Raw genomic sequence first — 72089 nt, 5'->3', positions numbered from 1 at the left:
TTCTTATATTTCTAGTTTTCTTGAAACTAATCCACGTGCTATTAGAGTGCTAGCCGTTGTCATATTGAGTGGTATCAGAGCGTAAACCACTATTTTATCAGGGTCCTTACCTCAAGTAGCACTAATTAATTTGTGGTTGTAAACAATTGGTCCCAAGTGTTAAGTCAAAAACTCTAGTCTTAAGTCTTAGTTGCTAGAAATTGGATTACTAAAAATCCGATTACATATAACTGTTTATAGTATCATGAGATAGTAATAAAAAAAGCTACATCATATGTTACTGCTATTGCTGACTATCATGGTCTTTAGATAACAAAATTTTCTCATAAACGACTAGACTTTCAGTACGTGAATAAAAAAAGAAACTATTGCTTGACTAAGTTAAGTTAGAAAAGAGAATTCAACAGTAAATTCATGATGTGTCAAGTTGGACGAATGTAATAAATTTTTAATGCGAGGCTTTCATGGAATCTATACAATCATAAGAGGTCAAGATGTGTCAAGTTTCTTAAGTTAATGACATTGTCTTGAATTCTGAAGTTCCTGAAACAATATGAGAACAGTTAGTCGGAAATGTTGTCACTTTACCAAAAAGACTGACTTAAAGATTGCACAATGCGTAACACACACTTGAGAAATTTTTCACAACTAGTGATTGTCTTAGTCTGCCTCTTGTGTTGTCATCCAACTTATTAGACATATTTTTAGTGTTCCATAATTCTATAACATATGGGTAAAATCAATTCAATTATAGTCAGTTCATTAATTGTACTATGGTTAGTTGTCAAGTAATTAATAGTACAAATATACAGCATCAGCAAAATATGCTGAATGTCGGTCAACAAACTAAAAAAATTCTAATGGCCTCCAAATCAAGTTTGAAAAAACAACGAAAACTCAAATAAAGAACACGAAGGAAATTATTTGAAATGGCGACGCGTACCAGATAATCTTATTCATTGATATCATCACTAGTAAGCCAATAAAATCAAAGCCTTTTTTCTAAACAAATAAGAAGTCTCGATTGAGGCAAGTATCAACCAGATGTTGAAGATTTCCACGCCTCCTCTCCATTAATCTTGCACTGAATGAGAAATAGGAATTTGTACGTACTTGCTTACAAAATTAGTCAACCACTATTCCTCATAAGATTAATTGAAACATTTAGTGATGCATGCTCATGGAAAAGAAGTATATACAAAACTGCAATTAGCTAGCAACTCAGATAAATTTATCTTGCCGCAATTACATGTTATTACAAACTTTTAAATACACATAATATTATAAAGATCCACTAATCCAATAAATCAACAATAGTAGTGACTAGCTATTCTTTAATATAATCTTCCCACATGGTACAAACGATTTTTTTTTTTTTTTTTTTTGCAAAACGTAAAATTATGGGTCTCCTTTTTTTCAAAATATAAACTTATGGATCAAGTTTTGCATTTTAAAAATGAAATCACAACTTGGAATTTGAAATTCTACTTTTTTGAAAATTTTGAGATTTGAAATTAAAGTTGAAGTTTTATTCAAATTTCATAAACAAACGCTATCAAAATTTTAAATTTGAGCCCCTAATCTAATTGCCAAACACCTACTTAGAGTATCTCATTACTAATATGTACAAGAGGTTAGAAGCAGAGAGGTGTTCGTCGACATCTCTACTTGCCTAAAGGATGGTTTGGTAATTTCAGTTAAAATGGAGTAACATAATTGGCCAAACAAGAATGTTCCTATAGCTGCTTTATAAATTTCTATATGTCCTGACAAAATCACCCTTCTGCTTATGTCATATTTCATACTCTTTCATTAGCCACATGACCCGCAACTGATCACGTGTTCTCTCCATTCATTGTCTTTCACTCACCACTTTTTCACTTTTTCTCTCTCTCTTTGCTAAATATTCACACACAGAGGTTTCAAATTAAGCTCATGAAGCACATATTTTTTTTTATCTTTGCCTTTTTTCCACAAAAGTTTAAAGCTATTTTACATTTAAAATCAAGAAAAAGAACTAAAATAAATAAAATAAAAAACCTAATCCATATTTTATTCTTCAAATAAAATAAATGTAACTCCACCTCAAATTATCTAAGTTATATAGATTATTCCACCAATAATTCTGTAGGTAGTACTACTTTTTATTCTAACTTTCTATTAGATTTCTTCTTTAGTTAGTATTTGAAATGTAAAAAACAAAACTAATTAAAATATTATATGTAAATATGAGTTTTATTATTTCTTACATTCTACAATGCAGATAATATAAGAGAAGAAAAGATTCTGGAAAGTTATGATCTAAATATGCCATAACAGATATATAATTATTAGATTTTTGAAGCTTGTGATATTAAATATGTCATAACATTAGTGTGACAATAAAAGATTATCATCAGAAGTAAACATAAAAGTTTAAGTTAAATTACTTCTAAATTTGGAAAAGATAATTTTTGCTAAAAAGGCTTGAAAAATTAGGCTTAAATAAACTGAAATGAAGAGCATGCGTAATGTGGTAACACAAATTGTTGGGCCTGAGTTGGCACGGGCCTATGACGTCTAGTATCTTTATAGGAGCTTAAGCATTAAAAAAAAGAAAAAAAAGAAGAGGAGCACAACCTACTAAAAGATTATTTCAGTAAATGAAGAGACCATTTTTTTGTGTGGATTGCCCTTCAAAGGCATTGGTCTTTAATTTTTGTCTCTCAAATTGGTGGTCTTTAATTTTTGTCCTTCACCTAATAACCCGATGTTCTGGGTTCGAACCTCAGCTCAGTAAAAAAAAAAAAAAAGTAATTTCGCAAGGCAAAGGTTTGTAAAATTCCAACTAAGTAAAAAAAAAAAAAATTGTCTGAAGGCAAACCTCTTCCTTAAGGCAGAGGTTTGCCTTCACCAGAAGGCAAAACTCGGCCTTACAAAACTCTACCTTAAGGTAGAGTTTGAAACTCTGCCTGAGGTAGAGTGTTGCATGCAATACTCTGCCTTGCGAAACCAAATTCTACCTTGTGATTTAAAAAAAAAAAATCGAATAAGCGGGAATTAGAACCCAAAACCAATTTTTTTTTAGTGAAGGACAAAAATTAAAAACCACTAATTTGAGGAACAAAAATTAAAGACCAGTGCCTTTGAAGGGCAATCGTGCTAGTAGCTAAAGTTGGGCCCGGAATTGAATCCCCCACCTACGCAAACGCAGACACACACACATACTATTACGCGGCGCCTTCCTGAGACTTCTTGGAAGGGTGATGTAAGGCTAAGCAATCGATGTTTCCAAAGTTACTATCCACCAACCGGGGTCCCCGCAGCAAGCTAGACGTGACTGTCAGTGCCTTGCGGGAAAACCAATGTCAAGAGCAATTGAGAGAACAGAAAAATGAGTGAGAATGAGAAAGAAAGAAGGTTTGATTGCAGTAATGAAGGTTATTACAATGAGAGCAAGTGGTGTCGAGGAGGGAGAAACACCAGTACAGATAATTGATTACTTACTTGAAAGTTTTTAATTGCTTGATCCCCCCTATATATGCTTTAAAAAGAAAAACCAACGTTACAGGACTAGACATAACTTTGCTAGAGAATCATACTAATAAATACAGAAAGTAAACTACTCTATATTTACAACAAAAGGTTGTGCACCCTCGGTTGTGACACTGTCGTGCGCGCAGGGCTCACGCGCACTAGGGAGCATGTACTGGGCGTTGGTACTGTAGCAGGGCTGCACTGTCACTGGGTGTTGGGCACGCGTTGGGGCACGACCAACATAGGGGCGCTAGCGAGAGACATCGATGGGGTGACATAGGCAGAAACAACTTTGTCACTTGGAGCATCCGAGACCACGAGGCTGTCCATGGCGCTAGGCACTGAGAGGCTTGCCATGGCTCCATAGGGCGCATCTAAGGGGTCATGGGGCATGGCTGGAAAGCCGCCCATGACATTCTCGCCCACCTGAGTTGGCGACGTCCTCGGAGCCTTACTTGCAAGATACTCATCGATCAGGTGCTTGTAGGCTTTGAGGCTGGTGCCCCTCTCCCACGTATTCTCTTCTGCGTCACATCCCCGCCAATTTCACCAGGAAATCTTGGTGATCTTTCCTCGAGGCATGTATGACTCGATCATTTATTATGGCTTCTACTACCCTTTTCCCAGTTGCTTGTGGGCCTCGAATACTGGGTATTGTGAGCTGGCTTCGTGAAGGGTCTTCTGTGTCTTCTCGAAAAGGCTTTAGAAGACAGACATGGAACACAGGATGAATCTTCTACCAAGCTGGGGTATCCATGCAGTATGTTACCTTTCCAATGCGCCTCTCAATGGACAGAGGTCTAATGTATTTTTGCAACAGGCGACGGTCATGGACCCCTGCAAGCAGGTATCTCTTTGGGATCTTCACCATCACCTTTCCCCAACCTGATATTCCACAAAGTGACGATTCTGATCTGCATGTCTCTTCCTCCGCTTTTGCGCCTTTACGAGGTAGCTCCGCACTATCTCCAAATTCTGCTTCCATTCTTTCGAGAAGCTAGCTGCTCGTGGAGATTTTGACATATTTGGAGCGTTCACAGTGTGTGGGAGTAGTGGTTGCTGTCCGGTAACAATTTCAAAAGCACTCTTGTTTGTGCTAGAGCTCTTTTGTGAATTGAAACACAGTTGGGCCGCATTTAATAGCTTCACCCAATTCTTCTGCGAGCCGGTAACAAAATGCAGAAGATATTTCTCTAACATGCCACTGAACCACTCCGTCTGACCATCGAATTGCGGGTGGAAACTTGAGCTGTGACTCAGTTTGGACCCTAGGCACTTAAAAAGCTGAGTCCAAAAGTTGCTAGTGAAGCGAGAGTCGCGATCACTAACGATGTCCTTGGGTAGACCCTAATATTTGATAACATCGGTGAAGAAGAGTCGAGTTGTATCCTCTGCTGATAAATACTTTGGGGCAGCAATAAAAGTGGCATACTTAGAGAACCGATCGACCACAACCAAGATAGTTGTGAGATCTCCTACCTTGGGTAAGTCGGTGATGAAATCCAATGAAATGCTTTCCCAAGGTCTCTTTGGGACAGGTAATGGCTCCAAGAGGCCCGCTTGTGTTAAGCGGTCAGACTTGTCTTTCCGGCATACTAGGCAAGTCTTCACATACTGAGCAACATCATCTGCCATCTGGGGCCAATAATAAGCATGGCGTAGCAGTGCCATGATACGTTCCTCTCCTGGGTGGCCTGCCTATAGAGTGTCGTGGCATTCCATCAGGAGAGTCCTTCGCAGATCCCCTCCTTTAGGTACATAAAGACGATTTCCTTTTGCTTTCAGAAACCCATCCTCCATCTAGAACTGGCGAGTTTTTCCTTGACCTGCTAGGTCGACCAAGTACTGTGCAGAAGGATCCTTGGTGAGGAGGTCCTGGATTTGATCTTTTATGGTGGTAGCCACCTCACTCCCCCTAAGGGTGGCAAGCAGGCACACCGACGCTACATCAGCCCTTCAACTTAGTGCATCTGCAACATGATTGGTCTTTTCACTTCAGTATTCCAGGTTGAAGTGAAATTCTGCTAGGAGTTCCTGCCATATGGCCTGTCGACCATTTAGCTTTGGATGGGTCATGAAATGACTTACAGCCGTGTTATCCGTTTTCACCACGAATGGGGTCCCCATAAGATAGTGCCTCTAAAGGCATAAGCTGTGAACGACAGCTAACAATTCCTTTTCGTGGGTGGCATAGCGTCGTTCCACATCCTTCAACTTTCGGCTCTCATATGTAACCGGGTGCCCCTCTTGTAGTAAGACTCCACCCAATGCATAGTCAGAGGCATCCGTTTGTACTTCGAACGGTTTGGTCAAGTCAGGCAAGGCCAAAACGGGGCTACTAGACATATCCACTTTCAGTGAGTTGAAGGTGTCTGCTCTCTTTGGTGTCCAATCCCAAGGTGTGATCTTCTTGAGAAGCTCTGTAAGCGGTAATGCAATGAAGGAGCAGTTCTTGACGAACCGTCGATAAAAGTGTCACAACCCAACTAGGGGCCGCGACGGATACCCGATACTTGTACCGAGCACCCCCCTAACTCGTATCTCATTCTTATTACTGAGTGGGCCATAGTGGTAATACCGTTATTTCTTTACTTAATTCTATCATTAATAGCATAACCGTAATCAGGTGTTAATGAAATCTGCTAGCATGTTATACAACCCCAAAACGAACAAAAGTACAAACCATCTGACTGTACATATCTGTCTACGAGCCTCTAAACATAGCACACATATATATATATAAGAAGGGCCGGGTTCTACCGCGCCCGAATATGTACACAAAAGTAGTACCAAGAAGCTGAGGCTCCGGAACAACTGGAGCGCTGACACAGTACTGCTGATGGAGCTTCTAGGAGTCAAATCTGTCTACCTGCTGACCTGCGCGGCATGAAACACAGCGTCCACAAGAAGGGACGTCAGTACGAGTAATGTACCGAGTATGTAAGGCATGAATAATAACATTCGGACAATATAGAACAGGGATAATGACATAATAGAAATGTAGAGCATATCATGAGGTAGGAAAATAACCTGTACATATAAGTGCCTTTCGGCGGATACCATGCATACTTAGCTTTCCTTTGAAAAACATTTCTTACTCATATACATGTGAGGATAGAACATGTCATATTGCCGAGGCGTCGGCAGCCGATTCATTTAACCATAAATATATATATATATATCCCGCGTCCGGGCATCCCGCGTCCGGGATGATATCAAGTCAAATACGGATACATGTACCGTGTGTATATCCCAGCGTCTATAGCGCTCTGCCCTTTTTCCCGTCTTCCCCACATACATATATATATATATATATATATATATATATATATATATATATATATATATATATCATATCATGGCATGCAGGAAAGTCCAAAGAAAAGCTATAACCCTATCGGAGTGACGTAAGGTCGGTAACCTCCGATTACCTTATGGAATAACCATAGCCGCTTGTCTCACCTTGAAGGAACGATACTTATAAGATGAGACTATCAACGAAGGACAACACTAAGAAAACATAGAATAAAATTATGGACATCATAAACATCAATTCATATGCTTTGGAATCCTTAGAAAATAGGGTCATAACCAAGGAATAGAATTAACGATCAAGATCTAGTTTGATACTTTCATGCTCATATTGAATCCTTAACTTAAGGCTCTTAGTCGCGGAATCATTCTTGTCATACTCATCATAGACATATTCTCTTTCTTAACATCATCGTTATCATTATCATCATAGAAATATCCTCATTAGAATAGTCACAACACTTATCGTTTGGTAAACGGAAAAATAAAGAAAAATCCGGGAACCATGGGCCCACCTCGGGTCAAATGAGGCGGCGTACACAATTTACGTACGTTACGTTTTATGACGTCACTTGTGAGAGTTTTAAGGTAGTCGGGTCTCATTTGTACAAGTTCTAGATAGCTAGGCAATTCTTCCCACTATTCATGAAAGGTCTAATTCAATTCTATTGAAAGAAAAAGGGGAAACTTTAGGCGCGGATTCCGGAGAATAGAGTTGTCCCCGAGGCTCGTATCCAACCTAGTATGTCTAAGACATGCCAAAGAAGGAAGAGTAAATCCTTACATACCTTTTTCCGCTCCTTATGCTACTCCAAATTCAAGGTGCAAATCCGCCAAAATCTACAATTTGGTCACATTTACCAAACATTGATTAGAGTATTTAGAAGTTGAATCTTAAGATAACACTTGTCTACCGAAATTTCGGCAGCACTTCCCCTGTAAATACACCATCCCCAAAATTCAACTTAGCCAATTTTTAATCAACAACAATCCGGGAATTCAACCCGGCCAAACTATCAACATAATGCCAACAACCATACTAACTATTTCCATATTCAATCCAAGATACATTATAACACTTCAATTAACATACTACTTCCTTCAAAACCTTCCAACTCCAATAAAACAATAACAACTTTATAGTATATATTCCAGCAACACCATACTAATATCATTGTCTTCCATACATGTAAAAATATAATATTCAATTTACATAAACTTCAACCACAAGTCTCCAACTTCTACCATTTCACTAAGATTATTAAGTTTTTATTAGCAATATAGAATCCACACAACAACAACCAATATACTAAATAAAATTAACTCATTTTCCTCCACACCACACCACAACTACACGGCTACCACACACACAACACTCACGGCCAACATCATGCATACACAACTACAACCTCTCCAAAATCATTCAACTTCCATTATCAACATAGCATCCACAACAATAATAACCAAGCACTAGATAAAATAATTAGAACATAATTCCCACACACACATAGGCATACACGGCCACACACCTATATTCTTGTTCTTCATGAATTTCACTCACTTTTATACACTACAACATGCACAAGCATCCATAACATAAAAAATAAAAAAGAATGAATTCTTACCTTTCTCCTCACTTCTTCACTTGGCTAAAACTTCCAATTTGCAAGAATATGAATTTTTCTTCTTCCAAAAACCACTCCACCTTGCTAGGAATCCTACAATTGATAGAAAAAAAAATTTTGAAGAAAAATTTTTCCAAAATTTTTGTTGATCTTGCCTTGGCCGAAATGGCCTAGGGGTTTTTCTCCCTTTTTTTTTTGTTCCTTGTTTCTTGAAATTTCTAAAGGATTATGGACAATTAGAAGACTTAGTCTTCTTTTATTTTGACCACTTAGGCTTTAGTTGGGCCTAGGCCCACCCATGTGGATGGCCCAAGTGGCCCCTTTTTAATTTCCAAGCCCATATTTTGCTCTCTTGGTCTTGCAACTCATAAATTAATTTTTTTCAAAATTCCACATTTGCCCTTAGCCTCGTCCATATTTCCACGAGTCATATTGCGAATATACCCTTTTTACCCCTAGCCTTTCTTAATAATTCCGCTTCTAAATTCTTCATAAGCAACTCATATACCAAACAAAATAAAAATAAGGCCTTGCTTGTTGTCTTCCCGCGATTATCTTGAATTATCCGATTGCACAAAAATGCGGGATATAACAAAAAGTTGCATAGGCCAAGGAACGCCCTCAAGGCGTGGATATCCTTAGGTGGCAGCTAATCTGTGACAGCTTGGATCTTTTGCTGGTCCATCTTGATACGACCTTCTTCGATAACATGTCCGAGGAATTCAATCTATTTTTGGGCAAAGGAGCATTTAGACAGCTTCACGTACAATTCATGCTCCCACAACCGAGTTAGGACTTTCCTCAGGTGCTCTAGGTGTTCACCCAGCATTTTGCTATACACCACAATGTCATCTAGGTAGACCACCACAAATTCATCAATGTACTCCCGAAAGACCTGGTTCATTAGAGTGCAAAACATGGCTGGAGCATTGGTTAATACGAACGGCATGACCAAGAAGTCGTAGAACCCATATCTTGTCACACATGTCGTCTTGGATTCGTCTCCCTCTGCAATGCGGATTTGCTAATAACCCGTCTTCAGGTCTATTTTGGTGAACACTGTGGCACCGCCCAATCTGTCAAACAAGTCCGCCATTAATGGTATGGGGTACTTATTCTTCACGATGATCTTGTTGAGAGCTCGATAGTCAACACAGAGCCTTAGGATACCATCGTGCTTCTTTTGAAATAGCACAGGTGACCCGTAAGGTGATTTGGAGGGCACAATAATCCCCGTGTCTAGAATCTCTGTCAACTATCTCTGAAGCTCGGTGAGTTAGGGTTGTGACATCCTGTAGGGTGGTCGGGCAGGCGGCTTCGCACCCGGCACCAATTCAATTTCATGATCCACCGTCCGCCTAGGCGGGAGCCGCTTTGGCATGTCCTGCGGCATGACATCCTTAAATTCCTTCATGAGCTCCTTCACAGGTGCAGGAATGGGGCCTGAAGAACGCTCAATCTCTTCAATACAAAGGGTAGCCAGGAACGTGGGTTCTTGTCTGTAGACTCCCTTCTTCAGCTACAAGGCAGAGATATTTCTTGAGGCCATCTTTACGGTTGTGCATGGGACAATGCAGGGTTTGGCCCCGTTTGTTCCCATCATCAGTAGCACATCCGCGTAGGGTACGGGAATGGTGTTAGTTTGCCTCATGAATTCCAACCCCACTATCAATTCAAAGTCATCAATGATTACCACCCGTAGGTCGAACTTGCCTTCATAAGGACCCATTTTCACCGGCACTCCTCTAGCTAGTCCACCCACCAATTGAGGCGGTGAGTTGATAGCTTTGACGTGACCCTTTCCCTTTCCAACAACTAGGCCAAGGCGTTCTACCTCAGTGGAGGCCAGATAGTTGTGAGTAGCGCCTGTGTCTATCGTGTCCTTAATAGGTTTCCTATTTACTCTCAAGTCGACAAACATCGAGGTCATCTCTTTTCTGGGAGGAGGCCCTCGCCTGCCATTGTCTTTCTCTTCTTGGAAGTTGGGCTTGGGTCCTTCTTTTTCTATATACTGGCACTGGTGCCTTCTATAACATCAGAAATGGAACAAACAAGTGCGTTGAAGGCACCTATCGGTTCTGTCTGATCAGCATCAACCTCATCGTCGTTCGTCCCATCATCCAGAATTTGATGGGCGTTCATTTGTGCCTGTGGGCATTCATTGTTCCAATGTGGTCCGCCGCAATGTCAGCATCCTGAAAGGGGCTTCCTCTCCCGATCATTATTATGAGACGCAACACTATTGCTGCTTAAGGAGGAACTTTTAAATTTGGTTGCACTACGATCTCCTCCACTTAGTGTTGGCCCCCCTTGAATCCCCCACGGACTGGTGGTTGAGGTCTATCCTTTCGAGCTTCCACTTGGTAGTCACCAAGGCATTCCGCAGCTTGGATAGCTTTGGGTAAGGAATCGACCCTCTGTTTTTGTATTTCCATATGGGCGTAGGGCTTCAAGCCCTCCATGAACGTGAAAAGCTTGTCTTTGTCACCCATATCCCTTATGTTCAACATGAGTGCATAGAACTCGCGCACATAATCTCGGACTGACTTCGGTTGTCTGAGTTCCCGAAGCTTCCTTCGTGCATTATACTCGACGTTCTCGGGGAAGAACTGTAAGCGTATGGCTGCTTTTAGTTCCTCCCATGTCTCAAGAGCATCCTCACCAGCCTTAATGGCTTCATACTTTACACACCACCAGAGTTTGGCATCACCTTGTAATTATATGGCAGCAGTTTCTACCTTCTTTGGCTCTTCCAATTCTCCCACAGCGTCAAAGTATTGCTCGATGTCAAAGATGAAATTTTCTACCTCTTTGGCATTTCGAGCACCCTGATAGGGCTTTAGTTTCGGAATCTTGAGCTCCTGGGGTGCCGGGGCAATGTTTGTCGCGCCCCCAATAGGATTGCCCCCTCCTCGGAGTAGGCTTTGTAGTGCAGCGTTGATAACATTGAGCTGATTAGCCAAGTTGTCGATGGTTTGCTGCATGGCAGTCACCCTGTCTGCCTCTTGAGTCCTGTAGGCCAGATCCTTATCTTGTTGTGTGGCAGCCATTTGGGCGGCTGTATCTGTGTCACCAGCAATATGTACAATGTCTTGCTCGGCCTGCCGCATCCTGCGGTCCAGGCCATCCACTCTTTCAGTCACGGGTTGTAGTCTGTTAACCGCAGTTTCCAAAATCAAGAGGCGGTCTCCATGGTTCACCATGGTTAGAAAATGATGACAATAGCAACGTGTTCCCTCGTTTGATGTCGAGCCTAGGTTTTGATATCAATTGTTATGTGGCGCCTTCCTGAGAGTTCTTGGGCGGGCGACGTAAGGCTAAGCAACCAATGTTTCCAAAGTTACTATCCGCCAACCAGGGTCCCCGCCGCACGCTAGACGAGACTGTCATTGCTGTGCGGGAAAACCAATGTCAAGAGCAATTGAAAGAACAGAAAAGTGAGTGAGAATGAGAAAGAAAGAAGGTTTGATTGCAGTAATGAAAGCTATTACAATGAGAGCAAGCGGTGTCGAGGGGGAGAGACACCAGTACATATAATTGATTGCTTGCTTGAAAGTTTTTGATTGCTTGATCCCCCTATATATGCTTTAAAAAGAAACCAAACTTATAGGACTAGACATAACTTTGCTAGAGAATCATACTAGTAAATACAGAAAGTAAACTACTCTATATTTACAACAAAAGAGACCTAACCAGAGCAGGTCCATGTGCACCCTCAGTCATGACACTGTCGTGCGCGCAGGGAGTAGGGCGCGCGCACACTGGGTCGCTGGCACTTTAGCAGGGCTGCATTGTCACTGGGCGCTGAGCGCTGGGCATGCGTTGGGGCACGGCCAACATAGGGGCGCTAGCGAGAGACATCGATGGGGTGACATAGGCAGAAGCAACCTTGTCACTTGGCGCATCCGAGACCACGGGGCCGTCCATGGCGCTAGGCGCTGAGAGGCTTGCCATGGCGCCATGGGGCGTATCCAAGGGGTCATGGGCATGGGTGGAAAGCCGCCCATGACAATACACATGCATAGAAAAGCTGGATCACATTTCTACGAAAATTTGTCTATTTCATGTTGCTACAATATTTTTTTTTTAAAAAAATTTACGTCTTAGACGTCTAACAAACACAACATAGAGCACAAGTGCATAACAGCTAAATGCACAAACAAAATTGAAGTACCAAAATTTAGGTTAGGAAAAGGTGACCTTTCTTTCATTTTATGGCCCCCTGTCCCAAAAAATTATCTTATTTTTTTATTGATTTATATAAAAAAAGATTGACATATTTTAAAATTTAAAAATAATTTAACTTTATGAAATAATTTGTCCCTACACAAATATCTAAGATTTATTTTGTATCACTTATTTTAAAAGTATTCCTTTATTTTTTTTAACTTCGTGTCAAGTCATACCAGGATAATCTTTCTAAAACATGAAGTACATTTTTTATAAGCCACTTTTATTATTAGTTTAAAATCTCAAGTTTCTTTTGTCATTTTCATTTGTATATTCAGTAATGGATCGAAGAATTATTAATAAGAAACCATGAATGAGAGAGAATGAGTGAGCTAGCCAGCATAGGAGAAGAGAAAGACAACTGTCTCTCTCCTCACCTTTTACCTTCCCTCTCTCTCTCTCTTTCACGGGTATTGGGTTTTAGCTTAGTGTGAACACCACAGCCATATTAGTAGCACTAACCTCCATGAAGTCCAAAACCCTAATACACACTAATCACTGACCCCCATTATTATATCTATTCTTGTTATTAGGTGCATTTTCCCAAAATGTGCAGCAGCTTCCCCCTTAACAAGACATCTCTTCCCTGTCTTAAGAGCTCCTTTTACAGGGCATATATCAGAATTACAACTCATAAACTCCTCCAAGAATGCCTCCCCTCACTGGAATTCTCTTATTCTGCCTCATTGCTTCCTTCTCCACTCTAATTACTAGTGCTCACCTCAATCTTACCCTTCCTCACCAACACCCATACCCTGAATCTGTAGTTCAACAAGTACACAGGTAAACACATTATTTCTCTCTCTATTACTCACATTCCTCATCTGGGTTCTTCCCTTTACTCCTATTTAATTTTCTCACCTGGGTTTTCCGACTAAACTCCTTTAACTAGTATCTAACCTAGCATTTCGTCATAGATTTTGTGAAACTTGAAAAAAAAAAGTGTTTTTGAAGTTGTGTTAAAAATTGTGCTTGAAAGTTGAAGGTGTGTGCATTTTTACTCGAAAGAAATTTGAAGTTTTGTGAGTGGAAGATCCAAACCACTTTCCGGAACTTGAAATTTTTCAAAAATTGATTAAATTCCATGGACAAATAATATTTTCAATTTTTCTTTCTTTTAGCTCCCATTTGGCCATAGAGTATGAAGTTGAAACATAAAACTTGAAAAATTGAGTTTTTGAAGTTGTGTTTGGTCATGCATTTTACTTGGAAGAAATTTGGAGTTTTGTGAGTGGAAGTGCAAAAACCCAAAAACTGGTGGAACTTGAATTTTTTTTGAAGATCCAAAATTTATGGTCAAATAGTTATTTGAAAATAAATACCTGATCCAAAATCTATGGACAAACGCTAGCTTAAAGAAAAGCCTTCCAAAATGTATAGCCAAATGGGAGCTACTCTTGCTTTCATGTTATGCATCAATACTTGACATAGATCTCTTTGTTTTCTCTGTTACAGGAGTATCAATGAGTCCATTTCAAGAAGACAAATACTGGACACAACAGTAAGAGATAATAACAACAAATGCCAAACAGGTAATCCAATAGACGATTGCTGGCAGTGTGACTCAAACTGGGCCAAAAACCGACAACGCTTAGCAGACTGTTCCATCGGGTTCGGTCAGGCTGCATTAGGTGGAAAGGGAGGTCAGATCTACATAGTCACGGATTCCTCCGACAAAGACACAGTCAACCCAATCCCGGGCACTCTCCGACACGCTGTCGTCCAAGAGGAACCACTATGGATAGTCTTTGCATCCGACATGTTCATTAAACTAAAACATGAACTTATTGTCAACAATTACAAGACAATTGATGGTCGTGGTGCAAATGTTCATATTACGGGTAATGGATGCATAACGTTACAGTATGTGAGTAATGTGATTATACACAATGTCCATATTTACAATTGTGCTCCTTCGGGGAATACTAATATACGGTCGAGTCCAACGCATGTTGGGTATAGAGGTAAGTCGGATGGGGATGCGATATCTATTTTTGGATCTCGTAATATATGGATTGATCATTGTGCATTGTCTCATTGTACTGATGGCTTGATTGATGCTATTATGGGGTCGACTGGTATTACTATTTCGAATAACTATTTTAGTCATCATGATGATGTTATGCTCTTGGGACATGATGATAAATACTTGCCCGATACAGGAATGCAGGTTAGTGATTTTAATTTTGATGATTTTTGTGAAGTTATGATTTTTTGGGGGTTGTATTGTAATTTTGAGAAGTTCAGGTGACAATTGCGTTTAATCATTTTGGAGAAGGGTTAGTACAAAGAATGCCAAGAATTAGAAGAGGATATGTACATGTGGTGAACAACGATTTCACACACTGGCAAATGTATGCAATTGGTGGTAGTGCTAATCCTACTATTAATAGTCAAGGCAATCGCTACACTGCTCCTGATGACCCTAATTTGAAGGAGGTAAATCTTTTTTCTTCTTCTTTCTTTGTTTCTCATTCCTTTTTTTTTTTTTTGGGGGGGGGGGGGGGGGTAAGGTAAAAGGGTTAATTTTCTAGCTAGTTTTGTCTTTATTTATGTACTACTGAGTATTAGTTTATCCTTTGAGTTTTATAGTTAGTGTTGGTTTTTTGGAATCATATTTATATAAAAACTTTTTCACCTATATATGTCCATCTTTTCAGTAAGATAACGAGCACCTTAAATAATGAATTTCTCACGATTAGATTTCTGTAGGATATGACTTTAAGTTTAGTGATAATTGGGGTATTTGGTACCCCAATTATTAGTCAAATTAAGTTGATTATCCTGATGTTTAATAAAGTATATTTAGTCACCAACTTAGAAACCCATATTGTAATGCGATTGTGCTATGATTGGTGCATCAAAGTCCAAACTTGAAACTATAATTGACAATCAAACTTCAAGAGCTAATGATTACTGAATAAAAACTTCAAAAGGTAAATTCAGGGAATAAAAGTGCAAAAAGTGAATGTGTTTAACTTAATATTTCAAGCACTTAATTTTATTTTTCTAGATCTACCCGATAAAGATTGTTGGTGGGAGGTGGCAGGTATTCCGTAGAATTAGTCGAGGGGGGCATAAGCTAATTCCGAACACCACGTTTATAAAAAAAAATTGTGTTCTTGAAAATTTTCAATTATAGAAAAAAAAAAGCTTATGAATATGAAAATTAGGGAGTGGGTTTTGACAGTATTATGAAAGTGATACTTCCGTCGTCCTAATTTATACGAAGGTATTTGATTGAATGCAAGTTTAAGAATGAAAATATTTTTTTTAAACTTCTTGTTTGTTTAGAATAAGTCATAGATAGTTGTGTGACTTAAATAAAATATTATCACATAAATTAATATGTAAGTATATAACATTGAAGAGTGGGGTGACTAATGTGATAAGAGTATGTGGGATGAGCAGGTGACAAAGCGAGAGGACACGGACAATGGGCAGTGGGATGCGTGGAACTGGAGGACGGAAGGTGACATTATGGTAAATGGCGCAATTTTCGTGCCATCAGGCCCAGGCATTACCAACAACCAATATTCCAAAGCCAACAACGTGGATCCCAAATCCGGTGATCTCATCAACCAGCTCACCGCCAATGCTGGTGTCCTTGGTGGCCCCAGGTACCCCCTCACACTTCTCCTCTATTTCTACTTTCAACCTCCTTTCCTTTCCTTTTCTTTTATGCTAAATCATCACTACCAAGTTTGTTAGAATTTAAATTTAATGTGTAGATATTTCATTAAAAAAGTAATATACATCACAAATTGTAATAGTTAAACATATTTAGAAGATTCGTAGCTAATGAAAGATTCTTTGGCTTTTCAAATGTTTAGATTTGGAAAAGGAAAAACAACTGTAAAAGAATATAGGAAAAGGACACGGTGATTTGTCCTGAAAATTTATTTCGAAAATGTTACGAATTATTATTCATGATAATTATATCCATTGTGGAGAAGTGAGTTAAACATTAAATAGTCGTAAAATTAAAAAATTATTGTACTTTACAGGCAGCTGAAAAGTAGCTGGACTAACCTTTCTCATCACATAAATACTACTAGTACTTTATTAAATTACTCATAATTCAGTCATTAAATAAACTGATTCAAATAGCAGACATGAGTCGAGAAAAGGATCAAAATCATCCATAATGTTTGGGTTTGGATCAAAATCATACATATTCTTTCACATGGTGCACTAATAGTACATTATGTTTGCATAAGTGGTGCATTTTTAGTCACAATCCCAAATAAATTTGACGGAAAAGAACAAAAATGCCCCTGAACTTTTAGAAAAGGTATAAAAATACCCTTTATTCATCTATTTTGCTAAAACTACCCCTCAATTCAACTTTTTGGCTCATTTATTCCCCTTGACTAACGGACAACACTATTTTAAAAAAAAAAAAAAAATTAAATTGCACATGACATTTTATTACTGAAAAATTGATTTATTCTTTTAAAAAGAAATCTGAAACCTTGGAATTTTTTTAAATTTGGAAAACTTTTTTTTAACGAGTCAAACCTTGACTAACGGACAACACTAATTTTTTTCTTTTCAAAATGTGAAAAATTGGATTTTTATAAAAATTTGAAAAAATTAAATTTTTTATGGAAAAACTGTGTTTAAAAAAAAACCAGAAAACTATCTTTTTTTAAATCTAGAAGAAAATTATGGAGTATTAGTTTTGCACATTTTACTTAAAAAAACAATCAGTTTTTCAGATTTAAAAATTGAATTTTCTAAAAAAAAAATGGGGTTTCCACCCGATAATTTTTTTTTTCCAAACTTAAAAAAATTCCACATGTTTTAATGAAAATCCAATTCTGTTTTTTTATATATATATATATATATATATAAAAGGCTTACTACATTTGTTTTTTTAAAGAAATGGATGTTGAAAAATTATTTTTCCTTATTCTACAAATAACGATTTTTCAGATTTCTTTTTAAAAGAATAAATCAATTTTTCAGTAATAAAATGTCATGTGCAATTTAATTTTTTTTTTTTTTAAAAAAAAATTAGTGTTGTCCGTTAGTCAAGGGGAATAAATGAGCCAAAAAGTTGAATTGAGGGGTAGTTTTAGCAAAATAGATGAATAAAGGGTATTTTTATACCTTTTCTAAAAGTTCAGGGGCATTTTTGTTCTTTTCCATCAAATTTATTTGGGATTGTGACTAAAAGTGCACCACTTATGCAAACATAATGTACTATTAGTGCACCATGTGAAAGAATATGTATGATTTTGATCCAAACCCAAACATTATGGATGATTTTGGTCCTTTTCTCGACATGAGTCCCTCAAAAGGCCTTAGTGAATAGACTATGGGCCGTTTGACTCAGACTTCAAATCATAATTTGAAATTAGGTTGATTTGAAGTTGAAATTCTTTATGGACATGAATTATTTCAAATTATTGTCCGTTTGGCCATAAATAAATTATTATTTTGAAATCAAGTTGATTTATAGTACTAACATTTGAGATTCAAATTACATGTCGAACAAAATTTCAACTTCAAATAACCTGATTTCAAGTTATGTTGCTCGGACTCTTAAAAAATATAGGCGAGTGCGTGTCGGAAAATCCGAGACGGGTGCGGCAATATTTTTGGAGAGTCCGAGCAACATAGATTTCAAATCATGGTGAAATGGGCCCTTAGGTGAATTGAGATAATCATTAAAGTTTTGTTAAAATGTCATAAATAAACATTAATATCAAATCAAAACTTCAAATTTGAGCTTTCAAATTGCATGGCCAAATGCCTACTAAGAGTATCCATGAATCGACTAAGACAAATAGAGGGACATATTGACAACATTAAATATAAAAAATACTACAGGTTCGTTATCTAAATACATAAATACAAGACATTGGCTAGTTTAGATAAATATATGATACTATAAATTAATAATTCGTTAACTATAATCAAACCATATAACTACACAAGTCGTTAACTATATATATGTTCGTAACAAATTACTGTGATTTGATAAACTTAGAAAGAGATTAATAATATAACATTTCGTTGTTACTTCTTGTGTTTTTTTAAGTTAATGGTAAGATATCAAATAAACAAAAGAAATATAGAAAACAGAAAGAAGTAGAGATACTTTTTAGCTCTCTCTAAATAAAGAGACGAGGAAATATATTACGGCTGAGACTGTGAATTGTGAGGGAGAATGGTGGGATCCAACCCCTTTTTTTGGGGTGGTATTTAAATTTTGCCCCTCATATTTGTGGTCTTTAAATTTTGCCCTTCGGCTAAAACTCATAGGTTCCGGGTTCGAACTCCCGCTCAGTCAAAAATTTTAAAAAAATTTGCAAAGCAGAGTTTAAATTTCGCTATGCCCCCTCCGGCAGACTTTTAGTCATGTTTAACTAAAAGTCTGCCGGAGGGGGCAGACTTTGCCTTGAAGCATATATACATATTTTTTTTTTTAACTTTTCAAGGTAAACTTTTAGTAATGCCTTAACTAAAAGTGTGCCTCATAAAACATAACTAAAAGTATGCCCCATAAGACGTAAATTTTCCTTAAGGCATAACTAAAAGTTTGCCTTATAAGGCAAAGTTTAAATTTTGCTATGCCCCCTCCGGCAGACTTTTAGTTGTGTTTAACTAGAAGTCTGCCGGAGGAGGCAGACTTTTAGTTGTGTTTAACTAAAAGTCTGCCCCCTCCGGCAGACTTTGCCTTGAAGCATATATATATATATATATATTTTTATTTTTTTTACTTTTCAAGGTAAACTTTTAGTTATGCCTTAACTAAAAAGTGTGCCCCAAAGACATAACTAAAAGTATGTCCATAAGGCGGAATTTTTCCATAAGGCATAACTTAAACTTTGCCTTAAGAAAAGTTCTTGCCTTATGGGGCATAATTTTGTTATGCCTTAACTAAAATTCTGCCCCATAAGGCATAACTAAACTATGTCTTAGGAAAAATTCTGTCTTATGGGGCAGATTTTTAGTTATGCCGGATCCGGCATAACTTTAGCTTTTCCTTAAAGATTGTATGCTGGATCCGGCATACACTCTCCCAGTCCTGTCTGGCGAAATTATTTTTTTATTTTATGCCTGAGCGGGGGTTCGAAACCAAAACTTCATGTATTCGTTCACCTTTCCAAGCAAAGGGCAAAATTTAAAGACCACAAATTTGAAGGGCAAAATTTAAAGACCACCCCAAAAGAAGGGCAATCCGCGCAAAAAAATGACTAATTTATAGTACTTTTTAGCTTAGAAGTTCTTTTTAATTGTGTAGATAATGTGATTAGTGCGAGTAAAATTTGATATTTTGGCTCACTTTTCTCACAAAGGATATAATTGTCATGAACACAAATTTATAATATTTGCAAAATAAATTTTTGGAACAAATATCCTGATGGTAGAAAGAAAAGACATACTAACGTTAGGCCTCATAGATGCACGTGATTATGTGGGGGTCTTTGACAATGAAAACTGATATAAAACCCCAGTAGAGGGGCCAGTACAGCCATATAGTCTTGTGTTGTCTTTTTTTAGTAGGGACCGTTGCATTTTGGCTGCTTAACGCCTATCTTTTCTTTTGTATAGCAGTATTACGTACTGAGAACATAATTTTAACAAAAGGAAAAAACTTAATAACACGTATAGAAGTATCATTAGAACTTGTTTTTGATTTCCTCAACACTGGAAGACTTACCACTCCACCACAATCATCAGAACTTTTGATTGTAGATACGTCTTGACATTTTAAAAAAATATTGAAAGTTAAATAGTTCTTTTAGAAAAGGATATACTTATAAGTATGTAATCGCTGTCTTTATTTTCAAGAGGGGAATTAAATACTGTCCTAGAAGGGTTGGAAATGTCTAAATTTTTATAATATTTTACTAATACGAATTGGTCATACTCGCACATATGTTGAGACAGTAAGTTAACGACCTGGAACAGCACCTAGAATCTTTCATTTTTCTCGTTAAATGCAAGGACAGGGCAAAAAAGGACAAATAGCTGTACAGCATGTGAGACATAAAGTTGTCTTCTCCTCTGCTTCTTCATGCTGTCTAGCCATGATTAATGTGTGTAGGCCCCATAAAACTGTTTTATTCCAAGACGTGGTTATTTGTCACAAAATTTTGTCAAGGATGTTAGAAAGGAAAGTTTTTGCTCATTATATCCCTTGTGAAAAGAGTGAAATCAAAATTTTAAGTTTCGTTCTAGTCTAGTCACATCATTAAGAAAAATTTAAAAATATTTTAAGTTAAAAAAATAGTTATACTATAGAAGCAGCTAAAAATAATAATTGTACTTAGGTTCTTCTGTTTGGACAATGCGCTTTTAAATTATGATTCTGTTTGGACAATGCGGTTTTAAATTATGATTTCAAATTCGTGTTTGCATGTCCAAACGGGCTCTTAAGGCATCTCCAACCTTAAGCGCACTATTTTTTACTCCAAAATGGTGAAAATTAACTCTAACCCATTACGCTATTTTTTAGACCAAAAAAAAAAAATATCCCTTTTATATTCTTCTCTCTCTTCTCTCTCTTCTATATTTTTTTTTTTTTATTTCATAAAACAAATTCTTTATTTTTTTTCTTTTTTACATATTCATCCCATATAATTCATATTCCTTTCTTATATAACTATGTAATAAAAAATTATTGGTGGATCTGGAATCGACTTACCGAAGTACTAAATTATTGTTATAATTTTCTAAATTATTATGTTATTTAATGTATTTTCAATTTTAATCTATTGAACATTATTATGTTATTGAACATTGTGTTATAATTTTAATATATTATGCTATTGAACATTGTGTTATAATTTTAATGTATTTTCAATTCTAAATTATTATGTTATTGAACATTGTGTTATTTATTAACAACTTATTATATTTTATATTTGCACTTTTCATTTTGTTATGGTTATATTTTTTCATACAATTATAACTTATAATAAAATTAACTCACAATTTTATATAAAAATAATATATACGAAAATTAATTTATAAAAATTATACTCCAGAATTAAGATGTAAAATTAATATTATAAAGATATTACATAAAAAATAATTAGTTATATTAGGGACCTAAATGAAAAAATTAAAATAATATGTTAATTAAAAGTGTTATATAATAAAAAATAAAAATAAAATATTGATGAATAGTAATGGTGTTGATGAATAGTGTTACACTAAAAGTGTTACACCAAATTTAGTGTAACACTATTCACACACCAAAATGGTGTTGGGTTGGAGCACCAAAACACCAAATATTACACCAAAATAGGATTTGGTGTAATATTTAGTGTAAGGTTGGAGATGGTCTTAGTGTGTCCCTCTATTTGCCTTGGTTGATGCCTTTATTCTCTTACATCATCTTTAACCTTACACTAAATATTACACCAAATCCTATTTTGATGTAATAGTTGGTGTTTTGGTGCTCCAACCCAACACCATTTTGGTGTGTGAATAGTGTTACACCAAATTCATCAACACCATTTCCTACACCAAAAATATAACCATCACAAAAATGAAAAGTGCAAATATAAAATATAATATGTTGTTAATAAATAACACAATGTAATATTTATTTAATTATGTTTTATCAATGATTTCACTTTTATTTGAATTATCCATTAATATGTATAATGTATAATATTTGCTTACAATTTATATTATTTAAAAATATATGGTATAAAATAATGTTGTATTAAATGGTTATATAAAAAAGGAATATGAATTATATGGGATGAATATGTAAAAAAGAAAAAAAGCAAGGATTTGTTTTATGAATAAAAAAATAAAAGAAAATAATATAATATAGAAGAGAGAGACGAATATAAAAGGAATATTTTTTTTGGTGTAAAAAATAGTGTAATGAGTTGGAGTTAATTTCCTTCATTTTGGTGTAAAAAATAGTGCTTAAGGTTGGAGATGCCTAGACGGGGTCCAACTACTTTTTAGCTTAGAGGTACTTTAAAATTTTCAAAGATGTGATTAGAAAAGAGGGAAAATTTTGACTCACTTCTATATAAAAAGATATAATTAGCAAAAATTATCATTTGTGACAATTTTGACAAAAATAATAGTGTCGAATAATCGAATCCTTTCAATAAATGGGAAATAAGAGAACTGACTTCATTATTTTAGTAAACGGCTCGGTTCGAAAGACTGTTAAATGAAATAAATATAGAGCCTGTTTGGATAGGCTTATGCCTATAAACTAAAAAAAATAAGTTGGGGTAGTCTAACTTATTTCTTTTTGGCTTATAAGCTGTTTTCAGCTTATAAGCTGCTTTAGATAAGCTAAGTCAAATAGGCCCAATTATTTTTTTAAGCTTATTTTAAGCACAAAATGACTTTAAGCTGGCCAGCCAAACACTCAAAAGTTGAAAACAGCTTATAAGCAACTTATAAGCCAATCCAACAGGCTCATAGAAGGCACCCAAGGTCGACTTGCCTTCTACATTTATTTTAGGGAAAATTATACAAATTACCTACTTGGATCTTTCTTAGCTTACGACATTGTCGTTTTATAAACAAATTATGATATTCCAGCAAGCTCCATATAATATACAAATGAAATTAATAATAAAAATAATATATATTGAAAGTAATTAGAAAAACATAGTTACATTTTCTTTTTGTCCTTTTCTCTAGTTTGCCTTTTTCCTTTTCTTAGTTTTCGAAAAGGGAAAGACAAAATAAAGAAAAGGACAAAATGAAAATATGTTTTTCTTTTTAGATAAAATAAATATAAAGATGAAAATATTAGCTAACTGTTTTTAGACTAATAAAAATAAAAATATAGGAAAACCAATTAGATTAAACAAGGAGTAATTTTAGAAAAATAATAAAGTTACTAGCTTATTTATTAAAAGAAAGATATAAATTTTCTTTTAGAAATGAAAATTAAACTTATTTCTAAAGTATGACTCTATTTTCTTTTCACAAGTAAAACTTGTTAAAAATGATATGAAAATTAAAAATTAAGCTTAAAAGAAATATTTAACGCTAAAATGTTATAAAAATTTAGGTATGGTAAAAAATTAGGCGTTCACAACTGTCACAATATATAAGTATACTGCTATAGTATACAGTTTACTACATTAGTATACTTCAAGTTACTGCAACTCTATACAACTCTGAAATATATATTGCAACAACATATGATATAACTTTGCAACAGTATACTGCAACAACATACAGTAGTGTACTGTAACATTAATATAACTTCGCGATAGTATATTGCAACTGTATACTTCAGCTTCTACTGTTCAATGATGGAATAATCGAATATATATTGCAACAACATACTATACAATTTTGCAATAGTATACTACAACGTATACAATTCTCTGCAAATAATCAAATATATATTGCAACAACATACAATCTTGCAATAATATACTATAACAGTATATTTATGTTATGAATATTCGACTTTCATATTCCAATTTTGTCTTATGAAACAAAATACTTGCAGGTTTATTCTCCGTTTTATATGTCAAAGCACATAAATATGAGCACGACCGTCTATGAAACAAAATACACGATAGGACAACAATATCCATATTCGACAATTAGAGAATACATTTACAGCTTGTAAATACTGCTAAAGTAACACGTTTAAGATTTTAAATTCTAAATATTAGGGTTTCTTATATATTTCAAATAAACGAAGATTTAATGATTTTTTTATTTGATCTCAAAGTTCTAAAAATTAGGAAAACAATTTTGTCCAATGTAAAGGATAAAAAGATCTATCAATATTTCGCTAAAGGATTCCGTGCTTCTAGTGTGTACACATCCAAAATGTGAAGTAGTTTTGCACTATCAATATAATTTAGCACTATTTTTACCATGGTATTAGCTAGTGCTTGCTAACCTGATCATATACGCATTTTTTACATAAAACTTAAACTCAAGCTTTTATCACAACATGACTCATTCCACCTGCATTTTCTTACTTGTAAAGGGATTAACATCCTCCATATCTAATATAACAGGGACAACAGCATGAGCATGTCCAAAGGAGGCACTACCGGAGCAAGCGGTAGTGGCAGTGGCAGCGGTAGTGGTCATTCCGAGTCCAATAGTGGCGATGTTGACTTGTTCGGAATGATATTCAGCGGTACTGGTGCATCTGCAGCATCATCACCATTACTAACAACCACCCCTATGTTACTCTACTTTTTAATTATTCTGACTTTGTACATAACCATCACCAAACAAGATGGTATCAATACCATTGTTACTCTTACTATAGCATTGTAGGACACTGGATTGTTAAATTATTATTATTCATTTAATTTGGAATTAAAGAAAGTTTTCATTCCACAAGTTTAATTGTATTCATGAGAGTTCCACATTTTGTACATTGATTGATAGGAATATCAGAGATAGGCAGTTGCTCGTTAGTTATGGGCTGGCACTGTGCTTTCACATTTTTGTTTATCTCGTGGACTTGTTGATTAAGTTTTGGTCACCGCTCCTCTAGCTTTTTATTACCTCTGGTGCTTGATATTGTTCTCTGAACAATAGAAAATATCTTCTACTTCGGTTGAATACTCCTTGTAGAATCCACAGGGAATTTGTACTTACTGTTGAATCCTCCTCTTTTGATCCACATTGTATAGGTAGATGTTGCATGGTAGGGCCAATTTGCTTAAGGGATGAAAGCAACCAGTAAGAGGGGATCATAAGAGAGATGATAATGGCACCTGTAAATTTAACATTTAGATCCACTCGGTTTATCAAGTGTCAAATAACACACGTAATTTATGCTGTTCTATTGACAAACCAATTTATAAACCTTATTGCTAGCTGAATTGTAGGCATCAGGAACTGACTAAATAGTGTACCATTCAATTGCAGAATTGGCAACCCAGTCATACATGCACTGGGAGAGGAAATGCATGCTTTCTTACAATACGTAGATGCGTTGGACTGAGAACTATACATCACTAAAATCCAGGGACAATCTTGTTATTCCCGATGAGAAGAGACGCAGAGAGATAAGGATTTGAGTTATAAGTGGAAACAACATACAGAGGACTATAGCGCATTCCAATAGAGGAAGCTCCCTCGTCTATAAAGCATAAAAACAAGACCAAAAGACACCAAAGATGTCCGTCCACTCTGTTTTACCGGCTACATTCCTACTAATTTACTCTACTCGTCAGTAGTCATGCATAGTCACTACTAGCTGCTCCAGACAAGACGGCATACATTTATCCTAGTCCATACTACTGCAGAGATCAACTAACATTGAACATCATCCACATGGATGTGCACATTCATCTCAGTAACGGTCAAAGGAAGGTGGGCGTCCTCCCCTTCGAGGGCGATCATAAGGTCCCGCTCTATCTCTGTAGCTTCTTCCCTCATATCGGGCTGGCCCTCCAGCTTCATATCTGTCACCCACACCTCTCGGGCCTACATCCCCGTCAAACCCTCTCCCTTTGCCACAGCCATTCTGAGGGTAGCGGTCAGAACCCCCATACCTGTTGCCCAAGCGATCACCACTAGGAGGGTACCTAGATAACAATAGAAGTTATTTTGGTGAGACAACTAAAGACCACTTCACACTTAACAATAAACAAGAAATGAAGAACAGGGGAAAAAAAGATTAAAGCAGCACCATCTCAAACAATTACTCCATTATTTTTTGGGGTGTTGGGTTTAAAACCTGAAAACTACGCTGGTTTTGCGAACGAACTTCCAGTCAAAATTGTTCCACCACTGCATTTTATTGTCGTTTTTTATAAAAACATACCTGTCACTAGTGTATCGATCACCGCTCCCGTATCTGCTGTCATAGCGCTCCCTATCAGCATAGTTCCCTCTATCATATCGGTCATCCATATACCTATCACGGTCACTTCCAAACCTGTCCCCACGTCCACCACCATACCTAGAACGAGGAGGGGGTGTTAGTGGTCGAGCACCCCGGCCACCTCCTTCTAACGGACAGTCTCTGGCCCAATGGCCAGGGCGACCACAGCTAAAGCAAGTGTCTTGCCCAACTGACCTATAACCCTCACCATAGCTTGCCCTGCCGCCTGATGAGTAACCTCCACCATAGCCATGGTCAGGATCCTCACTTCCCATCTTTGGTTGGGCCTTATTCACGGATATCACCTTATCACCAATCTCCACACCATCCATTTCTCTTATTGCATCCTCCATTGCCCGGTGGTCTGCAAATGTTAAAAACCCAAATCCACGAGGGCGACCAGTGTCTCTATCCAGCATAACCTACAGGACAAAAGTTCAGAAACTAACGCCAGAAAACACATATCAAATAGAAGAGCAGAGTTCTTCAAACCCCATAATAATATACAAGTGTGAATTAGTCAAACTGATGATGAGCAGTATATTACCAAGATATTATTATTTACTCTTTTCACCAAATATCTGGAGCATCAAATGGAAAAACTAAATATCTGAAATACTAGAAATGTTTTGAGCTCCTTTATTGTAGTACTACTGAAATTGTTCAACTAGTTTGGGATTGAGGCATAACTAATAGGTTGTGGATCAATACATGCATAATGGAAGCTGTCTCAATCAGCATAACAAGATAGCTTTCTTTCAGAATGACACTGAGGAAAACAAATTGGTCAACCAAAACAGTTTAAACATGGGACTAATCTTATCACACTGGACCATCACCAAAATTCAGGAAAAAAGAGGCAGCATCATAACCTTATTACTCCCCCTTCATATACGCTAAATAATGACCTGTCAACACAAATATACCAAGACATGATTTGATACAATCAAAGAAATCAAAATAGAATGATTAGCGCTTTGATTCAAAGATTGTAATCTAAGTCAATAAATAGGCACGAAACATTAAGAATGACACAACTTTCAAGGCTTTAGAATGGTTCATGTTGGGGCCCCTCATAATTGGTATCAAAATTCAAAATATAATCTTGGGACAAAAAGACAAAGGAAGGCACACTATAGTATTGCTCCCACTCTTCTCAAGGTTCTTTCTCAAGTCCTTCACTTTCTCCCAGGCTTCAACCTTCATTTACTGATCTGAAGGCATTGATAAATTTCACAGTTTTGTTTCAAAGAAAGAGAATATTTGACTTCCCCAGGTAAGTTTATCAGATTTTTTCCATTGCTAAAACTCATGCATTCTTAAATTATGCCTTCTTTTACGACCGCCAAGACCGGTGACGCAGCCTTCAAAACTTGGAGAAAATGGGCCCGCTCCTCCACCCTTGTCCATTTAAATATCAAGCTTGTTTGCATGGAGCAGGGCTGGAACCTGTGATCTAAGTGACAAGTCCCTCAACCTTTTTAGCTTTAATACTGTGGGTTCAGAGACAAACTATTTTCTCTCTCCTCTGCTCTCCCAACAGTAAGATCTGCTCCCTCCCTCCCCCCCCCCCCACGCGCCACCCCGTCCGGCGACCATACCTCATCACTGTTCAGGTGACGCCGGCGACTTTTCCGGCCAAATTTACTTTTCTTCTTCTCCTCTTCTTCTTCTCTTCTCCTTTTTTCCCCTTTTTTTTTTATCTGCTTCTGGCGCTGCCAGAACACCGCTGCGCCATCGCCGGCGACTTTTTCCGGCCAGCCCTCTCTTTCTCTCTCCTTTTTTTTTCTTTTTTTCCTCTCCCCCCCCCCCCCCCCTTTTCTCTCTCTCCTCCCTTTCAGGTCTTTGTGAACATTATTACAGTAACTCGGACGTTGAACAGTGTTTTCCGGCGGCGACCAGGTTCAGTTCAACTGGAGTTGGTACCTCCGGTTGCCATATCCATTATTTGTCCATACACTTGTAGTTACGTTTTGCTGACTTTAAACCTTTGAATAATTTATTAGTTCATACTCATTTTCGTGGCTTTAGTTAGTGATGGTAGACTAGGGTCATGTTCTCGTTCGGGGGCGAGGGTTAGGAGGGGTAAGTGGGTTAAAGGAGCGTCTAGGTTGAGAGTAGGTTCTTGGAACATTGGAACGTTAACGAGGAAGTCCATAGAGCTAGTTAAGATTCTTAAGAAGAGGAAGATTAATATAGCTTGTGTCCAAGAGACCAAATGGGTAGGTCCTAAAGCTAAGGAGATAGACGGGTATAAGCTGTGGTTCTCTGGTAGGTCGAAGTATAGAAATGGGGTGGGCATTTTAGTAGATAGTGAATTAAGGGATCAGGTCGTAGAGGTTAGGAGAGCCATTGATAGGATGATGTCGATTAAAGTGGTCGTTGAAGGGCTCACTTTGAACATTATTAGTGCATATGCGCCGCAAGCGGGCTTAGGCGAGGAGGAGAAGAGGCGCTTTTGGGAGGATTTGGACGAGTTAGTGGGAGGCATTCCGCCTACTGAGAAGCTATTCGTGGGAGGTGATTTCAATGAGCACATCGGGCCTATTTCGGGAGGTTATGATGATGTGCATGGAGGCTTTGGCTTCGGGGACAGGAATGGAGGAGGAGTCTCACTTTTGGATTTTGCAAGAGCTTTTGGGTTGGTGATAGCCAATTCGAGTTTCCAAAAGAAGGAGGAGCACTTGGTAACCTTCCGTAGTTTGGCGGCTAAGATTCAGATAGACTTTTTACTCCTTAAGAAGGATGATAAAGGTCTGTGCAAAGACTGTAAGGTCATTCCGAGCGACTATCTTACAACCCGACATAAGCTCTTGGTGATGGATTTAGGGATCAAGATGACGAGGAAGAAGAGGGTCGTGGATGACCAACCTAGGATCAGATGGGGGAGTTTGACCACGACTAATGTCCTGGAGATGGGAGAGAAATTGAAGGATATGGGATAGTAGTGGGGATGCGACCAGTATGTGGGATAGGACGGCTAGTTGCATTAGGGTGGTAGCAAAGGAAGTGTTGGGGGTCTCAACAGGTAGTCGTGGTCAGCATCGAGGGGACTGGTGGTGGAATGGAGAAGTTCAAGGGAAGGTGGAAGCAAAGAAGGTGGCGTATGCGAAGTTGATAGAAAGCAAGGATGAGGTGGAGAAGTGGACGAATAGGGAACTTTATAAGATGGCGAGGAAGGAGGCGAAGTTGGCGGTTTCGACGGCAAAAACGGCAGCTTTTGTACGCCTTTATGCTGAACTAGAAGAGAAAGGAGAGGATCAGAAATTGTTCAGGCTAGCCAAGGCGAGGGAGAGAAAGGCACGTGATGTGGATAAAGTGAAGTGCATCAAGGACGAGCATGGCAAAGTATTGGTAGAGGAGACTCTCATTAGACGGAGATGGCAGTCATACTTCTACAAACTCTTGAATGAAGAAGGGGACGGAGACATTGTGTTGAGAGATTTAGAACATACAGGAAGGCGTCACGATTTTGGGTATTGCAGGAGTATTAAGGTTGAGGAGGTTAAGGGTGTTGTTCGTAGGATGCGCAGGGGAAGAGCGACCGGACCTGACGAGATTCCTGGGGAATTTTGGAAGAGCAAGGGCCCAGCAGGTTTGGAGTGGCCGACTAGGTTGTTTAATGTCATCTTTAAGACGGCAATGATGCCCGAAGAATGGAAGTCGAGTGTAATGATCTCTCTATACAAGAACAAGGGAGATATCCAAAGTTGCAACAACTATAGAGGTATCAAGCTGCTAAGCCATACTATGGAAGTGTGGGAAAGGGTGGTGGAGATAAGGGTGAGGAGAGGCGTGTCTATTTCAGAGAACCAATTCGGATTCATGTCGAGACACTCAACTACAGAAGCCATCCATCTTGTGAGGAGACTGGTGGAGCAGTATAGGGAGAGGAAGAGGGACTTACACATGGTATTCATCGATCTAGAAAAGGCTTACGACAAAGTTCCAAGAGAGATCTTATGGAGATGCTTGGAGGCTAAAAGTGTACCTGTGGCGTACATTAGGGTGATCAAGGACATGTATGAGAGAGCCAAAACCAAGGTAAGGACAGTAGGAGGAGACTCAGAGCACTTTCCAGCTGTGATGGGGTTGCATCAAGGATCAACTCTTAGTCCGTTTTTATTTGCCTTGGTGATGGATGGATTGACGCGGCAAATTCAAGGTGAAGTGCCATAGTGTATGCTTTTCGCGGATGACATAGTCCTGATCGACGAGACTCGTAGCGGAGTTAATGCTAAGCTGGAGGGTTGGAGACATACTCTGGAGTCTAAAGGGTTTAAGCTGAGTAGGACCAAGATAGAGTACTTAGAGTGTAAGTTCAGTGAAGCACCTCAGGAGGCTGGCTTGGAAGTGAGGCTTGGTACCCAGAAGAAAAGTAGTTTCAAGTATCTTGAGTCTATTATGCAAGGCAGCGGAGAGATTGACGATGATGTCACACATCGTATTGAGGCAGGGTGGATGAAATGGAGGCTTGCTTCCGGAGTGCTATGTGACAAGAAGGTGCCACCACAACTTAAGGGCAAGTTCTACAAAGTGGTGGTTAGACCGACTATGTTGTATGGGGCGGAGTGTTGGCCAGTTAAGATCTCTCACGTTCAAAAGATGAAAGTTGCCGAGATGAGAATGTTGAGATGGATGTGTGGCCACACCAGGAGTGACAGGATTAGGAATGAGGATATTCGGGACAAGGTGAGAGTGGCCTCGGTGGAAGACAAGATGCGAGAAGCGAGATTGAGATGGTTTGAGCATGTGAAGAGGAGAGACATAGATGCCCCAGTGCGGAGGTGTGAGAGGTTGGCCATGGATGGTTCCAGACGAGGTAGGGGTAGGTCGAAGAAGTATTGGGGAGAGGTAATTAGACACGACGTGGCGCAGTTATAGCTTACCGAGGACATGACCTTAGATAGGAGGGTTTGGAGGACCCAGATTAGGGTAGAAGGCTAGTAGATAGTCTCGTTATCCTTTCTTATTAGTAGTCGCATTATCGTAGTATAATTTCTTGTGCTCTGATTTTTGCTATTATCTGTTATTTCCTGTGCTTTGATTATCCTATGTTATCTGTGTCGCTTGCGTTATTTCATTTCCATATCGCTTTGAATCTCTTAGCCTTATCTGACCTCTTTTTATGTTTTTTATTGAGCCGAGGGTCTTTCGGAAACAGCCGTCCTACCTTGGTAGGAGTAAGGTCTGCGTACACTCTACCCTCCCCAGACCCCACGTTGTGGGATTTCACTGGGTTGTTGTTGTTGTAAGCCTTGGGGGCATCCTTAAATTATGAGTTTTTAATTTGTAAAACTGACACATATTTTTTGGTGTGGTAGAAATGTTGCATATGATTTAGATCATGTATTCAGATTCATTGACTCCTTGCATATTTAAAACAGAAAAAGTCATTGATACTTTTGTAATAGGAAACTACCTTCTTGGGGCTGAAATATCAACAAAATTAATTTTGCTTATAAAGAATCAAGTTCTACAATTCGTTCAAAAAGCTTACTCTATGATGCTCCCTTCCCCTCTACCACCCCACAACGGCCAAACCAAATAAAAGGTATAATGAGTGAGTAGAGTTGAGCCTTCTCATTAATTCTACTGGATATCAGAGTTATGCTATCAGGTAGCACCTCGATTCTTGGTTTTGCTTGGGCACTTTAGCATTCAACTTTAAAATTCTTTGTTAGCTTACTTCATGACAGGGACTTCAGATCTCAAGTAAAATTCCAATTTTATAACTGTGCATGCAACAATGGAACAAATAGTAGGCAATTAAAATAAAGTGGGTAAAATCAACTGCTACACATTTTCTTAATCACATTACTAGAACAAGAATGGAGGATCTTAAAGCATCATATTTTGAGCAAGGTCTAGGAATATAAAAGTAATTAAGGTAATAATACATTTAAAGCAGCAAAGGAGTCTTACTTGGGCAGCAGAATCTGCAGTCCTGCAGATTTCAATCATCTGACCCCATTAGGTTGACTCAGATCAAACGTACCCAATGAAGTCGATACCATTAAGAGCAAACATAAAACAACAAATATGCATTCTAACGTCTCGGTAATTCTCGACAATGCCAATTGATCTGATTTAAAGCCATATACTTTCCTTCACTTACTTAAACCAACTAACTAGTGCCAAGTAAATATATCGCAGAAGTATATCTAAGCCATAGGTGATTGACCATACTGAGAAAAGCTCACAGCTGCAAGATACTTTTTGAGGAGCTCTTCCTGTTAGATTTCCCACAAAAGTTTGCTATCATTTCAGTAATTATGCAAGACACTGGTCTTCATTCAGCTACCTTTTCCAGCATCAATTCAACTAATTAATATTAAGAACATCCACCAACTAGCGACATTTCAACTTCCCCCTCTTCAACCGTTGACTAGAAAGACATCAAAGAAGATGAAGCAGACCTTCAAAATCTTAATCCAGCTTCAGCATATAAAATGCATTTCAAAGGGAATGGACAACTAAGATGCCAAAGAACTAATCTAAAGCAATAAATCATCGAGCATAAAAATCTGAAAAGTAAGATACTTCATTGTTTTCACTTTGTTGTTTGAAGAACTACTACTCTTCTGTCTTCAAATTATGTCATCTACTAATGTCCAAAGTACGAAGGACCTCAGAACACTGAAGCGACAATCCAACCTTCAAATAAACAGAACAAGCTATCTAGATCTTATGGCTTTCCAAAAGGTCAAGAATTGAGTTCCCTCTTGATTGTGGAACGGGTATAGAGAATCACGTTGTTTGATAAGTGCCACCATAGATCCAAAATTTTGTTCGCTGATTCTTCTTCAAAACAAACTCAAAAAGAACGCGTAGTCTATGAACACCCCAAACATAAGGAGGCAAATGGACTTCCTTATAGAAAACTAGAGGTCTCAATATTTTCATAGCATCTAAAGCATAAGCAAGAAAGTCGTTTATGTTTCTCTTGTGAACTTCAACACTAAGATCTTATGCAGCTTACAGTCCAAAGAAATTATTGATGGGACAAAATCCAAGGAACTCAGAGATCAGAAATTAGCAAATAAAATCAACTTTAAAAGAGAAAATGATACTTTCATGTTCCTGCCAAAGCACTTAGATATTCATGTCTAACATCTGGTCCCTCAAACTAGTAAAAACACAAACGACATTTTCCAATCAGATTCATCTTGAAGGATGCCAAAACTAAGAGGTGCCATTTTCAGAAGCTGTCTGCCAACTCAACTTGAGGAAATGTTCGAACTGGACACTGAGCTTAGTTTATGCATTCAAAATTCATCTCTTGACGGAACCTTAGTCCTTCTTAAAGCAGAAAAATGCATGACCACATGCCACTGATACGCATAATTGAAGCACCTTACATCTAAAGTTAATTCTACCCTCTATTCCCACATTTGATGCATCCCATAAGGTAAACAGATTTACTGGACATTAGTGTAAGTTGACTGCTATGCATCCAACTCAGAATGAAGAATAACGATTCAATCCAAGGACAACATCCAGATGATGCAATGAAGTCTAGGAAGAGAAAGGATTTTTATCATTCAAACAGTTTATCGCATCAGAGCACAATTTGTGAATCACTGCAATCCGCATCAAAAACCACACTTCCAAACAACTTATTCCGAAATTGAATCTGATCTTTATTCAACTACTTTCAAATGTTTCTTTAAAGCAAACCACTGTCCACTGTTACATGGAATTGAAAATCAACTGCCTTTTGTGAATAGTCTAGCAGGTGAGTTCAAAAACAAGCCGTTGAACAGATTCTAGTATCTCAAATGTTGCAATCCCACAAACTTTGCACATCCCAATGAACTAACAACTTCCTCATACTAATCCATTTAAGGCATTTCATATCTATAAGCAGCTAGATCCACAGAAAATTGAGAAAAGTTATCAATACGTAATCAAATTGGAACAAAACATAGATTATAGCAAGACTATAGTCCTCAACTTCAAACAATCTAGGAAAATTCAAAAAGCAAAGATTGTCCCAGCCAACCTTCCCACAGAACACAAACATAAAGAACAAAGAAACAAAAATTAAAATACAAAAGCAGTTTGATCCACGGCTGATGTTTCAAAGCTCCCATTGCTTAAGCAGACATATACCTCCCCAAAAACTTTGCAGTTCAAAGGACAAGCTACAATGGGAAAGGCGCAATCTGTATCATAGCTATTATCAGATGAAGATAAAGAAGCACCAATTAGGCATAACGGGTACAAAAGGCTGTTTTATATACAAATGTTTAAAATATCTTTTGGTTAAATCTAACTAAACCACTTAATATATCATAAAATAGTTTCAACAATATGAATGACTAGATGGCATTTTTGAGCCTCATTCAGAAATATGCGACAGAAGTGAACTTCTTATAATCAAGCAAAATACTTCGTGGCAGTTTGGCCACGAATATTTTTTATTTTTTCCCAGAGTTGAATTCCGGAAATAATCCAAAAAGTTGTTTTCAGTCACAAAATTCAAAAACAACTCCAATTCGTATTCATGGCCAAACACAACTTCAATTACCAAATAGTACTAACATTTTTTCACTTTAAAAACAAAAACTAGTGTTTTTTCAAATACTCAGAATATTGACGGGCAAACGGGGCCGAATTCATATACTTGCTAGAACAAAAGGTGAATAAAAGAAAGTAAAAGCTCAGTATAGCATCATGAAAAACATTAAAAAAAGCTATGATTTTTCTTTATATTACCAGAATAATCAAATATATGAAGGATACCTAACATCAATTATGAGTCGTAATCCTCAAAATCAAACAAGAAATTCCTCTACACAGACACGGACACGGACACGCGATCGCCAATTAATATAGTAAGAAAAAACAACAAGTGGAAGTAACGGACCTGACAATCGAGAATTTTACCGAAAGGGCTAAAGGCATCTTCCAGCTGACGATCACTTACGTCCCAAGATAAACCACCAACAAATATTCTATAATCTTGTTGCACCTTCCCTGACATCTTTTTTTTTTCTTTTTCAATTTCAAAAACAGTACCCTAAAATTGAACAAGCACCGAATTCAACACCCAATTTCTTAAAAACTGATGTATAACGTCGGAGATTCAGAGAAAGAAAAGCTATGTTTTCTTTGTAACTAACGAAACCCTCAACTGTTTGTTTAATCTGCTACTTCCTATTGCCTTTTAATATGCATGTCCTCCTTTTTTTCTTGAAAACCAAATTACCCCCTACCCTTTCTAATAATTTTAAATTGGTCCTTTGGTTCACCGACTAGGATATTCTGTCATTATAATTCCTGCGCTAATTTATTCCAGGTGAAAAAAAAAAATAACTCCACGTTTAATTGGTCGAAGGTATAAATTTATTTGGGCTTAGTTATAACTTTAATCAAACAAAATATATTTAATTTCAAACTTAATCCTATTATGTCCCACTGTTATCTCATGAACCAAATGACCCCTTACACCCCAACTTTGTTTTGAACATCAAACTCCCATCAACTTTGAACGATAGATATTCTTCCCAACTTATCTTACTTGACTTTCCTAAATGTCTATTTTACATTTATCATTATCAATCTTTGTCTTTCTTTCTTCTCTATTTATTTAAAATAATCATATTTTTTACCTTTTAATCTATGCAACAAAATTATTAGAAAATATAAATATATTTTTGAAAATAATTATTAAAAGTGAAAAATACTAATTGATTATATAAATTAGTGACATTTTATAATAAAATAAATAAACAAAATAAAAAATAATTTTTATTATTAATAATAATAAAAAATTTCATATATGTTTACCAAATGAAAATAACAACATATGATAACTTTTATAAACATATTCCAAATGAGCGTATATTTGAACCTTATATGTAGATACATTATAGCTCGAGTTCAGGAGTCCAATAAACACAATTTTTAGGTCAGGTATCGAAATTAAATTCAGACAAATTTAGAGGTCACATATATATTAACCTTGTAATGTCACATGTAAATAAAATGACTAAACTATCCTCAAATACGATATTTGTCACGAAGATGACAATACCATGGGTGTGTTCGATATAGAGGAAACTATTTTAAATAACATATTTTTCAATTTTTCCATGTTTGGTTGTTTAATAATCATTTTTTTTTAGGAAAATAATTTTTTTTAAAAAATGAAAAAAATGACTTCTCTAGTGGATGTTATGAAAACAAGTTACACAATAACATTCTACGTTGATTGTATCAAGACCCTGCAACTAGGCCTCTTCATCGGTCGGATAGGCTTAGGTTTAGCATATTTTGGATTATAACTTTGATTTTCGCATTTTGTTAACTGTAATCCGAATCCGATCCAAATATGTTCAGCTTGGATCGAATTCTTTAAGTTCGGTTTCGAATAAATCTATATAGATAATTCAGATTTTTGGTTCGGCATATAAGTTGAATTGCTTCTTCTTCTTACAAAATGAACAACCAAATAAAATATTTCATACCAAATTGCCTTAATATATTGTTCATGGTTTCTATAACAATCATACAAATAAAGTATTCATACAAGCAATTTAGTAATATTTTAGAATATATAGGTTGATGTGTAATGAGTAGAGTATATTTGACTAATTAGATTGGACATATAGGTAATGCACTAATATCTAATGGATAGTCGGGTAGGCTAAACATAAGGTATAAGAAATCCAATATTCGGATATCCAAAAATACGAAGTTCCAAATACGAAATCCGATCCATTATCCAAATTTTAAAAAACTAAATGCAAAATCTAATCCAGAATTTGAAAATTTCAAAATACAAGTCAAAAATATTCGAATTTCGGATTTATTCAAATTATGCACACCATAACTGCAACACACACATCTTCGTAACCCCCATGGTACCACCTCACACCCCATTCCTCCTACAATTGTTTAAATTATATACAAATATCTTTAAATAATTTGTTACTTATGTCAATTTCACTTATTTTCCAAAAAATTACATGTTTGTATGGAAAACATATCATTGACACCTATTTCAGTGCAGGCTTTACTGCTATATAGAAGCATGGGTCTCAACCCATGCTTTGTCGTCCCTAAGCATTAAAACAAATATGTGGTCCCCATATTAAACACTAACCAATATTAAAAAATTACTACTATATAGAAGCATGGGTCTCAACCCATGCTTAGTCGTTCGTAAGCATTCGTCGTCCGTAAGCATTAAAAAAAAAATGTGTGGTCCCCATATTAAACACCAACCAATATTAAAAAATTAAAAAAAACACCAACCAATATTAAAAAAAAAAGTAAAAAAAGTGGAACCCACCATCTCCAAACTCACGGAAAAGAAAAGTGGATCCCGTATTAACAAAATCAAGCAATATAAAAAAAAAAGCGAATCCCATATTAAAAAAACAAACAATGTCAAAAAAAAAAATGCAGAATTTGTATTCGTAGCAAACACTAATATAATAAAGTTTTAAATACGGAGCACAAACTACAATGTTATATTAATCGTGTTTTGAACATAATATCCCATATTGACAAAATCAAGCAATATAAAAAAAAAAAAATGAATCCCATATTAAAAAAACAAACAATGTCAAAAAAAAAAATGTCGACATTGTATTCGTAGCAAACACTAATATAATAAAGTTTTAGATACGGAACACAAACTACAATGTTATATTAATCGTGTTTTGAACATAGTATATGTATATATATTATATGCATAAAAATAGTACAAACTAATAATGTCCAAAAAAAAAAGTGCACCCCATAAAGGGTGGACCTCATACTAAACAACATCAAACAATAAAAAATAAATAAAAAAAAGTGAAACCCACCATCTCCAAACTCACGGTAAAAAAAAGTGGATCCCATATTAACAAAATCAAGCAATATCAAAAAAAAAAAAAAGTGAACCCCATATTAAAAAAAAAATATATAAAAAAAAAGTGCAGACTTTGTATTCGTAGTAAACACTAATATAATAAAGTTTTACATACGGAGTACAAACTACAATGTTATATTAATCGTGTTTTGAACATAGTATGTATATATATATATATGCATAAAATAGTGCAAATTAATAATGTCCAAAAAAAAAAAGTGCACTCCATATTAAAAAATCAAACAATATTCATGTAATTTCCAAAGTATCTCATCAAGTCAATAATAATGGATTCATTGCCACGTGTGTATCAATCCATTAGTGGCAGCAAATGAAATTGCTTTTCTTCAAAAGGTTAAGTAGTCAAACCATACAATTTTCTTTCTTTTTTATATTAGCCTGAGATCTAATCTACATATTAAACTGTTGTATTTGCTATTCCGCCATGTCATTTATTTGTTATGTTTAATAAAATAAATATACTTAAAGTATTTATATTTTAAAATAAGATAGAATAAGTAAAATGAACTAAATCGAGAATATTTACCAAAAATTAAAAAATAGTATTTCTTCGTTTAAATAGAAAATCAATTTCTACTTTATTTCTTTTTAAACATGTAAAATTAATTTAATAATTTGAATTAGAATTATCCAAATCAAAATTTGATAAAAAATAATAAGTATTTTACACCTTTAAATTAATCGAATTAAAATTGAAAGTATCAACTGATGCTTAAATATTGCTATTGTTTTATCTCAAAGAGAGGAAAATAGTTTCGTTTTAAATAAGTTTTCTCTTTTAAAAAATATTAATAAATTTACCGATTTTGTATTCATAGCAAACATTAATATAATAAAATTTTAGATACGAATCACAAACTACAATGTTATATTAATCGTGTTTTGAACATAATATACTATATATATATATATATATATATATATATATATATATATATATATATATATATATATATAGAATAACTATTCAAAAATAATTACATACACATAGATGCACTATAATCTAAAGTGTTGGTCCGTGCACTAGTATATTAACAAGCCTCGCGGTTTATCTTTATCAAAACTGAGGTAGACAGTCCTGAATGATGTCAAACCAGACCCAAAAAGTAGTTTGTCTTTATCTGTCGTCTGTTAAACCCTGTTGTCATCACTTGCGTCAAATAACACACAAAAAACGAGAACTTATCCGAACGATGTTACTTGTGAGACATGTGAAAATACAGCAACAAGCAGAACCAAGCTGAAGCTTATAATGTAAGAAGATGGCTTCCCAAAATTGATACTCCACTTGCTTCTTTTGTACTTTGATCCGTAAGTCAAATAATTTCTTACTTCTGCAACTTCTCTATTAAAAAAAAAAAAATATATAAAAGATTACTTCTTTTGCCCCTATTTTTTCTACCTTAATCTTTTTGGTAATTGAGGTTTCTTTCTTAAATGGAGCTTTGATTTTTGTGTTGTTGCAGTTTGCACAAGCTATAGGACTTTCAGGTTACTTGTAATTGTAATCTATGCAATTGACTAATCAAATATCAGTCAAAATTGAAGTACAATTTTTTTAGCTTACTTCAGTTCAGTCAGCAAGTTTACTTTTAGATAACAATTCAAAGTGACCTTAGAATATATTCAGGCATGCTTCTTTTTCTGCATAATTGAAGAAAAGTTAGCAAATTTACCAAATACGAATTATGTGTGTCAACTGATAGTTACCTACTTGAATCTGCAGGTTGTGCATGTCATATCGACTTCAATTTGTTTTTTCAGTGGCCAAGATCTATGTTCAAGTAAGATAATTAAAGAAAATTGAATAGACAGCTGTGTCCTTTTTTCTCCTTATTTTTCCATAAAAAATCATTTGGCCAATTGATGTATGTCTCCCGGACGATCCATTCAAGACCATATGGTCAAATAGACTGCAAGTTGTTGTGCAAGAATATTAGTGTGTTGCGACATTATGGATAATGAGAAGCTGCAATTCAAGTCCATAATTATTGAAAGAAACATGGAATGATGATTTATGGAGTCAGGATATGCTGTTGGTTTAGTGTAGTGAACAAAATCTAGGAGGAGACCTAATGTTCAGTAATCATGCTAACATTCTTGAGCAGTCCATATTAACACTTTGGTCTATCCTGATTGACTTATAATTTGAAGGAAAAGTGTAATGCCTAATACCTCTTGCTCGCTTTGTCTTTGTGGCCGAACAACTTTTGTTTGACAAGTTGACTCTGACTTTAAATGGTACTAGTAGATAAGAGTGTCACATGAAGGGTCATCGGTTTGGTTTAGCTAGTTCTGATAGGAATGGCTAGAAATCGAATCACTAGCAGATCCATTTGGTTTTCAGTTTGGTCTATACAAGTTTTTTTTTTTTTTTTTTGAGGAAGGTAACAATATTTTTAATATATAGCTGATCGCCATAATTATAATCGAAAGTATGTCCTTGTTCTTCTTACAAGGCCTCTATAAAGTCATAAAAAGATTCTGCTTCAGCTAAATATTCCTCTTTACCCCAAAAGTCTTAACCAAAAAAAAGAAGGAAAAAAGCCTAGTCATCTTGAATTTCTGTATAGAGCTCTAGCTTCCTTCAAAACATCTTCTATTCATCTCTTTCCATATAGTCCAACAAATACATGCAGGTATGGTCATCCACCATTTGTTGTGCCTTACGAGTTTCCGTTGTTCCGACATTACAAGAGCTCCCTGGTACACAAGTTCAAGCATTTCCCTGTAAAGTTTCTGTGGGAATAATTTATGAAAAAGGAGCAAGACAGTAGTGACGGTGCCAGGGACAATATTTGCAAAAATCCATTTCAGATTGTTTTATGATATCGTGAATGCGACTATTCTCTTTCAACAAGAGACAAACACTAAACAAGCACTGATCAATTAGGACTTAACTTTAGGAGGGATCTGTAGGTATATGATGTTATTGGAGACTTTTGCTTTTCCTTTAGTAGGTGTCACAGTCCTATTTCTATGCATACTTTCATGAGTTATTGAGCCAGGCCTGATGTTTTACTTCCCAAAAAGAGCAGTTTTGAAAACTAAAGCCCCAGTGAAATTGCTCTCTGTACTTATCTGTACTTATTTAGTGGGTCTTTAACACATATACAGGACCTAAGCCGAAGCTACTGGGTTCATCTGAACGACTGAACCCATAGTTTATTCACTAGATCTGCCCCCGGTCTGGTCTCCCCATTTCCTCTTAAGAAACTTTTTTATTGTTTTAAGCACAGTTGGGAGCTATTAAATGTTAACTTATTTACAAATAAAATAAGAGTTCTTTGAGTGAAGCAAAAAGAAGTAACTTCGAAAGGAATCTGACAACTTTTACGCATAAAAAATAGTACAATAACAACATACCCAGTATATTCCCACGAAGTGGGGTCTGGGTGTACGCAGACCTTACCCCTACCTTGGGAGGTAGGGAGGCTGTTTCCGATAGACCCTCAGCTCAAGAAAAGGCATTTCAAAAAGGTTAGATAAGAATCAACAAAAGTAAAGAAATCATCGCAAAATACAATAAAAGCATAACAAAGCATGATGTAAAAAAGAAACAGTTACGACAGCAAACTCATATGAACATCGAAGTATTAGAGACAACAGACGCATCAAAAATAGTAAGACTGTATATTTACTTATCTAAAATGCTGGATCCTTGCATATTGATTTTAGTTTTACTGCTTATGCATCCGGTTAATCTCATCTTCATAATCGTGAGCCACATTTGTGCCAATATATATTACATGATGCTGATGATGCATATGACATGGAGTCTCTTTTCTCTCTACCACCTTGGTAGTACTTTACTATTATGCTGTATTAGTGCCCAATTGTCACATCATGTGGACTAAAGTACCTCAAGTGAACTGGGCATCGACATTCTAATTGATTCTAATTGATCTTTTCAACTGCTAATTTGAAGATGTCTCTTCACTGTATATTTTCTTAAATTACCGATTCAAACAAAAGTAGCATGAACAATGATGCCTCTGAGTATGAGGATCTGGTCAACATTACTTGAACATTACTTGTAATGTACTTCAATCAATTCTTAGAAAGCATAATGACAAGGAATGTTATATGTCTAATTCAAACTCAGGTTGACATGTTTTTGTTGCTTTAAAGCTATCGTTCAATAGTTGCCTAGTTGCTGCATATTTTAATTAATACTTGTAATGTACTTCAATCAATTCTTAGAAAGCATAATGACAAGGAATGTTATATGTCTAATTCAAACTCAGGTTGACATGTTTTTGTTGCTTTAAAGCTATCGTTCAATAGTTGCCTAGTTGCTGCATATTTTAATTAATAAGCCACATTTATTGTATCTCTTCAACCTAAGTGCATGAATTATCTGCTCTCACTGAAGAAAACTGCAGTTTCCAACTGGAGTTGGGTCAAAACTATGAGTAGATTAAAACTTATTTGGCATTTTGGAAGTGTATATGCTTACGCTTGATCCTGCAAAACTTTTATACCTAAATACCAGCTTCTTCACATTTGCGGGAAAAGAAATCTGGTATAGCAATGTGTTCATAGCTAACTTTGTTTACTTTTTCTTGTACCACCAGTGATGATGAACCTTTGGCCTTCAAGAGAATGCATGAATTTTCCGCAGTGGATGGCTTTGCAGAGATAACTGAATCCTTGGCAGAGATGATAAAGTTCATTGCAAATGAACCCTCCGTGGGGCTTTTCTACATTCAACAACATACTCATAGTGCGCCCAATCTTACCAATCTCAAGAATGATATTAAGGAAAAATCTGGTGAAGTGACTTTGCATGCAGAAGATTCAGAGGATTCTGTCACTTTGATCAGGTCAATGAAAGATATCGGCGCCCCGATTGCTAATGAGATGATTAAAGATCTGAGACATTCTGTAGCGGTCGTGTTGAAGAAGCAACCGAAAAAAGGATTACTAAGGCACCCTGGTTCGACTTTTCAGATAGGGAGAACTAGTTCTTGGAGTCCTGCCACTCGGGGTCGCAGTACAGGTCCAGAACCGGACCGGGAGATGGCTAGTAGTTATCTCTCAACCGTTTTCAGGTCAGAGGCAGATCTAAAATTTAAACTTGATAGGTTCAGGTTCTTATATAGCATTGGTTACGGTGAACTTTTAAAATTATGGGTTCAAAATGTGTATTATTTGTTGCGTTTTGGTAAATTTGCTCGTATATATTTATATATTGTCAGAAATACTCCCTCCATTCACTTTTACTTGTCCACTATACTAAAAATAGATCTCCACCATCTTATACCTATCTTACCCTTATTATTAAGTACTATAGTTATTTCCAATTCATTTCCCAACATATAATAATTAGCGGTGATATAGTAAAATTACCATTTTATTTATTGCTTCTTAAAAGGTGTGCTTAGTCAAACATGGACAGAGGGAATATTGGTTTCAGATGAACCCAGTGAAATGAGATCATTTGCTTCTATTTCAGGTCAGCAAAAGAGAAAGCTAATGCATTATCAGCTGCAGAGGCGGGTTTTTCGTTCTGGGTTTCAGAGGCCAATGATGAAGAGTTGCCATTATCGAGTCCAACTAATAATGAGCTACAAGTGATGCAGGTGAATAAAAGCATGACCCCCGATCAACTACACCCTTCATCAGAAAACTATGAGGAAGTTACGGCTGATAAAGAAGCAAAATTCGAGGGGTGGTTGGGAGGGAAAGATAATCGTAATGCTGGTCCTGGAGAAAAATAAGGATTGCTGAATGGTACTTCTCTCATTAGAGAGAGCTTTGCTTGTACCATTATTCATGATCTTTGTACTAAACCAATAAATGTTTAAAGAGAAATTGTAATAATTAGGGAAGAGAGAGAAATTCAGTCCTTGGATTTAGTCCTGCTTTACAAGGTTTACTCGTTCAAACAAGTAAATTGAAATGTAAATGGTATTAAGTGAAAGCTTTTCTTAAAGTAGATGGGAGGAGTTGAATGAACAAGAGTTCCTTTGGTATTTGAGGATTGTGATCAGTTGAAAGTACAAACAAGAATTCCAACTTATATTGCATGATGTGTATCTGAAATCAATTGGCACTGCATCCAATTGGAGTCAAAATGTTTTAGCATGACGTGCTAAACCATTTAAAACCATCTTATATCAGTTTTCATCAATATAATATCCCACTTGTCGTGCTTTTCTTTATTTATCTTTCATTTGCTCGGAGAAGAAAGTACACACAGAGGCTTGAATTATGGTTGTAGGGATCCTCACAATGGATGAATTCCTTTTCTCCACTGTCCATAAAACCCTCTCTGGAGGAAGAAACCATTTCGCTGTTACTAATAACGACTAAAGAGACCAGGCCAAGGAATCTAATTGAGATTTTATGTCTTAAAACATTTAGCAATGTACTGTAACTTTTTCTATTTACTTGTAAAAACAGTATAAACAGTTACTTTTTTACTAAGGTAGAAAGTCACTTATTATTTCTTGAGTAAATTTGCATGCTTTGGCTATTCACCCACTAGTCAATTTGCCCGTGCACCGCGCGTTAGAAATCACTGATTTCTTTTTTATAAATTTAATCGAGATAAAGACATATAATTTTCATTATACCAAATATATGTATATAAAATAAGGTATACATGAAAAATTTAAAATCTATATATATATGAAAATACTAAAATATAGAAGAAAAGAACAACCTCAATAAAATTAATGTTCATTATAAAAAAGTATCTAATATATATCTTCAAACCTTATCTTTTTTATTTAAATGTTGTTTATAAAATATTTAACCCGCGAGATGATTAAAAAAATAAAAAATGTCTGAATGATTAGTGTCGTATAATTTTTATGAAACAAAATTGATCTTTAATAATCAAGCACCTTTTCATTATTCTACCATATCTTCGCTACACTTCACATTATAAATATAAATTTTTGACAAAAATAATTTGTAAGAAAAGAAATCAACACTTGAAAGGAAATACAAGAAATAAATACTAATCTGATATGCTAATTCCTCTTGAGTGTAATATGTCAAAAAGAAGGAAAAAAGAGAAGCATAGTAGTAGTATTTCAATTTATAAGAAGTTGGTAACTGCCGCCTTCGCCTTGTGCTTCCTCATCTATTTCCATCACTTTCTTGCCTTCGCCTTGCCTCATCTATTTCCATCACTTTCTTCATATGTTGTTGTTTCTCCGCACCACTGATGTTGTTCATCTTTTATTACAAGTAGAATTTAGAAAAATAGAAATTTTACCGGAGAAAGAGTTAAAATAGTAGAGCTTTTCTTTTCAGATCATAGCTTCTTCTCTTCTTTGAAGTGTAGTAATGTGAAATTTGGCTCTTGAAAACACTTCCGGTAGTTTCAATCAGTCTCGTCATATTTTACAAATCTCAATATTAGCGCCTTCTACCATTGGGTTATTCGTAAACCCAAATAAATAATACAATAATGAAAAGTTATACGATAAAGAAGTGAAAATGGAAAGTTCATTACCTATGTAACCTACCTAATGAATATGTGTTTTCAATCGGTTACAGTTTATCATTAGCCGTAAGTTCGGAGGCCGTAACTAAGAGGTGATTATTAAGAAAACTAGTGAAGTTGCCCGCGCTTCGCACAAGCATGTAAAACATCGTCAATAAATTTACAAAATGATGTTTTTGAAGATTTTTGTTTAGATAGAAGAAATAACAATCTTCATGTATAATAAAAAGGGTAGGTTTTTTCGAAAACTATGTAACCAAAATATATAAATTTAATAACTCAATCCAAATGCATAAAAAAGCAAAACTTTAAAAAAACATCACCTACTCGATTGTTTTAGACGGAAAAAATAAAAATGACATTGTTTCAGCTATCACAACAACAAAAAAACCCTAAGCAAAAAAAATCTCATAATAGTTGTTCGTAACTTAAACCTTCATCCTTTTCATGTATTTTAAGTACTAATTTGTGAATTACTCTTTATTTCTAAAAAATTAGAGGGGGTGAAGTTATTCTCTTTGAACGATCAGTTCTCAAAAAATTGGAAAATAGTTATTCAAATATGGGATTATCGAGTTTTGTATTAAAAATGAGGGGAACCCCCCCCCCCCCCCCCCCCCCCCAAAAAAAAATTAATTACGTAATAAAGGAGCTAGGGAATTAGGTAAAAAGAGAGTCTTGAAGCTTGATCAGATGCCTCCTTATCTGAGTTAAAATTTCACTAAATTTTTCAATAATCAATTTAGAAATTGTGATTCTGTTTTAATCCTTCTTTTGAAAAATTTCTTCATTGGCGTCTTCCCTTGCTAAGTTTTTTAGTAACATCTTTGTCTTCCTCCTTTTCTATTCTTTCTGCAAGTTCTTTCTACTATTTTCATATTACTACATGGTTACATCGCCTAAAAAATTGCCTTTGAAATTTTTTATTAAAAAAAAAAAAAGATAAATAGATGGAAAAGGAAGTTAAATAGAGTTGACCTAAAGGGCTACACAAATGAATCGAGCACTAATTCCAGAGACGACAAAACTGTACAAGTATCACGCAACCACCAAAGTAATTCTTACTTAAGCATACATTGGAATTTTCTAAACAGAACACACAATTCATATGACAGTGCTGCTACATAGAGTTGATATCCATAGAACATAAGACAATATGTTATTTCATCAAGAACTAAGATAAGCATCACAATAGACAACCACTATTAAGATAGAAAGAACAACTTGAATGATCAATAGAGAAAATATGGGTAGATGGTGCATAGGAACTTTCCTGAAAAAAATAGTAGAGGAAATAACATTATAAATTGAAGATTTAGCAGCATGTTTAATTTATATTCCATTCAAAGTCATGATGCTTTTATAATTCCATATGCTGAAGGATATGTGAGCAATCGCCAAGACAATTATGATCCATCAACAATGTTTCTCACTGCGAAAAATAAAATAGGAAAAAAGATTAATTTGCCAAAGAATTTAAGTTTTCCTTTGCCCATGTGTGTTTTCCCATCCTCCACATAATATGCTGCTTTTGTCAAGTCAGAAACACGAGTCACCAGCCTCCAGAGTGACTGCAAATTAAAATAGATAGTGCACTGAAAAGCTAGGATCGGAGACCTAGCACAGTTAGAAGGAGTCGGTAGCGCTGAAATAATGCTGAACAACTTCCACATAAAAACAATAAGTGAAGTAAAAATGTGAGAATAACATTTAGATGATAACTAAGGATTGAAGGATTGGAACACTTCTAAACCGGAAGAATGAAATGAACCAACAGCGGCATGTGATAGCTATTGAAACCAATCATTTTTATCCTCTAAGTTCATCAAAGCAAAATGAATAAGAATTAGTGTACAGGATTAATGTAGTGTCGGTTACAGAAGATATTATAGAAGATGTACCATTTCAACTTCCATATAATTACGTGGTGAAGTTTCTTCGTTATAAAACTAATTGAATAAATATGTTACTTTCGAAACGGATGGAAAAAATAGAATATTTGACATGGAAAATAAGAGAAATGACAAAAAAAAGGAGAAAATAGATAAATATGAATTGTGGCCATAGAGAGGTGTTACATCACCTTATTTATGCCTAGTTTTAATATATATATGTATATATAGATTTGCTTTAGTAACTCGAGTAACTTTTTAAAAAGAGATGGCTGTCACTACAAAAAACGCGGGATTTAGCCACGCGCAAAACCGTGGCTAAAGAGCACCTAAACCGTGGCTAAACCTACTTAGCCATGGTAAGTTAGCCACGGTTACAAGCGTGTCCATACGGGGCGTCGCTCCTGAATCAGCCACGGTTTTAGCGTTCGTGGTAACCTTTATTTAGCCACGGTTTGATTTACATCTAGCCACGGTCGAACCATGGGTAAATTTGGCTACATAAAATAAGAATTATATTTGAATTTTTAATCACCCACACAAGAACCGTGGCTAATTTAAACCATATGGCAATTAACTTACAAATCATTTTAGCCACGGTTCAACCGTGGCAAATGTGCATAATTTTTTTTTAATAAAATTATAATTATTTCCCTGCATTTTCCTGGTATCAATACATAATGATAGGCCTTCACAAATACACTGGACATAATACACAAAGCATTGCTATAAAGATTAGAGCTTCAATGTTCTACTTGTCATATATAACAAAACGTAAGTTTCAAGCCTTGATTATACAAAAAAGATACCACAATTGCTAGTGTAAGGGAAATACAAAAAATAGTTGGTGGTTCAAAAATAACCACGCAAGGCTAAGAAGAATCTAAGGAGAAACTAGGCAACTCACTACCAAATTTAGCTTGTAAAAACCTATGAAGAGTTGCCAAGTGATTCTCATTTTGCGCAAGCCGTTCCTTGGTCTCCACAAATTGTTCCTTGATCTCTTCATATCCAATCAGCTTCTCTTCCAAGGTTTCGACATGCTTCTCTAGGTCTTCAACACGTTGATGAGACGTATTACTAGAACCACCAAGATTCGCATAACTAACTGAATGTTTAGGCATTCCAAAAGCAGTCGAGGGGCAAACATTACCACCTAAACCACGCACACGACCAGAATGTTCAACTCCATATACTTTTCCAATAGCGTCATTAGGATGAGCCAATATCTTCAATGGAACACCTAAAGTGGCAGCATGTTCTTGATCTTGAGATAGATGCTCTGATATTTTATCCTACAAGTAACATAAAGAAATGAGACATTCTCATACCAATGCTGCTAACATCCCAGGCGAAAAGAAAGCATTATCACTAAATTATAATTACATTCAAAAGTATAAAATGATACAGAGACACAAGCAGCAGTCTCATTGTGCAATCCAGGTGACCATTACTGTACTTGTTGGGAGAAGCTTAAGCATAGAAATAACTGCTTTTCATAATAATAAACACAGCCATACTGCTTATGATTATGAAAAGCAGTAATGTCAATATGACTTGTAGATTCTTCACTTATAAGCTTCCTTACCATTCCATACCATTATTAAAAGCTTCAAATATATATATCTGCAACCATACTGCAGGTACAACATTACAAAATATTTTGTTGTTCCTAATCTTGGAGATATTATTCACTTTCTGGTATTTATTATGTGTGAAATACAGCAAACAACAGGCATTGCATGTTTTTATATAATTAGCTCAAACTTGTTCTTTTCTGTAAAATGACTGTCATCTACTCATTTTTTGAGATGGCACTTTCCATTAACATGAAGCGTTGCTTTCTACTTTTACTCTTGCTCCATTATATTGCTGATTTTACATGTCATATAGCAATCTGTATTCCATTGGATATATTCACCATAAAATTGCAATTTCTTTTAAGCCCTATCCTTGCATCGGCAATTTCTCCATGACCATTCCAAACTAGGATTAGAAATTTTGATGTGGATTCTGAAATACTATTAAAAGATACAAGAAGGTAATGTTGTATTGTAATTTCATAGCTCATGTACAATGCACATACCAAGAACACAAGAATTATCATTTCTTTACTTATCTTAGGACCAAATTGATCATCTTTTTTAAAATACATTAAGAATCATTTCTACCAATAGAACCGAAATCCATACATCAAAGACCATTTTAATCATTTTCTCAATTTAACAAACTACGAAAAGTAGATTATGAAAGTAGACAAGCGAATCATTTACATCAAAACATTCACTCACAATACTGAGAAAATTACACTAGGAAACCGACATTGTAACTGAAATATGAAAGTAGACAAGTGTTTGAAACTTACAGCTATAATCTTCCCTTCCTCATTCACATAATTTCCATTCTTCTTCAGTAAAGTTGACAAAACAACCTCACTTCGGCACACAGGCCTTCCATATTTTTTCTCCTATCATTAATCGAGTATAGATTAAAAAATAAATAACATGCAACACATTTTATTTGGTACAAAGTGATTTCCAAAATGAAATCCAAGGTCAAGAAAATTACCATTTGACGACCTCTCCTTGCATTGCTTTTGCTACCACCGGCATGGGGGACTTTAAGTTTACTTCGATTTCTTGCATTTTGTTCACTTTGTGTCTGCAATTCTCAAACATCAATTTAATTTTATATATGTATATATAGACACACACACACTGGACATGAATTAAGTGATGATTTTTCTTTGTAAAGGAACAATTACCTTCATCTTCTCTTCTTTATAGTGATGCACAAAAGCAGTCCAATCAATAGAATCCACGTTTGGAGGAGGATTAGCAAGTATTTGTTCCTTACTTTTGCTAGGGTAGAAGGTTTGATTTCTTAACGCATATTTATAGGACCTCCATCTATCGCGTAAAGTATGCATCACCCATTTGATTCCAATAGCATAGTCAAACTCGAAATTCTCCTTCAAATGTATTTATATTCATAATTCAATATCTAATGACAAAAGATAAACTAATTGAACCTGAAAGAATTTAGATAGTTACCTCAACTGACTGCCATTGTAGGCGATGTTTCGCCTCGGGCATCCTATCCCATCTCTCAACTGATATGGGACAAATTATTGACTTTTGAGAAAGTTTGCCAAGAAATCTCACAAGCAAGTTTGAACCATTATTACTTCCTTGTCCATCCCCGTTGAGTTCCACCACAATTTTTTTTTATTTTTTTCCAAGTTCCAAACTCGATCTGCTTGCATCTTTTGAGTTGTAACTTCTCCAGTCAAAGTATCTATCATTTTAACAAGCAATCACCATTAATCGGAAGCAAAAATAACAAAACATGATAAAGAATAAAAAGCAATAGTCAGCTCTAATATGAAATTACTTCAAACCTTTAATCTCAACAAGTAAGGGCTCCTCTTTTTGTTGTGAGTTAGCTTCATTAGAGCTCGAGGAAGAATTTAAGTTGTCATTACCGAATGTAGGAGTTGTTATGTTCTCATTCTCAAGTTGGTCATCCAGTTGATCCCCACTAAGTTGTTGCTGCAAATCTTGGGAAGTTGTACCATAGTTGTCAGTTTGATGTCCTCGTAGGCTTTCTAACATTGCTTGTGTTGAATTCTTGCGTTTTCGCTTCATATTCTTCTAGAATACGATAGTTCTCCTGTAGGAATTGCTTTAAGAGAATATAATACTTATAAATTACTAAAGGACACTGGAAAAAGGGAGAATGAAGCACTATAACTACAACTAAATAAAAACAAATATAGTATAACAAACTAAAGTTACAAAAATAAATAAAAACAAATATAGTATAAAAGTTCTCTGAATGTCGTGACTTTATTTGCTAAGTTTTGATAGGTACAGACCTATGAGACATTTATTTGAAAAATTGTGATACATGGATTTATTTACAGCTATGCATCCAAAACAGGGTAGGCGTTTAATAATTTTAGTATATCTTCAAGAATGTGCAGCAATTACCAACACTCATGTCACACTGTTTGGCACGGGTTCAAGGTAAATATCGAACCCATGTAACATAAGAACACAAAACGATATATAATGAGCAGTGATAGAAATGCATCTCCTGAGATTACACACAATTTCCACTGGTTTTTACTTTTGTAGGGCTACTATCCAAGTTACATTTACATGCGGCGCATGAGAACTAACTCAGTTAAACAACGAAAACAATATGACACTGCACACCTTAGCTGCTGCTGCAGTTGATATGAATAAAATTAGTATTTCTTGAAACCAATAACAACCATAAGGATATTATTTATACAATACAACAAAAGTTAGTATTTCTTAAACCAATAACAACCATAACTACTGCTCTTGTATCCATTTGCTCCATTTGTCCTATCCATTTACTCTACTAAGGTTACCACACTATGTAAAATTATTTGCTCAAATGTGATTTTTTATATCCTTGTTTGAATTATGAACGAACTCAACTACTAAATGCAACGGCAACATTAGAAAAATGTCTAAGTCTCAGCTAATTTGCAGAAAAGCACCTCAAACCACAAGAAAAAATGTACACATTGTTAAAACATTCGAACCTATGATATGTAGTTGTAGTTCTTCCAATGAACCAGCAAACACTTGTGAACCGACTATACAATCAAACCGAGCATATCTAATCATAAAAGCTTAAAATTAACAATCAGTCAGAATATCGCAAAATGCCCAGAAATTCTAAACAATAAAACAACAAAAGTGACAGAAATTTCAGAGATTTCAAAGCATATACAAGCATGTAGTAACATATGGATGATTATTAATTACTAGGATGTAGTAAAAATTAGAAAGCATCCCCATAAACATTATATGAAGTTTGAACTCTAATATTTTACTTCATACCCTCCACAGGTTTAAAAGCAAGTACAGTGCAAGAGAAATAATTTAAAGAGCCACAACAAGCAGTCAACTAGCAAGAACTTCTAACTTGCATTATGATTTCATGAAACAATTTTAGCACTAAACAGGTAATACAAATATACAACCTGGAATGATATGACAATTTCCAAAGACACAACTGAAAGAACAGACAAAATACACAAACCACCAAACAGGTAATCAGATAAGGGTACGTTGAAACAATAAGGCAGAAATCATTGTTCAACATTAATAATGGTTACCATTATATTGAGAAGGACTTAAAATGGAACGACATGAACATGAAAGTTCGTAAGTCGAATCTCGACTTGTTTGAAATAGAGACATAATTACGCGCTGAGATATACCAGAGCAAGAAATCATAAGAACATGTTCAATATTTACAGTTCAATATTTACATACAACTCTTTTTTCTTTTTGTCTAATTACATTCTACAAGTTATTTATCTAACAATGAGTAATGCAGTTAAAAGGGAAAATTTTGAAGATGTCAACAAGAACATGAAAAAGGTACAACTAATTCTACTCAGCCCTTCGACTCGGGCTGCCTCCAAAAATATTTACAGTATATTCTATGGTCCTACTCCCGCTCTATCGCAACTTCATTCAAGCTTGCAGTTTTATTTAGGCATAAGTCATCCTTATAGAGGAAACATAGTAATACCTCAACTCTCAAAACTAGCAAGAAGTCCCAAGCCTTTGTATCTACTTCTGGGAAGGAAGTACAGAACAAATTTAAACCCCAATTAAACTCGGTGAGCTAGACACATATCGCGATTCAAATTCAAACACCAATTAAACATGGCTGTAGGATGCAGAGCAATGCTAGTTTTCATAAACAAAAACCCTAAAAGGAACCTATTAAAGATTGAACAAAAAATTGACTTGAAAACCCGAAGGAGCAGAGAATTGTTACCTGGAGCATGACATATCAACAAGCATTCATGGGAAGAATCATATCACTGAAAAGAAAATACCTAAATCACATAAAGAAAGTGTTACCTAAACCTTTCTTCTTCACAATCCTCAACCTTAGAGCTACAGCCAACTGTTAAATATTTACTTCAATATCAACCTTTAACCTTCAATATGCAAGCAAGGCAGAACCAACTCCATCCAAAGACCCAAACAAGAAAAAGAGCACGTTCAAGAAGAAAAAAGGAGAATTCAACGATTTACAAACAAAGCGGCCCTTTAGAGTGGCGAATTTTGGGAGCAATTGAATTTGGGAACAGTCCAATTTGGGAGGGAGTATTGTTAATTGTTAAAAGAGAAAATCTAAAAAGCAAACAAAGAAAATAAATGGTGGGAAAATGAAAACAAAAGGGAGGGAATGAAATTTATACCCGCCTCATTTGCCCACGAATGGTTAGCCACGGTTTCCTAATTGTAGATAACTTTATAATTGTTAGTCTGTTTTGCCACGGTTTTTGAAACCGTGGCTAAATAACCGTGGCTAACAGGCGCTTTTTTGGTAGTGTGTTGGGTATTTTGATACAACAGTTTTCAAAGTTGCATAAGAAGAAAAAGGCAAAATTCTATAGTAACTGAAAGAGTTCATATTCTGAAATGTAATTTTCCTTTTAATTCAGCAATAAATGTATACAATTATAGACTTATTGATAGAGATGTTATTTTTCAGCAACTATTTTGAGGGAAATATACGAGAAAAAGGTCAAAAAATTGACCAAAAAAATAAATAGCAATGGTCCTAAGAGAGGTGTCACATCACTCTCTTATTGCCTAACTTTATATTATATATAAATTATATAGTAAGATTTTAGTGGGAACACGACATGCGATGATCAAGTTGGGTTTAACCTGCTAAGGTAAGGGTAAATCCACACTAAACTGAAAATTGAACAAATTAAATTGACAGGCCAATTTTTTCTATCTAGTTTGTGCTAAAGTTTTAAAAACTAATAGAGATAATGTTTAGTTTACTTGTTATTAAGCAAAAAGAGTTGGACCATGGCGACCAAATGTACATCCCCTATTTAGAATGTCACAATTTTTTGTTTAGAAACTTTTGTTATTTTTCTTCGATTTTGGTTTTTGCTTTGAAGATTTGGCCGTGAGATTTACGTTACATGTTTGTCTATTTCTCTGAGTACTCTTGCGACAATGTCCATATACTTAAAATGATAATTGCTGTAGAAAGAAATGAATTTAAATAATTCATTGCAAATATATCTCATAAATTACCAAAGTACAAGCAGGGGTGACTCAAAAAGGAGGTAGTAAAGCTTTGCTTAGGCCCGAAAAACTTGAGGCCCCAATTCTTTTTAATAATTAATGAATTTTATCATTTTATTTTGGGAAAAGGACATTGAGAGGCCACCAGCAAAAAAAAAAAAAAAAAAAATCAAAAAGGCCATTTTGGACTTAATACCGTGAGGTGGCCTTTCGGTCCAAACTAATCCCAAGCGCTAGCCGCCCATCCGTCACGACCCAACCCGCCATGACTGGCACCCACACTAACTCCTAGTGGGCGAACCAATACGCCTACCATCTACTCATTCAATCCATTTTTAGTTAATCAATTCATAACAATTAAACACAAGATAAATCAATAAATAGTCATGCCATAAAATAATAATCGTAAATGCGGAAGTCCTAACTATTACGACCCCAAAATCCGAAAGTCACCGTACAAGGACTCTAAATCCAAAACATGTCTAAGGAATGTATACTGTCTGAAATAAATAACCATCAATGTGTGGAACGGAAATAGACATTAGGAAAAAGAAGATCTTCGGGCGGCCTGACATGGATAAAAGCTCACCCTCAATCTGTCAGCAAATGGCCTCAACGCTAGATATGAGGTCGGGTAGCAGTCCCTGGATCACAATCTGCACTCAAAAGAATGCAACAAGGTAGTATCAGTACAAACACTATGTACCGGTAGATATCATAGGCCGACTATGATTAGTATCATGCATGAATCATAAAATCAATAAAATAGACAGACCAGTCAACAACAAATAATCAAATAACCCAACAACAAGTCAACCAAGGATATTCACAATCAAGTCAGCCAATGATATCAAGAATCAAGTCAACTGAAGCAAACAATGGAAATAAGTCTACCGACAACGATCTCAATACTTAATCACTGGCCACTCGTGTACACACATGCTAATTGGTGTCATTGCCCAATAGTCATGACCTGTAGGGGACCCTTGTTGTCTATGTACCACTCGTTTCGGATTCACTCCTCGGACCCGAACTCACAACTAGGCCACATCCTCACCCTCGGTCAAATGTGTCTGTTCATATCTAGGTCTCATCCTCACCCCCGGTCAAATGAGCCTTTTCATATATATACATATTTATTGTCACATCGCTTTTATAATCGATTTATCATTTTGTACCTCAATTTCACCAAGAAGATTATATTAACTTCTCACCACAACGTCATCAACCTGTAGGTCCCAACATTTCGAATAGTGGCACTAAGCCCACATAACCACTCAATCAATAGCATATAGGAATTTCAACCACACACATTATGCTTGAAGACTAGACATGCTTTCTCTTATCGATTTCACAACGCATACAATCAAATAATCAAATTCTAACTCAAGTAGACCGTAACCTACCTCAACTGTAGAGTTGGATCAATGCAGATTACTCCGCTATAGCCTTTCCTTTCCGTAACGCCTCGGAACGCTCAAAGTCTAGCAATTAAGATGCTAAATAAGTCACAATCACTCTAGTCACAAAATCAATTCAATGAACACCCTCCCCTTTTTTCCCATTCTAATGGGTGAATGATTTCTAGGTGTAAATCAATCTAACATTGGCCTTAACAACCACGAACTATCAGTTTACAAGGCTATTTAATCAAATTATCTCTTATAAGCAGTTTACATGGTCAAGCTACCATCTGTATGAAATCCTAAGTCTCAATTCACTTAGTTCATGTCTTTAATGGTTCAATTCTTGATCAGAAATTGACAACCCAAGCCATTAGATGATAAACACACAATAACAATCATAACCCACCAACTATTGAAAGTCTATTAAGTTCTAGGGTTACTATTCCGAATTCACCATTGTAGACCCATAAAAGGGATGGTAATCATAGAGATGAAAGCGTAATGATGGAAGGAATGGTTGAGACTTACCTCTCAAGGATATTCTTGCCCTAGCTTAGAATTTTGCCCTAGGTGCTTGTGGGGAACTGTTTTGGAGTTTTATGAATAAAGAATTCTGAACTAAGTGTTTAAAAATCGAGATTCTGTCCCCGTCGACCGCCGCACCGCTACGGCGGTCCAACCGTCGCTGTAGCGGTCCAACCGTAACTGCAGCGGTCCCGCTATAGAGGACAAGTGCCCGCCGTAGCGGACCATACCAAAACTGTCCCTCCGTAGTGGCGAGCCCGGTCCCGCTGCAGCGGTCCCGCTTCAGCGGTCCAGTGCCCGTCATAGAGGACACCCCATTTCCCAGATGACCACGGCGATGAGAGGGCCGCCGCTACAGCAGCCCCGCCGCAGCGGTACCACTGAGCCAGTAGGCTGGCTAATTTTCACAGTTTTTCACTCTATGATGCAACACTTCATCCGAGGCCTTACAAACAAAAACCAAACATGTACATTAATGTAAAAACATCATGCAGACTCACCCGTGGCCTCAAAATTCCCAACGGAGGTCTAATTTCCTACGTCACCCCCAATGGACTCAACAAAAACAAACAATAATCACAAACAAGTCAAATTTTTAGTTCTTAGATTTATACATGCGAGTTTCTATTAGCTCGTTCTACCTTTGGAGGGGTTCTATTTGGTAGGGTGATCCTAGATTTTCCATAACGATCGGGAGGGTTGCTACATCAGATACCAATTAAAACACCGTTCGTCCCCGAACGGACAAGGATGAGGAATCTAGGAAAAAGGTACCTTTCTCGGCGAAAAGCTGAGGATACTTGCTACGCATATCCGATTCTGTTTCCCAAGTAGCTTCCTCAACTGGGCGATTCTTCCACTGAACTTTCACGGAGGCTATTTCCTTCGATCTTAGTTTACTAACATCTCTATCTAAGATAGCAACAGGCTCTTCCTCATACGTCAAGTTCTCATCTAGCAAAACCGAAACCTAATGAATTATGTATGAACCATCGCCATGATACCTCTTCAACATCGAAACGTGAAATACCGAATGAATGCCTGATAAGCCCGGAGGTAAAGTCAACTCATAAGATACCTCCCCCATATGCTTGAGAATCTCAAATGGCTCGATGAATCTTGGGCTAAGCTTTCCCTTCTTCCCAAACCTCATCACACTCTTCATGGGTGAGAGTTTCAACAACACTTGCTCTCCCTCTCCAAACTCAAGATCTTGGACCTTATAGTCCACATACTCCTTTTGCCTACTCTGTGCTGCCAGAAGCTTAGCTTGAATCACCTTCACCTTCTCTGATGACTCCCTCAAAAGGTCCGTACTCCAAGGTCTAACCTCAAGCGCGTCGAACCAACCAATAGGAGACCTACATCTTGTCACGACCCAACTAGTGGGCCATGATAGGTACCCGGAGCAAACTACCGAGCACCACTTATCATGCTGTCTATCATACTCAGCCTGAACATACATCATTCTTAACACCAGACTTATCATGAAACAATCTCCAAATATCTCCCAAAGTATGTGTGCATACACAGGCTACAAAATGATATACAAGGTATAGGCTAAAGAAGTCTCATAACATCTATCACCCACACATAAGTATCTACGAGCCTCTACTAGAGTACTGAGATCATAAGGACGGGACAGGACCCCGTCATGCCCAAATATGTACGCCAAAGAAAAATATAACAATAGTGGCAACTCCGGAGTAGTGGAGTGCTCCTGTGTATGCTGGTATGACTCCTAAGGATCTGCACCGTCTTCCTGTCTACCTGTGGGCATGAACACGACGTCCATAAAAGAAAGGACGTCAGTACGAACAATGTACTGAGTATGTAAGGCATATATGATAACATAATAAGGAAGTATACAAAGCATAAGAAGAAAGGATAACTGTTACTGCTTGCCGCTTGAGGTGGAATCATGCATGCTCACTTTTACCTTTAGAACATATCACACGTACATACATAAACTGTCTGAATCAATAACGTCATTAGCCCGCGACCGAGTCTCCAGCGTTCGGGGTAATCATCTCACGCCGCCCACTAGTGGTGCTGCCCGTGCCATATAGACACGGTGTAATAAATCGCCCGCCTTAGCGGTGCTGCCCGACCATCTAGGCACGGTATAATCATCGTTATCTATAAGCCGTCTGCCTTAGCGGTGCTGCCCGTCCATCTAGGCACGGTGTAATCATCATCATATACCTAACATGAAGCATGCATAGGAGCTTAAGTAAAAACTGTAACTTTATCGGAGTGACATAAGGTCGGTAACCTCCGATTGTATTACGGAACATCATGATCGTCATGTCTCACCTTGAAGGAACTAGCATTATGAGATGAGACTATCAATAATGAATAACATCAAGGGAAACATAGAATAAGATCATAAATCTCATAAAGCGTCAATTCATAAACTTTGGAATCTTTAGAAATAGAGTCATCATCATCATTATTATCATAAAACACATCTCATCTCTATCTCATACAGAGCTCTTAATAATCTCGAGCTTTCAACTCTTAGGATGTAAGAAGGTCATGAAAATATAAGGAAGACAATAATATAAGAATCATGCCTTTTGAAAGAAAGGGACGAGCCTTAACATACCTGAAAATTCATGTCTCAGCTTTCCCACCTATATCCGGTATCACAATCTACATATAAGACCATTCGTACTATGGTTAGGCCCATTGTTATATACTTATCTTAACCCTTCAAATTTAATCTCCTTAAAATCTGCCGAAATTCGGGCAGCATCTCCCCTGTTTATATGCCTAGCCCGAAATTATAATTCAACAACCAACAACAACAACAATGACAACAACGAAAATAACATCATTATCAACACCAAAATATTCCATAAAACACCCTACACGGTGTTTTCCAATTTCCATAACTAACTAACTCGCTATACAATTGTTTAACGACTTTACCTCCATAATTAAATCGAAATTAACATTAATGATAAGAGATTCATACCTTACTCCAAATATTATTGCTATATCTTCACTTTTCTTCTTGAACTTGAGCCAAAGCACACCGCTATACGATTTTATAATCGCAACTATACGCTATCTGGATCGGAATTCGAAAATTATACCTGATTTGGGCTTAAAATTTGGTCTTGGGAATTGGGGAGAATTCTCCAGATTTTTGGAGAGAGTTTGGGGTGTTTGATGAGGAAAATAAGGGGTAGACCCCTTTTTATAACGGTCCAGGGTCTGCCTGGACCGACTTAAAATTTGCTCAGCGCGATCGTGCCACCTTGGGGCGCGTTCGCGCAGAGCAAATTCCTTTGCTCTGATAGTCTGTCTTTAAATTCTCATAACGTTTGATTCCGCTATTGTATGAGGGCCCACAACTATGGTTGGAAAGATATTTCAATTAGCTACAACTTTCATTTTTGGTGTTTTTCCAAATTCCAAACTTATAATGGCGCCTTGGCCTCTTTAAGTCAGATCATCCGAAAGCGCATCCTTAAATCATTCTTTTGGAGGGCTTGTCCCCATATTTGGCTTAAGGGTCCTTCTTAAGACTTCCTCAACTTCCCATGTACTACTCATATAAGGGAAAACACATAAAAACTCCCCCCAACGTATACTCAGATTAATTATGACGCACACAACCTTTGCGGACAACCTATTACCCCCCCCCCCCCCCCCGGACTTATTTTTTTTTGTATTTTTGTACCATTTTCGACTGACGTGGCAAAAAAAAAAATTATGGCGAGTGAAAGCAGTAATTTTGTTTTTATAATTTAATAAAAATTAATTTTTAAAAATTAATTTATATTTTATCCTCTCACCCACCCCCACCTTCCCTTTCTTCCACATTTCAATTGTTAAATGCAATTTATTTTTCTCTTTCTTCTTCTTTCTCCTCAACCACCGCCGCCGCCGCCGCCACACCGCAGCAGTAGCAGCAACATCGCAGTAGCAGAAACAACACCGCAGCAGCAGCAACAACACCAATATGAAAATGGGTCTGACCCATTAAAACATAATGCCATTTCGGTGGAGGAGATATTTTGGTGTTTGATTTGCCTTTAAATGAATGTGTTTGTTAATGGAGGAAGAAAGTGGGTTGAATGTGTGTGTGCTAATGGAGGAAGAAAATGGGTTGAAGTGTGTGTGTTAATGAAGGAATAAAATGGGTTGAAGAAAATAGGTTGAATGTGTGTTGTTAATGGAGGAAGAAAATGAGTTGAATGTGTGTGTGTGTATGTTAATGGAGGAAGAAAATGAGTTGAATGTGTGTGTGCTAATGGAGGAAGAAAATAGGTTGATGGATTTCTTGAAATGAAGAAGAAGAAGAAGGGTTTAGTGATGAAGAAGAAGAGTTTAGTGATGAAGAAGACAAAATTAATGGTTTAATGGTTAATTAGAGGTTAATTAGTGTAAATATAATTAATAAAAGAAAAATCAAATGAAAAAAAAGCAAAAGTGGCAGTGACGTGGCACCAATGTGGCGGAGAGTGTGCAACACTCTCCACTATGCAACTGGGGTTCAATTATTTTTTTGCCACGCCAATCAAAAAATGGTACAAAATACAGAAAAAATAAGGCCAGGGGGGTAATAGGTCACCCGCAAAGGTAGGTGCGTCATCATTAATCTGAGTATACGTTGGGGGTGGGGGTGGGGGGGGGGGGTTTATGTATTTTCCCACTCATATAACTTTTCATATGTCCTTTATAAAATTCTGGCATGTGGGCCCCACCTTAACTTACGGTTACGAGGGCTATTCATCAAGTAACGTACTAACTGATTTACACCATACGGTCTCCAAATGTCATATATATATATATATATATATATATATATATATATATATATATATATATATATATATATATATATATATATATATACTCATATAATATAATCTTAATCCTTAATCCTTGTATAACTTTACTCTTCCTTGAGCTCATACTAAGCCATCTACAGTATTGGTAACGCGAAATTTTCCGGGGTGTAACACATCTCCTCCCATACAACACCTCAAATGGAGCCATGTCGATGCTCGAGTGGTAGCTGTTATTATAAGAGAACTCGACCAATGGTAAGAACTGATCCCAATGAATACCAAAGTCTATCACACAAACCCGAAGCATATCCTCCAGAGCCTGAATAGTCTGCTCGGACAGCCCATCAGTCTGAGGGTGGAAAGCTGTAATAAGGTCTAACCTAGTACCCAATTCCTCATGCAGATGCTCCCAAAATCGAGATGTGAACGTTGTGCCCCTGCCGGACACGATGGAGATAGGAACCCCATGTAGTCTAACCACCTCACGAATGTAGATCTTAGCTAACTTCTCTGCGTCATAAGTTATCCGAACCGGAATAAAGTGAGCAGACTTAGTCAATCTGTCAATAACCCAATAGATTCAAACTTTCCCAACGTCTTCGGAAGACTAACTACGAAATCCATAACTCTTCTTTCCCACTTCCACTCGGGAATGGGCATCCTCTGAAGTGTACCCCCAGGTTTCTGATGTTCATACTTCACCTGTTGGCAGTTGAAACATTAAGCAACAAACTCCACTATATCACACTTCATCCTAGTCCACCAGTGGTGTCAGCTTAGATCGCGATACATCTTAGTAGTGTCAGGATGAATAGAATACCTCGAACTGTGAGCTTCTGCTAGAATAGTCTTGATCAAATCACCTACACGTGGCACGCAAACTCGTCCGTTAATCCGTAACACCCCTTCTTCGTTGATCACGACCTCCTTGGCTTCACCACGCAACACCTTGCCACAAATTTTACACAACTTAGTATCCTCAAACTTCCTAGCCTTAATCTGCTCCAGAAATGATGACCGAGCCTCAACACTAGCCAACACCTTGCATGTGTTAGAAATATCCAGCCTCATAAAACTGTTAGCCAGAGTCTGAACCTTTCTAGCTAACGGACGCTCCGAAGAGATCAAACGAGCCAGACTTCCCATACTAGCTGACTTCCTGCTCAACACATCGGCCACCACGTTTGCCTTACCAGGATGATATAGAATGGTAATGTCATAATCCTTCTGCAGCTCCATCTATCTCCACTGCCTAGATTTCAGATCCCTCTGAGTGAACACATGCTTCAAGCTGGGATGATTAGTGTACACCTCACAATGGACCCCATACAAGTAGTGTCTCCAGATTTTAAACACCACTGCTGCCAATTCTAAGTCATGAGTAGAATAGTTCTTCTCATGCACCTTCAACTTCCTAGAAGCATAAGCAATCACCTTCTTTTCCTGCATCACAATAGCACCCAAACCAGAGCGTGAAACATCACACTAAACAACGAAATCCTTGCCCTCCATGGGAAATGCTAGAATAGGAGCTGTCGTCAACAATTTCTTGAGCTTTCGAAAGATTTCCTCACACTCGTCGGACCACTGAAACGGTACCTCTTTCTGAGTCAAACGGGTCAAATGAGACGCAATAGAGGCGAACCTGTTACACCCGAAATTTTTTCGTTAACGTACAGTGAGTAGACTAACGAAGGGAACGACGTATATGATGTTTTAATAAATAAGAAATGATGTTTGATGAGTTAAAATAATATTTCAAGGACATTGAGGTAGGAGACGAAAGTTGTTAAGGAAAGCAAAATATGTGTTGTGTACCGGGCAGAATTTATGAGAATCGAATATTGACGTTTTGGAGAAGAGTTATAATTTCCCTTAGATTGTTAATGAGGTGTTAAACAGGTGTCAAGAAGGTTCCATAAGGATTGGAGATCAAACGAAGTGACGAGAAGAAGATCGGAGAAGAGATGGGTTCTACGGCCGATTATACTCTCCGTATAATGTGCCGTATAATGAACACAGAAGCGAGAAGTTAACGGGGTGATTTCACGGTCACTTATATGGACCGTATAAAATTATACGGACAGTATAATGTGCCGTCAAAGTGACACAGAAAGGGATGGTTGCTGAGCAGTTTCAAGGTCACTTATACCGACCGTATAAATTTATACGGACCGTATAAGTGTCTGTATAATTACGTCGGGACAGATTTTAAGTTTTTAAATAAGAGACCCAAGTTCATTTATTTCATTTCATTTTCATTCTCCATAACTCAAGGATTCTCTAGAACCTTCCACTCACTCCATATACAAGAACTCATGAGAAATTGATGATCAACTTCATCAAATCAACAAAACTAAGTGTGAGAAACACATCAAAGTTCATCCAAGTCAAGAAATTCCATGGGAAGTGGAATTAGGGTTTTGCTCAAGTGAACTATTTCCACTTAAAGCTCATTCCCACACTATTAAAGGTAAGTTTTATGGTATTTACATGTTATTTAAGGTGTTGAAAAGTTGAGACACTTGGATTGTGGAATGGTATAGGAAATGGGTCATGAAAGTGAGAATAGTGTAAATTTTGAGTAGTAGTTTGGAGTGAATCATGAATATTGATATGCTGTGAGTGTAATTACGTTATGAATGATGTTAAGATCATGATAGAAACATTAGATGAGAACGAATGTAAAGTTGTATTGTGATTATGATTATGGATGACCTTGAGAGGAAATTGTGGGGATTGGATAATGATGAATTTGATAAAAGATATTGATGATGATATTATGAATGTTGTTATTGACGTTGGCAGTTGATATGTGATATGGAGAAAGTAGTATAAATAAAGGAGACGCAGCTCAATTTTCTATAGCTTTAGTTCAAACACGCTTATGTTATTGATTATCTAATATGAGTATGAACTCTCTTGAAGGTAGAAACGTGAATATTGGAGAGGAATGTTCAAGCGATAGAGTAGCTAATCGAAAAGGTATGTAAGGCTAGTCCCTTCTTTCTAAGGCATGAATCTATGGTATGATATTTCCTCCTCCTCCATGAATTTCCTGCAATCCGGAAAAACTAAGAGTCTATGCTCATGAATAGCCATAAGAATAAGAGATATTATGAACATGATAACGATGAGTCTAAGTCTAAAGAGTCTAAGGCCCATGATACTATCTTTCTACAAAGCCAATGATTCTTATTATGATCCATTGATGTTGTTCATTGTATACACTCACCTTATATGCTAATTCCTTCAAGGTGAGGCAGAATGCTTATGAATGCTCCATAACAGAATCGGGGGTTCACGACCTTATGTCACACCGGTAGAGTATAATTGTCTTAAGTTACCAGTCATGCATTATGATAATAGTATGATGAGAATATGTTAAGTCTATGAGATGTACATGATGCTATCACACCGTGCCTACATGGCCGGGCAGACACCGCTAAAGCGGGCAGCGTATACACCATGTCTAGATGGCATGGGCAGACACCACTAGTGGGCGACATGAGATGGTACCCCGGATGCGGGAGGCCTGGACGCAGGCTAACAATTATCACACCGTACCTATATGGTCGGGCAGCTTATACATATATGCATACATGATATGATGATGATTATGGAGTAAGTTAGCATGCATTATTTCAGTTTAAGTGACAGTCAGTTACAGATCGCTCTTCACTCGATGTGTCCGTATTTCATTGATATATCATTATTGTTCATGCCTTACATACTCAGTACAATATTCGTACTGACGTCCGTTTTCTTTGGACGCTGTGTTCATGCCCACAGGTAGACAGGGAGATGGTGCTGATCCATAGAAGCTATCAGCAGATTTACAGGAGCACCCCATTATTCCGGAGGTGCTATTAGGTTGATTCTTTTGTGTGTGTGTATATATATATATATATATATATATATATATATATATATATGTATTTTGGGCACGACGGGGTCTTGTCCCGTCCATATGTCTAGTACTCTAGTAGAGGCTCGTAGATACACAAGTGTGGGTAGTATGGTATCACGATGTTACTATTGTATCTATATTATTATTTTGATAGCCGAAGGACTTATGTATACGAAAGTAATTACGTTTCCAAATGAAGAATGATTTTTCTATGATTGAGTATAATGTTAATGAATGTACGCTTAATGAGTATGATAAGTAATAGAATGAGTGGTGCTCGGTGGTTAGCCCCGGGTACCCGTCATGGCCTCTAGTCGGGTCGTGACAAAACCCTTTCACAAACAGACTAAATAGCCAGCCAGACCCACGAAACTACGGATTTCGGTCACTGATGTGGGCCTAGCCCATTCCCTGACTGGTTGAATTTTCTGCGGATCCACCATAATACCCTCTTTCGAAATTACATTCCCCAGAAGGACACAGAAGACAGCCTGAATTCACACTTGGAGAACTTAACATACAACCTCTTCTCCCACAATACCCCAAGAGTAATCCTCAAATGTTTCTCATTCTCCTCCTTACTTCTAGAATATATCAGGATATCATCAATGAACACTATCACAAAAGAGTTTAAATAAGGCTTAAACACGCTGTTCGTCAAATCCAAGAATGCAACTGGGGCATTCGTAAGCCCGAAAGATATAACCAAGAACTCATAGTGTCCATACTTAGTCCTGAAGGTTGTCTTAGGAACATCTTCTGCCCGAATCTTTAACTGGTGATACCCTGACCTTAAGTCAATTTTAGAGAACACAGAAGCTCCCTGTAACTAATCAAACAAGTCATCAATACGAGGAATGGGATACTTGTTTCGGATAGTGACCTTATTCAGCTGACGGTAATCAATACACATACGCATAGACCCGTCCTTTTTAACAAAAAACACAGGAGCACCCCAAGGAGAAGAGCTCGGGCAAATAAACCTCTTACTCAAGAGATCTTGCAACTGCTCTTTTAATTTCTTTAATTCTGTTGGCGCCATCCTATAAGGTGGAATAGAGATAGGACGAGTCCCTAGGTCTAAGTCAATCTGGAAGTCAATGTCACGATCAGGTGGCATACCTGGCAAGTTCGCGGGGAACACATCCGCAAACTCGCGTACCACGGGAACTGAATAAATAGATGGAGTATCTCCTCTGGTATCACGAATATGTGCCAAATAAGCTAAACAACCGTTCTCCACTAGCTTCTTATCACAAACGAAGGATATGATTTTCTTAGAGAGGGAACTGAGGTTACCTTTTCACTCAAGTCTAGGTGCCCCGGGCATATCTAAGGTAATGGTTTTAGAGTGACTGTCTAGAATTGCATAATGCGGGAACAACCAACTCATGCCCAAGATGACACCAAAATTTACCATGTCTAGGATCATTAAATCTTCCCAAGTACTATATCCCATAAATGTAATCGCACAAGAAGGGTAGACTCTATCTACCACCACAGAATCCCCGACCGGAGTAGATACGTGGATAGGGGCATCAAGAGTATCACAATTCATATCCAAACCCACAGCAAAATCTGAAGACACATTTGAAAAAGTAGAACCCGGATCAAATAAAACAGAAGCCATCTGGTCATAAACTGAGATAGTACCTGTGATGATAGCATCGGAGGTCTCAGCCTCGGGTCTACCTGGAAAAGCGTACAAGTGACCGCGCCCTCCCGTAGCCTGTGAACCATTGCTATTACCCTGTCCAGTCTGAGCCCCACCCCTGCTGGGCTACTGTCCACCTCTGCCTGCCTGAGAACCGCCTCGGTTAGGCTGGACGCCACCCCTCCCCGCGGCGTGGCTGCCCCGCCCTGTCGATGCTCGATTCTTGCCTCCTCTATCTGGTGCAAATGGAGATCGGAGAGCCTGATACTGAGTCCCCTGACCACCCTGTCTGAGTCTGGGACAAAAACTCTTAATATGACCTGGCTCACCGCACTAGTAACAAGAACGGTCCAGCGTAGTTCGCTGAACAGAAGTTGATGAAGCAGTATAACCCCCATGCTGACTCAAAGAATGACAATTGGCCCCTGATGGGACCCCAACAAACACCTTCATAGAAGACTGAACCGGACGCCCTAAATACACCTGCGAACTCTGACCCCTTGTGAAGGAGTTGCTGAAATTCCCACCCCTTCGGGCTTTCTTCTCTACCTACTTTGCATGACTCTCCTGTTTAATCCCCTCAACAATGCGGACATGCTTCACTACCTCCTGGAATGAAGCCCAGTGGCTACAAGCTGAAGTGCTGATAGCTGAAGTCCAGTGTTCAATCCTTTCACTAAACGCCTAATCCTCTCCTCCTCAGTAGGTGGCAATTGAAGAGTATATCGGGATAAGGAATGGAAACGAGACTCATAAATAGCAACGGACGACTTCCCTTGATCAATATTAGCAAACGCATCCTTCCTTCTGTCCCTCAGAGTACGTGGAACATACTTATCTAGAAACATTTAATAGAACTGAACCCAAGTCAACGAAGGTGACCCCATTGGCTTGCACTCCACATATGCCCTCCACCACAACTTGGCATCACCCAAGAACTGGAAGGTCACAAACTCAACACCATACTTGTCCACAACCCTCATCTTATGGAGCCTCTCATGACAATTTATAATGAACTCGCATGTATCCTCTAACTCAGTACCATAGAAAACCGGAGGCTTCATTTTAGTAAACCTCCAAAATAAATCATGATCCTCACCGGTCATCACCGGCCTGGAAAAACCTTGAATCTCAGAACTTCATCCAAGCGAGGTGCCACTGTTGTGGCATGCTGAACTCTCGGAGCCTGAACTATGTCCGGACCTGGGGCTGCTATCCCTGCACCCCTACCTGGTGGAACGGCTGGTATTGCTCCGGTCAGTGCCAATCCATGCAACCAGTTCAGCACCTGAGCCATCGCATATGGTACACCTGGAGCGGCTGCAGCCCCTGGCAGAACTGGCACTGCCGCTGGCTGAGCTGGTGCGGCTGCATCTCCCGCGGCCTTATTAGGAGCCACTGGAGGCGCGAAATCAACTGCTGGGATTCAGCCCCCAGGCGATGCTGCTCCTCTACCTCCACCTCTACCTCGGGCTACTGCCGCACGTGTTCACACCATCTGCGAGAGAAAGAAGGATAGTCAGATACCAATTTGAATCATCCAAATACCAAATGGAATCAAGTAGCACGAAACAAAGAAAGAAAAGAGAATTTTCCTAGTGCCCGGTAGCCTCTCGAAGATAAGTACAGACGTCTCTATACCGATCCGCAAGACTCTATGAGACATGTCCTTGTACGATGAGATCGATGAACCTAAAGCTCTGACACCAACTCACTCACGACCCAACCCGCCATGACTGGCACCCAGACTAACTTCTAGTGGACGAACCAATATGCCTACCATCTACTCATTCAATCCATTTTTAGTTAACTAGTTCATAACAGTTAATTATTGAGTCGAGGGTCTCTCGGAAACAGCCATCCTACCTTGGTAGGAGTAAGGTCTGCGTACACTCTACCCTCCCCAGACCCCACGTTGTGGGATTTCACTGGGTTGTTGTTGTTGTTGTTGTAGTTCATAACAGTTAAACACAAGATAAATCAATAAATAGTCATGCCATACAATAATAATCGTAAATGCGAAAGTTCTAAATATTACGACCTCAAAATCCGAAAGTCATCGTACAAGGACTCTAAATCCAAAACATGTCTAAGGAATGCATACTGTCTAAAAAAAAATAACCATCAATGTCTGGAACGGAAATTGACATTAGGAAAAAGAAGATCTTCGGGCGGCCTGGCATGGATAAAAGCTCACCCTCAATCTGTCAGCAAATGACATCAACGCTAAAGATGAGGTCGGGTAGCAGTATCTGGATCACAATCTGCACTCAAGAGAATGCAACAAGGTAGTATCAGTACAAACACTATGTACCGGTAGATATCATAGGGTGGCTAAGATTAATATCATGCATGAATCATAAAATTTATAAAATAGACATACCAGTCAACAACAAATAATAAAATTACCCAACAACAAGTCAACCAAGGATATTCACAATCAAGTCACCCAATGATATAAAAAATCAAGTCAACTGAAGCAAACAATGGAAATAAGCCTACCGACAACAATCTCAATACGCAATCACTGACCACTCGTGTACACACATGCTAATTGGTGTCATTGCCCAATAGTCATGACCTGCAGGGGACCCATGTTGTCCATGTACCACTCATTTCGAATTCACTCCTCGGACCTGAACTCACAACTAGGCCACTTCCTCACCCCCGGTCAAATGTGTCTGTTCATATCTAGGTCTCATCCTCACCCCGGTCAAATGAGCCTTTTCCTATATATACATATTTATTGTCACATCGCTTTCGTAATAGATTTATCATTTTGTACCTCAATTTCAGCAAGAAGATTATATTAACTTCTCACCACAACATCATCAACCTGTAGGTCCCAACATATCGAAAAGTGGAACTAAGCCCACATAATCACTCAATCAATAGCATATAGGAATTTCGACCACACACATTATGCTTGAAGACTAGACATGCTTTCTCTTATCGATTTCACAGTGCATATAATCAACTAATCAAAGTTTAACTCAAGTCGACCGTAACCTACCTCAACTGTAGGGTTGGATCAATGCAGATTACTCCGCTATAGCCTTTTCCTTCCGTAAAGCATCGAAACGCTCAAAGTCTAGCAATTAAGATGCTAAATAAGTCACAATCACTCTAATCACAAAATCAATTCAATGAACACCCTTCCCTTTTTTTCCCAATCTAATGGGTAAATGATTTCTAGGTTTAAATCAATCTAACATTGGCCGTAACAGCCACGAACTATCAGTTTACAAGACTATTTAATCAAATTATCTCTAATTAGCAGTTTATATGGTCAAGCTACCACTTTATGAAACCCTAAGTCTCAATTCCCTTTGTTCATGTCTCTAGTGGTTCAATTCTTGATTAGAAAGTGACAACCCAAGCCATTAGATAATAAACAGACAATAACAATCATAACCCACCAACTATTGAAAGTCTATTAAGTTCTAGGGTTACTATTCCCAATTCACCATTGTAGACCCATAAAAGGGATGATAATCATAGAGATGAAAGCATAATGATGGAAGAAATGGTTGAGACTTACCTCTCAAGGATATTCTTGCCCTAGCTTAGAAGTTTGCCCTGGGTGCTTGTGGGGAACTATTTTGGAGTTTTATGAATAAAGAATTCGGAGCTAAGTGTTTAAAAATCAAGATTCTGTCCCCGTCGATCGCTGCGGCGGTCCAACCATCACTGCAGCGGTCCCGCTATAGCGGGTAAGTGCCCGCCGTAGCAGACAACACCAAAACTGTCCCTTCGTTATGGTGAGCTTGATCCTGCTGCAGCGGTCCCGATAGAGCTGGCTAGTGCCCGCCATAGCGGACATCCCATTTCCCAGATGACTACAGCCGCGAGAGGAGCGCCACTTTAGCAGCCCCGCCGCACCGGTACATACCCCACCGCAGCAGTACCACTGAGCCAGTGGGCTCCCTAATTTTCACAATTTTTCACTCTATCATGCAACACTTCATCCGAGTCCTTACAAACAAAAACCAAATATGCACATTAATGTAAAAACATCATGTAGACTCACCCGTGGGCTCAAAATTCCCAACGGAGGTCTAATTTCCTACGTCACCCCCAATGGACTCAACAAAATCAAACAATAATCACAAACAAGTCAAATTTTCAGTTCTTAGACTTATACATTCGAGTTTCTATTAGCTCGTTCTACCCTTGAAGGGGTTCAAAAAGCTGTCACTAAAAGGTTCGCTGCAAAAAAACAAAGGTCTATTTGCGGCGACTTTAGTCGCCACTAAAGATGATCGAAAAAAATTCATATTGAGCCTTCAAAAATGGTATCATTGTGGTATAAAATTGGTATCATATCACGAACCAACCGATGGGCCATGACGGGCACTCGGAGCTAACCTACCTAGCCCCTCATACATGCAACTCTTAGTCATAGCTGAGTGGGCCATAATGTTAACTCATAGATACATAAGCTGTATGGGACACAAGCCTAAAACATAATATACCTATGTCATCAAGCTAATCCCATGGATACCAGCTGGACCAGACTTTTACGTATATCTAATGGTACATACTGTCTACAAGCCTCTACTAGAGTACATGACGTAACGTGACCGGGACTGGGCCCTGCCATACCCATGCAAATGCATATGCAACCATGCTGACTCAGAGAGCAACTCCTGAACAAGTGGAGTGCCACATTAATGCCTGCTGAGCTGATATCCTACTGGGGATCCGTCAACTTGTATCTCAAGACCTGCAGGCATGAAACGCAGCGCCCCCACCAAAGAGACGTCAGTACGAATTATGTACCGAGTATGTAAGGAAAAAAATATAGCATAATAAAGATATACTGTAAAGAAGAAGGATAAGAATCAACCCGGCACATCTGAGCTACCGATGTAAATCTAGCTTTTATGTCTCTCTATACTCTCCTGTGCTTAACTACATCTATGTACAAT

At 37.2% G+C, this 72089-nt stretch overlaps 3 protein-coding genes across 9 annotated transcripts; 2 read left to right on the top strand and 1 right to left on the bottom strand.

The window, feature by feature from the left end:
• The first annotated feature begins 12982 nt into the window (after window positions 1–12982).
• On the top strand, window positions 12983–25035 carry LOC132637285 (probable pectate lyase 5). The gene is made up of 5 exons (XM_060354401.1): window positions 12983–13466; window positions 14139–14853; window positions 14931–15122; window positions 16095–16303; window positions 24674–25035. Exons 1-5 carry the CDS (start codon window positions 13333–13335, stop codon window positions 24939–24941), a joined length of 1518 nt encoding a protein of 505 aa, XP_060210384.1. The 5' UTR covers window positions 12983–13332; the 3' UTR covers window positions 24942–25035.
• Window positions 25036–25625: 590 nt separating this feature from the next.
• LOC132637292 (glycine-rich RNA-binding protein RZ1C-like) lies at window positions 25626–35658 on the bottom strand. Of its 4 annotated transcripts, none has more exons than XM_060354412.1 (4): window positions 35375–35648; window positions 32428–34372; window positions 26443–26924; window positions 25626–26203 (listed from the first exon to the last, which is right to left on the bottom strand). In XM_060354412.1, the coding sequence occupies exons 2-4, from the start codon at window positions 32464–32466 to the stop codon at window positions 25969–25971; spliced, it is 756 nt and encodes a 251-aa protein (XP_060210395.1). In that variant the 5' UTR covers window positions 32467–34372; window positions 35375–35648; the 3' UTR covers window positions 25626–25968. The 4 variants fall into 4 exon arrangements, with proteins under 4 accessions (XP_060210395.1, XP_060210400.1, XP_060210405.1 ...); XM_060354417.1 differs by having other exon boundaries at window positions 32428–34362; XM_060354422.1 differs by having other exon boundaries at window positions 32428–32890.
• A 3887-nt stretch (window positions 35659–39545) lies between these two features.
• On the top strand, window positions 39546–44551 carry LOC132637263 (uncharacterized). Of its 4 annotated transcripts, XM_060354383.1 has the most exons (5): window positions 39547–39703; window positions 39859–39883; window positions 40119–40176; window positions 42970–43446; window positions 43851–44551. In XM_060354383.1, exons 3-5 carry the CDS (start codon window positions 40169–40171, stop codon window positions 44113–44115), a joined length of 750 nt encoding a protein of 249 aa, XP_060210366.1. In that variant the 5' UTR covers window positions 39547–39703; window positions 39859–39883; window positions 40119–40168; the 3' UTR covers window positions 44116–44551. The 4 variants fall into 4 exon arrangements, with proteins under 4 accessions (XP_060210377.1, XP_060210366.1, XP_060210360.1 ...); XM_060354377.1 differs by lacking the exon at window positions 39859–39883; XM_060354389.1 differs by lacking the exon at window positions 39859–39883 and having other exon boundaries at window positions 39559–39646.
• The last annotated feature ends 27538 nt before the right edge of the window (window positions 44552–72089 follow it).

Source organism: Lycium barbarum, chromosome 1 (genome assembly GCF_019175385.1).
Source record: "Lycium barbarum isolate Lr01 chromosome 1, ASM1917538v2, whole genome shotgun sequence".
Lineage (NCBI taxonomy): Eukaryota > Viridiplantae > Streptophyta > Magnoliopsida > Solanales > Solanaceae > Lycium > Lycium barbarum.
Note: the sequence above shows the minus strand (reverse complement) of the source record. Positions and strands in the feature narration are given on the sequence as shown.

Coding starts and splice junctions, on each gene's coding strand:
- LOC132637285 (XM_060354401.1), top strand. CDS start 13,333: ATGCCTCCCCTCACTGGAATTCTCTTATTCTGCCTCATTGCTTCCTTC. Junction 15,123..16,094: donor ATGACCCTAATTTGAAGGAG/GTAAATCTTTTT, acceptor TGGGATGAGCAG/GTGACAAAGCGAGAGGACAC. Junction 16,304..24,673: donor GGTGTCCTTGGTGGCCCCAG/GTACCCCCTCAC, acceptor CTAATATAACAG/GGACAACAGCATGAGCATGT.
- LOC132637263 (XM_060354377.1), top strand. Junction 43,447..43,850: donor TATCTCTCAACCGTTTTCAG/GTCAGAGGCAGA, acceptor CTTCTATTTCAG/GTCAGCAAAAGAGAAAGCTA.
- LOC132637292 (XM_060354409.1), bottom strand. CDS start 35,491: ATGTCAGGGAAGGTGCAACAAGATTATAGAATATTTGTTGGTGGTTTA. Junction 26,925..35,374: donor GTAAAATTCTCGATTGTCAG/GTCCGTTACTTC, acceptor TTTGTCCTGTAG/GTTATGCTGGATAGAGACAC. Junction 26,204..26,442: donor GATCGATACACTAGTGACAG/GTATGTTTTTAT, acceptor ATTGTTATCTAG/GTACCCTCCTAGTGGTGATC.